The 72,089-nt window shown below is 37.0% G+C and overlaps 3 protein-coding genes, 1 long non-coding RNA gene and 1 pseudogene across 5 annotated transcripts; 3 read left to right on the forward strand and 2 right to left on the reverse strand.

Moving 5' to 3' along the window:
• The first annotated feature begins 5,309 nt into the window (after positions 1 to 5,309).
• LOC110822965 (zinc finger CCCH domain-containing protein 63-like) lies at positions 5,310 to 11,339 on the forward strand. Its single transcript, XM_022053193.2, has 9 exons — positions 5,310 to 6,127; positions 6,248 to 6,343; positions 7,222 to 7,311; positions 7,460 to 7,561; positions 9,140 to 9,286; positions 9,369 to 9,488; positions 9,581 to 9,640; positions 10,315 to 10,412; positions 10,527 to 11,339. Exons 1-9 carry the CDS (start codon positions 5,693 to 5,695, stop codon positions 10,666 to 10,668), a joined length of 1,290 nt encoding a protein of 429 aa, XP_021908885.2. The 5' UTR covers positions 5,310 to 5,692; the 3' UTR covers positions 10,669 to 11,339.
• Positions 11,340 to 11,537: 198 nt separating this feature from the next.
• LOC110822966 (GroES-like zinc-binding alcohol dehydrogenase family protein) lies at positions 11,538 to 14,733 on the reverse strand. 2 transcript variants are annotated; one of them, XM_088211808.1, is made up of 6 exons: positions 14,550 to 14,733; positions 14,253 to 14,320; positions 13,777 to 14,013; positions 12,716 to 13,006; positions 12,263 to 12,450; positions 11,538 to 11,831 (listed from the first exon to the last, which is right to left on the reverse strand). In XM_088211808.1, the coding sequence occupies exons 1-6, from the start codon at positions 14,614 to 14,616 to the stop codon at positions 11,639 to 11,641; spliced, it is 1,044 nt and encodes a 347-aa protein (XP_088067934.1). In that variant the 5' UTR covers positions 14,617 to 14,733; the 3' UTR covers positions 11,538 to 11,638. The 2 variants fall into 2 exon arrangements, with proteins under 2 accessions (XP_088067934.1, XP_021908886.2); XM_022053194.2 differs by having other exon boundaries at positions 14,505 to 14,731.
• Positions 14,734 to 16,030: 1,297 nt separating this feature from the next.
• Positions 16,031 to 28,442, reverse strand: LOC110822973 (sorbitol dehydrogenase-like). The gene is made up of 6 exons (XM_022053207.2): positions 28,138 to 28,442; positions 27,903 to 27,970; positions 27,365 to 27,601; positions 16,919 to 17,209; positions 16,544 to 16,731; positions 16,031 to 16,389 (listed from the first exon to the last, which is right to left on the reverse strand). The coding sequence occupies exons 1-6, from the start codon at positions 28,238 to 28,240 to the stop codon at positions 16,197 to 16,199; spliced, it is 1,080 nt and encodes a 359-aa protein (XP_021908899.2). The 5' UTR covers positions 28,241 to 28,442; the 3' UTR covers positions 16,031 to 16,196.
• Positions 28,443 to 28,773: 331 nt separating this feature from the next.
• Positions 28,774 to 39,564, forward strand: LOC110822959 (uncharacterized). Its single transcript, XR_015816432.1, has 3 exons — positions 28,774 to 29,133; positions 30,045 to 30,111; positions 39,318 to 39,564. It is a non-coding gene; the product is annotated as an uncharacterized LOC110822959 (long non-coding RNA).
• Positions 39,565 to 51,752: 12,188 nt separating this feature from the next.
• LOC148239783 (uncharacterized) lies at positions 51,753 to 54,105 on the forward strand (annotated as a pseudogene).
• The last annotated feature ends 17,984 nt before the right edge of the window (positions 54,106 to 72,089 follow it).

Here is a 72,089-nt window from a genome sequence, read left to right on the forward strand (position 1 = left end):
ATGCGGCTGTTTAGGCTGTTGCATGAACTGACTAAGATGTTGGGTGGAGTATGTTATGTCGAGTTTGGTATAACAAACGGCCAATTAGACATCTGTATCTTTCCGGATCTGATAAGATTTCTCCTTTTTTTACATTTAGTTTTAGTCCGGAAGGCAAAGGAAAGTGGCTTCCTTTTGCGTTTTCCATTCTTATATCTTGTAAGATATCTTTGACATATTTCCTTTGGCTGATGTAGATCCCTTCTTTCGACCTGGCTATCTTAACTCCAAGAAAGTATCTTGCTTGCCTGAAGTCCTTAATCGTGAAGGCTTCATTCAAGGCACTTTTGAATTTACAAATTTATTTGTCATTAGGGTCAGTAACAAATAAGTCATCTACGTATACTACAATTGCAATATAGTTTTCATTTGTTCCTGTTGTGAATAGACAGTGGTCAGCTTCTGATATGGTGAAGCTGATGGATTATAGCTTTGAAATAAGCTATTTGTTCCATTAACGACCTGTTTGTTTCAGTCCGTACAAGCTTTTGGTTAAACGATAGACTTGCCCTTCACTGGCCTTAGAGTAGTTCTGTGGGGATTTTAGGTATAGCTCCTATTCTACAAATCCATGTAGGTATGCATTATTAATGTCTAACTGATATACTGGCCAGTCTCTTGTGGCTACCACGATCAGAAATAGTCAAACCATGACTATTTTGGCCATCGATGAGAAGCTGTCATGATAGTCTATGCCGAATTCTTGATTGTAATCCTTAGCAACGAGCCTTGTTTTATTTGTCAACTGATCCATTAGTATTATAATTTATTATATGCACCCATTTTGAGTTAATTGCTTTCTTCCCTTTTGGTAGTTCTATTAGTTCCTAGGTGTTATTGTCTTCCAATACGGACAGCTCGGCTTGCATGGCCTCAACCCACTTGCTGTCTTCTTTTTTTTTGTTTAAAAATTTTGGATTGTCTTTCAGGTTGGCGTAAAATGCAACAGTCTCCCCTTCAGGTGAGTTGATATTGTGTACTTTCCTTTGTTTTTCAACAATAATTACCATGGAATAAGCTCTGTTCACAACAGGCAAAGGTTACATGATTAAAATTTGGTTTCTAACATGATCATATAAGTCATTAAGACCCATTAGAAATTGTATCCGGTTGTCGGTATTGTCGATTTCATTGTGTTGTGTTGCAACATGACAAGTGCAGGCATGTGAGGGCCTTAAGTGAGTTAACTCATACCATAACCTTTTAAGTTTGTAAAATAGGCTGTAACAGAAAGGTTAGACTACGTGATGGAACTTATTTCACACTTTAGTTGATACAGTAAAGTTTCATTACTTTCACCATATCTTTTTTTTTATTTCATTCCATAGGTTTTTTGCTGATGTAGTGAATAAAAAGGCGCTAGCAAGCTCTTTGTTCATCGAGCTTAGGATTTAGGACACCATCATGCTATCTATTTTGTGCCATTGTTTGTATTATGCTGTAACGGGCCCGGAAATTTAAAACGAAATATGTGTATTAAAAAGGTCAAATGCGGAAGCGTAATAAAAATTTTGATTAACATCCCTTACACTAAAACCAAAAACGTGCTCAAAGTATAAAAGAACAAACTAACTAAAAGAGAAACTCGAAAGTAAAAGCTATAAATATAAATACGGAGTCTTTAGGCGTCCCCTTCGCCGTCTTCCTGCGGAACGGGCTCGGGAACAATGTCTTCCTGATCTGAAATGATTAAATAAGGAATGAGTTACACCAGCCCAGTAAAGACATCACACTATCTCTAAAATCCTTTACTATCCACTTACCTCGGTGAAATTCATAAAACAATATACGAAAGCAATAACATTATCATCATCATGAAATCATATGAGCTGTATAACATAATACTTATCACGCCTTTTGTAATTCAATCATTACACAACATATTTTTCCTCATTTACCAGCTTACTAGTATCCATGGGGATCCATAGGGGTCCCGCTACCCGTGAACTCTTAACACTTATAATCAGATTCCAGGGCCGTCCCCATACCCCGTTCGGTATGGGCGCCAAAGCTATAAACCTCAATACCCCGTCCGGTATGAGGGTGAAACGGGCCGTCCCCATACCCCGTCCGGTATGGGCGCCAAAACACGTAAGGTCTCCATATCCCGTCCGGTATGAGAGACCACAATCCTAGTAGGGTTCCCTACGGACCCGGTCCGTCCACTATCTCTCAGGATATCTAGTCAGGCTGACCACATTATACAATTATCAATTTACATAACCTTTCATTCTCCTTTTTCCTCAGTCAGCATCATCAAATCACACACAAACAAGCAAACCAGTAATTTATGCCAAACAAGACAACATACAACATCAGATTCTCAGTCATTCAACCCATAATCAATAAAACAGTGATATATGCACATGAAACTATGAAATGAAAACATCAGACCTCATACTGCATTTAAAAACTGTAAAATAGGCCAAACAACAGCTGACCGACAAACACACCAGACTCGGGCTCCATTAGCGACCTTAAACAATTTTACATATCTATTGATTCATGAAATACCGTTTTTATCATTTATTGAACTTTAATACCGTGATAGGAAATAGGGTGAGAGGTCCTTACTTGTTTCGGGGTCCGAATACGGCTCTACAGTGCGCCTACAGGCTGTCCCTAATTTTTCCTGAATTTTTTCTGGGGAACTGAAAAGCACTACTAGAATCTGCACGTGTCCCAAAAAATTCCAAATTAGACCCAGGGCCCCTTTCGGCCAATATCGCAATTCCGGCACGGCGGCTCCGCCGTGCTCCGGCGCCGGTGCCGCCGCTTGCGGCAGCAATTCGCCTCGGGTTGGCCGTTTTCGGCCGTTTCTGGCCGAATTCGGCCACACTTGCATCGGTCCTTGCGATAAAACAACCCTAGGGCCCTCGGGGGGTCAAAAAATTACGAAAAACCGAAGCTTACCTGCGACGGTGCTCTCGGGTGCGGCTGCTCTCTGGTGAGGTTCGTGTTTTGGTGATTTGGCTCCGATCAACCTGTAGAGAAAGGAATGGTGATCACAGTGATATAAAAATTGTATCAAACGGAGGCCGGGAAGGGCCTCATCAGAGGTAAAAACCGAGAAGGGACGCGGCAGCGCCGCTGGGTTTCGGCCGTGTTTTCCGGCCGTTTGGCCTGGATTTTGGCTCTGATTTGGCCACAGGGGAACTCAGCATTGAAAAACGAGCTGGGGGTATGAAATTTACCTCGATCGGCGGTCGAAAATCTCCCCGGTGCGGCGGCGGGTGGCGGCGGTCGGCTCCTCCGGTTTCTGGTTCGTCTTCTCCGGCGAGGGCAGGCGGCTAGGGTTTTTGTAGTCAAGTGTGGGGGTTTTATTTATACCCTTTTGCCTTTTAATCACAGCCGTCCATTTTGATTAAATCTGGACTGTTCGTACTTGATTGAATCTGGGCCGTCCGTGCGCGTGCATCTGGGCCGTCCGTGCGCATGCTTGATCTGGGCCGTCCGTGCATGCTGGGACGCATCTGGGCCGTCCGATCGCGCGCACGCGGATCGCCCACGTGGCCCGTTCCCGGGTCGACGTGGTCTTGCCACGCGGCAGGTCCTGGTTGGACAGGGCTGCTGACTGGGCCGCTGACGTGGCTACTGACGGGGCACAATTTTTCTAAATTGCGTTTTGACCCCCGGTTTTCGATTTTCTTTTCAAAAATACCCCCATAATCCTAATTTTCACCCATTTTTTCTAAAATCAATTTCAATTAAATCCAGATAATATTTTTACCCAATTTTACAATTATTGTTATTTTTATTTTTATTAAATTAAATTAAATTAAACTAAATAAATCAATTAAAAATTAAAAATTATAAAATAAAATAAATAAAAATAAAATTAATAATAATAATAATAAAAATTTAAAATTATTGGGCGTTACATATGCTACATCAGATTCGGGCTTCTTGCATCTGCCATCAACAAGAGTGAGCTTGTCCTTGGCTCTCAGTGCAATCACCATGGCTCGACTCCAATATAATTAGTTGGAGCCATCAAAGGTGGTTGTGACGAGTTGTATCTTAGGCTGATATGAGTTTAAGAGTGCCAACACATTTGTATTAGGGTTTGACATTAAGTAGTAGAGTGATAATGTAGTATAGTGTAGAAATAAGAAAAATCAGTACTTATTACATATACTACTCTGATACCATGTAAAAAACCCAACCGGGTGTGGATTAATAATTTTTAATGCTTTCAATTTTTTTTTTCTTGTTATTTATATAAAGATCATTGGGAACATTTATACATGCAGGAGAGTAAAGGGGGGAAAGTGGAAAGGTCGTCTCTGGAACCTACCGAGACCACCAGCTGTCTACAACAATTTAACCAATTCGAAAGCAAAAATATCTTGACCCTCCATTTTAAGGTTTCGATCTGAGTGGTCCACCTGTCCGATGCCTTGCATCTTACTCTCAATTTTTCAACAATGAAAACAATAATAACATTAAAAAGAGAGTATATGTTTGTTTCTTTTAAAACATAAAATTCTTATACGATAAATCTTGTCTAAATATAAAATTTTGACTCATCAATATATTTTGAAATATCGTATTTAAAACTTTTCAAGATTACAAGCTAGACTTATTGTATTTTTCGATTATCATTAGACAGAGATGAAATCTGTTGCAGCCCTAATTCTATGTTTACTAACGTATTAATGAAGTCTTTGCAGAAGATGTAAGAATGTAAATCTTATATTTACCCCAGACCTAAATACTTCTTTGGTTGCATATTACTGTCGGTGATATAAATAGTATCTAAAGCTTAAATCAATTTCATCATTTTTTATAACTGGTTTACAGTATTACCAAAGAAAAAAAATATTCTAATTAAATGGTCATGGACGCCTCAAAATCAATTCCTGAAATTATTGGGTTCTTTACTTTTTAAGTTCAATTTTAAATAAAATTGCCTCAATGCATAAACCTAAAACTTTGCCCTAAACTTCAACAAATAAAAACATAATTCTATGAATTAATAATTTAATAACAACTTTTCCCAATTAAATGAAAAAAAAACATATATCTACCCCCAACTAAATAAATCTATTTCTCATAAAATATTTTTTTAAATCAGAACTTATCAGTTAAATCAAATCCCTTGAATATAAAATTTACCCGCTTGGATACGCTTACACAGTTGTACTCAAGGCACGTGCTTAATTAAACAATTTGAGTAATAGAAGTACAACCCAGATCAGCAGACTCAAATCAAATCGGAAAACTAACAGGAATTATTTAAAAGACTCTGGGGCAGTCCAGTAATTTCACTACTTCGGCAAGCTGACGCGATCTCTCTGCTCCTTCCTTTTTCTTCTCCACTCTCGTTTTCTCAAGACGGAGAAAATACCAAACCCCGACTATAGACCCCAATTATTCATCAATCACCAATTTAACAGTCGGCAAATCCTATAAATTTTGTAACAGAGATACATTCAAGATTGATTCTTGTTTCTTTATCTTCTTGAGTGCGAAGTAAGCGAGGGAGGAAGGAAGCTAGGGTTTCTGTGATATTTTCTTTTCGCTTCATGATTAGGATCTATTATACTATTATTTATCGATTTGATCCCCGATTCAAAGCTTCTCCAACTTTAGATTTTAGGCTCATCTCATCATTATTTCCGTTGATAGTAATATAATTGAGAATTGAATCATGGATTTAGATGGACAAGGAGGGGGTAAGCGCGTGTTCCACCGGCTCGGTGGACAACCGGCGCCAGCAGCGGGCACCAAGGGAAAAGTGTGCTTCCATTGGAGGGCGGGCAAGTGCAGTAGACATCCTTGTCCATATCTGCATAGGGAATTGCCGCCACCGAACCCGGCAGCAGCCGTCGTAAACGGGTCGGCTCCCAAGCGGTTCGCTGATGATTCCGGGTTTTCAGGTCGGGGTCATAGGAGAAGCCCGGGGTTTAATGCCAATAATACCTGGGGTAGAGTTGGCGGGAACAGGGCGGTGAGGAAAGCGGAGAAAGTATGTAGCTATTGGGTGCAAGGGAAGTGTGACTATGGCGACGAGTGTCGGTTTTTACATTCCTGGAGTTTAGGGGACAGTTTCTCATTGTTGACCCAGCTCGAAGGCCACAAGAAGGTGATAATTTTGTTCTTCAATTCTCATTAATTCTGTGTTTTTGGTGCTTTTTAAGTGATTTGATGAGTTTGATTCTTTTCTGCTGCGTTTATTTTTATTTTTATTTTCGTTTTAAAACAGCTTGTTAGTGGGATTTCTTTGCCGTCTGGCTCGGATAAGCTTTACACAGGGAGTAAAGATGAAACAGTGAGAGTCTGGGATTGTGCATCCGGACAGGTACTTATTAATTTTCCTTCCATGTTTGTTATTTTCCAGTTAAGTTTGTATTTTCTTTGTCACTTTTAGGAAATAGGAGAAAGTTTGTCTTTGGAGTTGTTTGAAAATGGAATTACCATATACAAAATGCTAAACGTGCTTAATATGTAATGCTTTCGAATGCCGATAAAGAGCACAAGCTAAGGGTTTTTTCTTCCCCCCATAAATTAGGGGTAAATTGTGCTACTTGGGCATCCGGTGTTCAGTTAAAGGATGTTAAGTTTGATGGTTGTTATATGCAGTATTAAGAGTGTGTTTGGTATTGTTTATTTCATGTTTATGAGCACTTTTAAGTGCTTTGTTTGGATCTCTTTGTTTGATAACATACAAAACAAGATGTTTATTTAGTTTCTAAAGTGACTTTTAAGAAAATAAAAATAAGCACCTTATTCTTCACTTTTTAGGTTCTAATTTTTCAGTCTAACAAAATTTATTACTCTCTTAATATCTACTTAAAATTATATATATTTATATGTACACACACAATATAATGTAAATTATAAAATATTTATAATAAATATATAGTCTTTATTAATTGTTTTTTTTCAAAGACTGCTTGTTTTTGTAATTATCATGTTATCTAAACGCACTATGTTTGTTTTTTAGTAAAAACATTTCTAGTTTAAGTGACTTAAAGTACCATATTGCTCTAAGCACATTTCTTTTGAGCAATGTCAAACATCCTATAGGTAAAACCAAAAGGATTAAAGATAATATACAGTAACTTGTCATTTACCGACTGTCATCAGCATGACTTGTTCAAGACGCAGCTCCTGTGTTTACTTTCTTTTCTAGTGATAACCTATCTCATGGCTTACCGGTGTATGGTGCTTTTGTAGTGTATGCATATAATCAATCTTGGTGGTGAAGTTGGTTGCATGATTAGTGAAGGCCCTTGGGTATTTGTTGGTATGCCAAATTTTGTCAAGGTAAGACCAGAATATAATTTTTTGTTTCTGTTTCCCATGGATCATAGGTGTCTCTTAGTTCTGATGGTGTAGTCTTATATTCACTTTTGATTGTGTGTGTATTTGATATATATTTTCTTTCTTTTCGATTGTGATGTTGGTTTTGCAGGCATGGAACATCCAAACTTCCTCTGACCAGAGTCTCAGTGGACCTGTTGGGCAGGTTTATGCTTTAGTTGTGGGTAATGATTTGCTGTTTGCTGGTACACAGGTATTCCAACTGGATAGTTCTTATTTTTCTTTTTAAGTTTGCGTTCTTGACATATTTATCAAATTGCATTTTTCTTTGGGGCTTTTGGTTCTTCCATCAATCCCAAAACCGTGTTTTCCAGTGGGGACTTGGTAATTTTTTTTTTAAATTTTAAATGGAATATGGCATTAATTTTTTGTGGGACATGATAATATTGATCTTCAATGTAAGCTTCAGAATGAATAGTAAGGGACTCTTCTTGGATTATATAATACACAAAAGGCTAGATTTTTACCTTGTGCTTGCCATGGATTATAATTAATTAGAAATTGATTTTATTAGAATTTTAATTTCAATTTATCTCAAGAAAAAATTGGAATTTTAATTTCAATTAAATTTTCAATTACATAGTTAAATGAAATTTTAAGCAGACAGTGTTAATCTTATTAGGACTTTTAGTTAAACAATGTTAGTTTCAGTAGACATTTAGTTGAATTTTTTATTCAATATAGTTTTTAATTGGACTGTTAGTAAAAAATTTTATAAAAAGTTTAACTTTATTGAAAATTTTTAAATTAAAAATTAGTAGAATCGTGTAATAAATGTTTAATTACACAATTGGTAGAATTGTGTGGCAGAAATTTTCATTCCATTAATACAATTGCAACATGTCAGTTTTAATCTCAGTTGCATTTTGAATTAGGCAATTATTAAAATTTTTAGTTATGTCAGATTTAATTTCAATATAATTATTAATTTAAATAGTTAGGTAAATTTTTTAATGTAGGAAAATATTTTTAATTACAGTTAGTAGAATGTTTAATCAGGAAGACGTTAGAATTTCTAATTAGACAATCCTCTCTGATTGTTACTTTGATAACATACATATATTTTCTAAAGAATTACCTTCTTGAATTAGTATTTAACTACCAAATCATAAATAATTGAAAAGGTGTAGTGTAAAGTTTCCATTAATCCTCAATGCCAAATCAAATACTGATGTTGAAATACTGATGTTAGGACCACTAATCGTTGGTGGTTTACTTCCTATTATTTAGGTATAAGATAAATTTAATTGTTATTTAGATCTGTTAAATAAGGAGTTTTTAGTTTGGAAGATATTTGGTTTCCAGCCAGACGACATATTTGATTACGACTTAAATGCATGCGCTAAGTAAGCAGCTTTTATTGGAACATGTTTGATTTCCAAATTTTCAAATATATTTAGGATTTGAATTTATTTATATATTTCAAAATTCATTTGTTTTCCAATAAAAAAATTATTTTAGCGAACCAGTTAATACAATTGCTACACATGCTGATACTTAAATAATAGTATATATGTATAACATAGATTTAGTTTGTGCTGTATGAATCTCCCATAGTAGAAGTTTGCTCCTGCCATTTTATTTCTCTGACTCGTATCTGTGGGCATGTCTGTATCAAGTGTTAATATATATAGGTTTTTTAACTAATTGTAAATTCATTAGTGTAATTAAATTACACCTCCTTGGTGCCATCTTATATATATATATATATATTCTTGTATTTTCCTTCGCAAAAGAAAATGTTGATATTTATTCTGATCTGGTTTTGTAGGATGGTGCTATATTGGCTTGGAGATTTAGTGTTGTCACCAACTCCTTTGAACCAGCGGCATCACTTACGGGCCACAGCCTTGCTGTTGTCTCATTAATTGTAGGAGCTAATAAGCTTTACTCTGGTTCTATGGATCATTCTATAAGAGTAAGTTGGTTTTACTTTCACCAAACATTCTAATTTGTGCTTCCAACTTTTCAAAGGATTGACTTTTTTGTTATTTTTGCAGGTGTGGAGCCTTGAAACTTTGCAATGTATACAGACACTTATGGAGCATACTTCAGTTGTTATGTCCCTTCTTTGCTGGGATCAATTTCTATTATCATGTTCCTTGGATCAAACAATTAAGGTTGAACCTTTGTATGATCATTTATTTGTTTATTTCAATTTTGGGAGGACAGCCACTCTGGGAGGTAGTTTTCAATATTATTGTTTGTGCAGGTATGGGTAGCTACAGAAAGTGGAAACCTGGAAGTTACATACACCCACAATGAGGAACATGTATGTTATACAACAATTCAAGTTCTATAATGTGTTTTGCCTTTCAACATTACTGATTCAACCATGCTAGTGAATATGCGAGAGCTTGAATTTATATGTTGATATCAATGATGGAGTTTGTGTTGGAAATGTATACTTTGACATTATTATTATTACGAATTCCTATTTAGAATTGCAATTGGTCAGATAGTACAGGTTAAATGCATCTTCCATATTTTCTTTATAAACCAGAACTCTTTTACTTTGCAGTCATGTCTCGAAACCAATTCAGACATGATTTTTGATTTGGCTATTAATGAAGACAATTTTTTTTTCTTCTAAAAAAAAAAAATGAAGATTCTTCCTGTTTGCTGTGAGCATCTCATAAACTGTCATAATATCTCCTAAGGTTGCTGAATTGGGAATTTATAACAAAATGTAGAATGGAGTTTAGTTAAAATCTTTGAGCATCTTCCCATTTGTGCAGATGTGAGAATGTTGGTCAAAGCAATCATCTAAACCATAACTTTTCTTCATGATGGTTGATGGGCATGCAAACAGAATTCCATTTTTTTTTTTGTGTTTTAGATCATTTTTAATTTTGATTTTGTTGTCTCTTTTGAGCTATTTTGCATATGAAATTTTGGTAATGTGAATTTTAATGTTTTAATGATACTATGAGTTGCCTGCTGCAGGGATTGCTTGCCCTCTGTGGCATGCATGATTTGGAAGCCAAGCCTGTATTGCTGTGCGCTTGCAATGACAATTCTGTACGCGTCTATGACTTGCCATCGTGAGTTTTTGTCAAAACTCGCCTGCTGTTTTGTTATCTAAGTCCTGAATCATGGGCTGATTGATACATTCCATTTGTCATCCTTAACTGTTTCTCTGTGTTGTTATGGCTTAGGTTTTCAGAGAAAGGTAAAATTTTTGCTAAACAAGAGATACGCGCCATCCAAGTAGGTCCAGGTGGCCTGTTTTTCACTGGCGATGGAACTGGTCTAGTGAGAGTATGGAAATGGTCAGCAGAACCAACTGCTACTTCCTAAGACCAGCACTGATGTCCGTGCTGTTATGTTTCACCATATTTTGTATTTTTTGAAGGGTAATGCCGCCAATTTCAGTTTGCGGGAGGAATTAGAAGTTGAGAATGTCAGTTTTGAGTTTCTAGCTCTAGATATTCAGCAGCATCAAGCCCTTTATTACCTTGCAGTATGCTGTAGTATCTTGTAGCTCTCTTCTTGGCCTCTGAATACATGACATAAGACAACAACAAATCTAAGATATAGTTGACCTTATATTAGTGAGGTTCGTTCATTGATCAGTACCTATTTTCGCGGAAGTCTTGACCTTCTGCTTCTCCTTTGCTGGAATTAACATGAAATGTTAAAATTGTTTGGGAGTTTTGGAGAGTTGAGTCTGCCAGGGTTGAAGTGAAGGCCAGTATGTGAAGGGAAGCAGTGAGGGTAGAAGTAGTGTATATAGATTGGGATTGGGAAGGGAGGATTCGATGGGCTGTGTTTCATTATCATTTTCAGCATGCTGCTTACGGATTAAGTGAAAGAAGACGAGAAGAGATGGTGGTACATACTACTTTCTTGTACTGTTTTAAGTGTAGCCTTTACTAAAGAGTTTGGATTTGGAAACGTAGAATAATTTGGTTGTAACCTTAAACTTGTTATATCTTTTAAGTCAATATAATTTGATTGTGGCTGTACCACGCTCAGTGTGAGCAAAATATGCATTTAGTGCTTTAATCCAACTTAATACGCTACAAATGTTTTATGTTCTCTTAAATTTTAGTAATATTATAAGCGAACTGGGATATGTAATGGGACAGAGGAATGACATTATAAATTTGCCTTTTTAAATTGTACCCAAGGACAAGAGACATCCAAACTTAATTAGAAAAGAAGAGTTTAACCAAGAGATAAGACAGTCTGTTTATTGATAACCTCAGTAATTTATTATACAGACTTTACATGGTATATAAATTTCCTTGGCCTTGGTGTAGAGAGCTCACAGATTGAACATGACCTTAATAGCTTGGCCACCACGAGCACTGGTTTCAAAAGCTTCTTCAACTTCCTTCTGGGTGAACCCAAACCTATGAGTTATGAGTGGCTTCACATCAATCTTACCACTTCTTATGAACTCAATGCACAATGGCCATGTGTTCTTATATCGGAAGACGCCAATCACATCCACCTCCCTGAAGTAGAGTAAAAGAGAGAACTTGTTTGTAAGAAACATATGTGCTTTTGTTGAATATAACAGGAGACTTGATTTAGTACCAAGTCACCATGGAATCCACTAATATTTTTTGTCCGTTATCTGATTTCAGCGGCGGTGATAACATTCTTCAAATCTAAAACCAATGTTATGGTTATGCAACACATTGTTAAGCTTAATCTGGACTTCTGTTTTTCTACTTCGCTCCCCATTTATTCATTACTTCCAAATGACAATTCAAAAACCAAAACTTACCATTTTCTTCCTAAACATTCACTCCGTCTGCCCCCACCCTTCTACAAAATTATCCTAAAGAATTCCTGGGTTCCTAATTGTTGATATCAAATTCATATGAATTTACTTTTATCATGACTATAATTAAAGAAGATAAAGATGAGGTAGACAATATACCTTGCAGCAGATGGAGTGAGCGGCACAGTCATCTCATTGTGGCCCATACCAACAAGGCACACTTTGCCACCGGAACAAGTGGCACTAAGGGCTGTTGACATAGTTTTATTAAAGCCAGCACAATCAAACGTCACATCCACTCCAGCTCCCATAGCTTTATGTATCTGTTCCACTTCTTCAGCTATGTCCTGTTAAGTGTAAATGTATCAGAGAATGGGTAAATATTGACACCTAAAAGAAGTTAAAAAGACAAATGTTCTTGTACAGTGAACTGAAATTGCCTAAGGCGGTCAAATTGACAGAAAAAGGGTTCAGTGCAAAACATTAACTCTGGAATTCTTTTCCCACATAAGAGAAAAGCTAAAAAATAAAAACTAGGATGATTCCAAAAAGAACTACTAATCTTTTGGTCAAATTTTCCGTGACGGGAAGAACTTAAAAAAGTGAATCAACCTGCATATTTGTTGTAACTTTAACAATTTCATCTGCACCAAGGTCTTTTGCAACAGATAACCTATAATAATCAACATCCACTATGACAATTCTAGGTGCACCAAAAGCACGAGCTGCCATCATGGTGACAAGGCCTATAGGCCCTGCTCCCATGACCAACACGTTTGTCTCTGGACCAATATTTGCTCGGCGACAAGCATGTACACCAACACTTAACGGTTCACACATTGCTCCTTCCTCCAAGCTCATGTTATCAGGCAATTTAAAGCACAGGTCTGCTGGGTGCACCACCTGTTACATGATAGTCATTTTAATTGTTATCTCGTGTTGCTCTGAAGAAAATCTTGCTGAATCAAATAGACCAAAATGATCTGGATTATAATTTTCTGCTTAATTCATTGTGCCAATGGCTGGTAAAAGTCAATCAAAGCAAAAAACGATCACCAACAAAACTTTCAACAGATGCAAAAGGGCAGTTTTGGAAATTTTGGTCACAATAAAGCTCACACCAAACTAGATGCAACGGGATCTCTCAATTCTACCATGCACATGCATTTCAGTTTAAAATAAAAAAATCATCGCGTTCGCCCTTGAAGACTCAGAATATCATTATAAAACAACAATTCTGTGTTGCCAAAACCTTCATAGCTGTTCTGGCTGCTAGGACCATGCCCAAACTTTTGTCTGGCTTTAAGGTGATGCACATAAAATTTTCAGTTATTCAAGAATTTAACAATTAATACACAGGTTTCACACTTAAAGTTGGTTCCCCTAAACATGATGTATTAACATAAAGCTAATCAAACATTCATTAACTTAAACCTCTGGACATAAATTTATTTTGCAGTGTCTTACAGGTTTCAAAATTGATAACAAAAAATTCAGACTTTCACCTAATCACCGTCCATGGAAACAGTCAATTCTCGAGCCATCTATAGTTGATAGAGTAAAAAGTAGTGAACAACATATTTGTACAACTGCATAAACAATGTTCAACTACTACCTACAATATGTCCAAAGAAAGAGTAAAATATCAAAATGCTACATATAGGTATGCTAACCTGATTGGCAAGAGAACCATGAACTGGTGGAGTGGCAAAAAATTTCATCTCAGGGCAGAGATTGTATCGACCTTCCTTGCAAAGACTACACCGAAAGCAACCAATCCCTGGTTCCAGTGCCACTCGGTCACCAGGAATCAGATGCTTCACCTCACTCCCAACTTCTTCTATGATCCCAGCACACTCATGCCCAATCACCATTGGCTCTTCCACTACGAAATGTGCACATCTCAAGGTCTAGCAATATCCAAAGCAATTAAGAAAAAAACACATATTAAGTTAAAAAACATTAAAAAAGGAAAGGAAGGGGTTGAAGGGGGCACAGTTGAAAGTGATTTATAGAAGTTCACACAAGGAGGGCGTAGTGAATCTTCAAAATTCAGCAGAAAACAGTTATACAGAGACATATATATACACATATTTATATGTGCAAATATTGATGGCTATTTGATACACAAACACACACAAACATATACCTTGAGGTAGTGAACATCACTTCCACATATACCAACTGCCTTCATCCTAACTCTCGCATCATGGGGTCCTAAAAACCCACAAAAATTAGAAAAATATATGACGATTTTCTTAAACAGTGGGAAATTGGGCATCGAGATTTCTGATCGAGAGTTTAAAAAATCCATCAACGCAAACAACCAGAAATTAAAGAAACAGAACCGTGGGGGTAGATGTTCAGAAAGATGCTTGAAGAAGATGAAACAATCAAGTACCAAGAGCAGGAAGATTGAAAGGTTGGATCTTGAGCGTATTAATACCAAGAAGCCAAGCAGCCATGTTGTCTCCATGTTCTTCCTCTCCATGAGACTTCCCTCCTTTACCCATTTTCTCCCCTCGGTACTCACTCGCGCTAGGCTGCCAACTATAACCAGTGAGCGGCTGGATGGGCAGAAAATGATTCTCCTCTGTGAGGCCCACCCTTCTTTATTTGGTGTTGGGGAACTGATTGATCCTAAATCCATCATATCTTCTCTGCCATCTATTTTAAATAAAAGTTCATTGTATTATTAGATTTTTTTTTTTTTTTGATGGACTGATAACAAATTACTATTAGATTTTACTAGGATAAATTTTTTTTCAAAATTAATAACATTGTATACAATCATTAACTGTTAATTTAAAAATAATATGTAAAAAGATAAACGTGTATTGTATATTAAGATTTCCGATTTAAGAATTAAGTGTTGAAATATATATATATATATATATATATATGTAGATTCTGTTTTAGAGTAATTTAATGTTAAAAGTTATCAAAATTTTTAGTTTCACCTTAACAGTTGTTTGAAGTTTAAACATATACGTTGTAATGTTTTATCTCATTTAAGTTAATTCTATTATTGTTATTATTTATTTTTTATATTCTAATTATTTAATCTATATATATATATATATGTGTGTGTGTTAGATATAATTCATTTATTTAAGGTATGACAAAATCAATCCCAATCTTTCATATTTAATTTCAAAAAATTCATAATTATAATGTTTATTTATACTTAATAAAAAATATGTAATATAAAATTAAGAATTTATTTTTATTTTAAATTTATATGTTACATCTTCCCCATTATTCAAATGGCTTCCACCTCCTCTGAGGACTTGGAAACAGACATGATAGGATACCAGAATAAATACCTTACACTACGTGAAGTATTCGATGATGAGGAGGACGATCGAGGATCTAGGTATGTCCCAGCATCTGCCTCACAACGGTTGAAAAAATAAAACTGTGGAAACTTTGGCCATTTACGCTGATCATCAAGCTGTTTAGAAAGTCTGTAGGCTTCTAATATTCTGAACAGAAACTTCATTAGTTATGGCAGACCATGGGGAATATTCCCTACGTGGAAAGATCCATGCAGCAATCGAAGATACCAAAAAGCCCACCGCATCGTGCAAGATTTCCGATTGAAAATTGCCATATTGGACTGGGAATGGGAACAAAAATGATATGGAAACTGCAGAGATAAAGGACATGGAAACTGAAGCACCAGAGTTGGACACCTATATAAATCTCTAGAAAAATGAGCCTGTGATGGTGATTTATAGAGTTTCCCAACCGGTGCAAATGAGGGAGAAGAAACAGCTGGCCAAGAGACAGAGCAAGACTTCAAAACTAAAAAAGCCCTTAGCTATTAAATCCAAGCCTAGGCAGGTAAATTCGAACTCAAAGCCCAACAAGAGACTATAACTAATGGGACGAAATTAGAGTTACAGTCTTAGAAATGGACCAGGAAAAAAGAAAATGAAAACTTATTTCACAATAGACTGTCAACATACATTCACACTTCCTTTTAAACTCAACTAGCTAAGGTTGATTGGTTATCTACATAAATTCACTTAGTTACATATTTCTTTCTCTTCATCTCCCAAATTACAAGTTAAAATAGTTTTTGTAGGGGTTACATGTTGAACATAACCTTAATGGCGTGACTGCCACAAGCACTGGTTTCAAAAGCTTCTTCTACCTCCTCCTGCGAAAACCCAAACCGATGAGTTATGAGCGGCTTCACGTCAACCTTACCACTTTTTATCAACTCAATGCATAATGGCCATGTGTTCTTATATCGAAAGACGCCAATCACATCCACTTCCCTGAAATTTTCACCAACTACTTAATTAACAAGAGTTATTAAATAATATGATTTCAAAACTTTAAATATTTTTTATTATTTATATAAAAATTACTAACAATAATACGTTAGTATTATACAACTTATAATCTAAAAAGACAAAATAAAAAGTGTACCTTGCTGCAGCAGAAGTAAGAGGGACAGTCATTTCGTTGTGGCCTAAGCCGATAAGACAAACTTTGCCACCTGAACTAGTGGCACCAAGAGCTGTTGAAATTGTCTTATTAAACCCTGCACAATCCAAAGTCACATCTATTCTTGCTCCCATTGCTTTCTTTATTAGTTCTACTTTTTCATCTACGTCCTGTTACAAATACAAAATCTAAGTGAAATTATATTTATTGTACCTAGAAATATATTGGTTTCACATTCAAAAAAAATAATGAAATTATATTTTATAAATATTTAAGTCATTTGTTATTAATAATAATATTTTTTTTATTAGTGTTCTCCGAAATCAGAAGAAAAGAACTAATTGTATATCGATTTACCTGCATATTTGGTGTGATCTTAACAATCTCATTTGCACCAAGGTCCTTTGCAATAGATAATCGGTAATCATCAATATCCACAAGGACTATTTTAGGCGCTCCGAAAGCACGAGCTACCATCATACTAACAAGCCCTATAGGCCCAGCTCCCATGATCAACACATTTGTCTCCGGACCAATATTACCTCGATAACAAGCATGGACACCAACACTTAGTGGCTCACACATTGCTCCTTCCTCCAAGCTCATGTTATCAGGCAATTTAAAGCACAGGTCTGCTGGATGTACAATCTATTATATGAAAATCATTAGCTATCCAAAAGAATCTTTTTCAAGTAGAGCCAAATCATTGTTTGGCTAATCTGCACCACATCTAACTAAGTAACTGTTGGAGTTATCTACTTTATTTTTTACTTGGTCAAATAACACCTGTTCCTATTCTGTAGGATTTGTTAGTAAAATTCTGAAGTTTATTAGTGTTTTACGGAGTCTTATGTTTGTTTACTTTATCCCTCTTTTTTAGTAGATAGATGTTAGTTATTAACTCTATAATTAGAGCACCTGATTGTAACGTTAAGCAGCAGTAGAATAAAAGGTTCAGCTCCATTTTGATCTTAATAACACTTGCTCCATTTTATTCTTAGTTAACACTGGTATCAGAGCTGGTCTGCGAGTGAAAGTGAGTCAAACACTTGTGAGGGTAAGAGTGAGTGAAACACAAGATAGTGGTAGTGAAGGAGAACCCACAACTTGCAGCAGCTGCAACCTTCAATATACTGTGATAGTATATGGCTTTAGCAGAAAACTTTGTGCAACCAGCTATCCTGTGTTTCGATGGTCACTATGGCCATTGGAGCATGCTTATGGAAAATTTTCTAAGGTCAAAAGAATACTGGGGTGTTGTTGCATCTGGTGTAACAAAACCAGAAGCAGGGGTCTCACTGACTCAAACGCAAAAAACAGATTTGGAAGCTCTAAAGCTAAAAGACCTCAAGGCTAAAAATTATATCTTCTAAGTTATTGATCGTTTAATATTGGAGACAATTCTTTGCAAAGACACCTCCAAAGAAATCTGAAATTCTATGAAGAGAAAATATCAAGGATCAACGAGAGCGAGAAGGCAGCAGCTTCAAGCGCTTCGTTCGGAGTTCGAATTACTTCGAATGAAGCAAGGAGAATCTGTTACAGACTATTTTTCAAGGACAATGGCAATTGTCAACAAAATGCGGATCATGGTGATAAGATGGATGATGTTGCAGTCATAGAGAAGATTCTTCGGTCTATGACCCCAAAATTTAACTTTATTGTTTGTTCAATTGAAGAATCAAAAAATTTGATGAACTGACAATTGATGAATTACAAGGATCTTTGACAGTTCATGAGCAGAATATAAACTTCCAGGAAAAAGAAGAACAAGCATTAAAAGTCTCAACTGAAGGAAGGTCCTCAACATTCAATAAAGGAAGAGGCAGAGGAAGAGGAAATAAGGATGACGCAAATCATCGAAATCAACAGCAAGATAGACAACCACAAGAATACCAAAGAAGAGGAAGAAGTAGAGGACGAGGAAGAAGTCGAGGAGGCCATTACTCAACTACTAATACAATCAGGTCAGCAGATAAATCTAATGTTGAATGTTATAGATGTCACAGGTATGGCCACTACAAATCCGAATGTCGAACCAATATATCCAAAGGGCTAGGAGAGAAGTCAAATTTTGTAGAAGCTGAAGAACAAGAAGAGATATCCTTGTTGATGGTTAGTCATGGAAAGGAAATGAAGAACATGAATTTATGGTATTTAGACACAGGCTGCAGTAACCACATGTGTGGAGACAAATCTGCATTTTCGAAAATGCACGAATCATTTAGAGATGATGTAAAACTTGGAAATAATTCCAAAATTTCTGTGATGGGAAAAGGAAAGGTAACTGAAGAATTTGAGAATAAGAAATAACTCCTCTTTCTTCTCACTATTTATACATCGATAATCAGCAACATTTTATAGGCAAAGGAAGGAGGAAAAAGACAAAAAGTTAACAAACTTCCCTAGTGAAAGGGAAAAACAACACAACCTGGCAGTAACCATTTTGTTATATTGCCATGTTGTAAAAGACATAAAAAAAAAAGAAAATACTGAAAATAATTCTACACTCCCCCTCAATCTAGGTTACATAAATGTTTAGTAAGTCTAAATTGAATGTTAATTCGTTGAAGAGTCCTTTGGGAATTGTCTTTGTTAAAATATCTGTAGTTTGCTGATTAGTAGGAACGTGGAGTATTGTAATGGTCTGATCTTCAATCTTCTCCCTGATGAAGTGCCTATCTATTTCCACGTGTTTACTTCGATCATGATATACCGGATTTTTAACTATGCTGATTGTTACTTTATTGTGCACCATACTTTCATTGGAGTAGTAATCAAGAATTTCATTTCCATTAGAACTCTTTTTAACCAAATTCCCTCACATATTCTATGAGCAAGTGACCGAAATTCAGCTTTTGTGCTACTTCGTGACACAACAGTTTATTTTTTACTCCGCCAAGTTACTAAGTTTCCTCAAACATAATTACTATACCCAGACGGAGATCTTCTATCAATTATAGAACCCGCCCAATCAGCATCTGTGTAGATTTCAATATTCCTGTTCATTATTTTTTGGAAAAATAGTTCTTGTTCTGTAGTTTTCTTAAAGTATCTTAAGATCCGATATACCATATTCATATGAACATCAGTAGGTTGGTTCATGAATTCACTTACAGTACTTACAACAAAACTGATGTCAGGTCTAGTATGAGTAAGATATATAAGTTTGCCCACAAGTCTCTGATATCTTTCTTTATCAACTAGCTTGCCTTTTGTAAATTCAACTTTTGTAGTCGTTTCCATGGGATTTTCTGCTGGTTTACACCCAAGCATCCCTGTTTCTTTTAGCAGGTCAAGAACATATTCCTTTGTGACACAGATATCCCCTTTTTAGAACGAACAAATTCCATTCCCAAAAAATATTTGAGTGCTCCAAGATCTTTTATTTTAAACTCTGTGGCAAGAAAACTTTTGAGTTTTTGAATTTCCTCTATGTTATTACCTGTTAAAATAATATCATCAACATAAACAATTAGGATAGCTTTCTTACCAGAGGCACTGTTCTTGACAAACAAAGTATGATCAGACTGATATTGCTCATAGCCCATATGTCTAACTGCTTTGGTAAATCTGTCAAACCAATCTCTCGGAGATTGTTTTAGACCATAGAGTGCCTTTTTGAGTTTGCATACCTTATGAGTTTCATATGTGGTCTCAAGGCCTGGAGAAACTTCCATATATACTTCTTTTTCTAAATCTCCATTGAGAAATGTATTCTTTACATCAAGTTGACAGAGAGGCCAATCAATATTAGAGGCAAAAGAGAGTAATATCTAGATAGTGTTGTGCTTAGCCACTGGAGCGAATGTTTCCTGATAGTTTATCCCGTAGGACTAAGTGAAGCCTTTAGCTACTAGACGAGTTTTGTACCGATTCACACTTCCATTAGGATTATATTTTATAGTAAATACCCATTTGCACCCAACTTTATGTTTTTCCGGTTAAAGTTCTATCAATTCCCAAGTCTTGTTCTTTTTAAGGGCCCTAATCTCTTCTTGAATAACACTTCTCCACATTGGCAATGCAAGGGCTTCATGAATGGTTTTAGGTTCAGTGGGGTTGTCATCAAGTTTGCTTACATATGCATGATACTTTGAAGACAAGTTGCTGAATGAAATGTAATCTTGTATAGAGTGTTTAGTACAAGATCGAGTTCCTTTCCGCAAAACAATAGGTAACTCAGTATCATGATCAATAGTGGTAACCATATCAGAAATTGTGTCTGAAAGCTCATTACCTGATGTGTTCTTATTGCTTGAAACTGGAATAGACTCATAGCAATGTGTAGTTGGTTCAGAATCTTTATTAGCTGGAGTTTTGTGTCTCCTAATATGGATAACTCTTTGTTGATAATAGTAGATATAAGTTCAGGTTCAAACTCTTTGATACTGCTTTCAGGAAAATTTGATGAGGACTCGGGAATAGTGAGGGGAGAAAAGGTGAGAGCTGGTATACTTATATCCCATACTTGATATTCCTGATTAGGACTCTCCCCCTAAATATCAGTAGTGGGATAGAAGGACTGATTTTCAAAGAAAGTGACATCTATAATGTTCTAGAAACGATGGATCTTGGGACAAAATATTTGTATCCTTTTTGACTTGGTGAATATCCAAGAAAAACATATTTAATGGCCTGTGGGTCAAGTTTACCCCTAAGGTGAGTATGAACATGAACATAAGCGGAACAATCCAAAACTTTATAGAAAAGAGTATGAAGAATATGAGATTGTGGAAAGACCCTGAAGAGGATATCATAGGGTGTTCAAAATGAGAGAGTTCGGGAGGGCATACGGTTTATCAAGTATGCAACAGTGAGAACAGCCTCTCCCCAAAGAAATTTTGAAATGTGGGTAGTGAACATGATTGATCGGGTTACTTCAAGAATGTGTATATTTTTTCGTTCAGCTATGCCATTTTGTTGTGGAATATTGACACAAGAACTTTGATAGATAATGCCGTGGTCAGAAAAATATTGGTTCAAAGTAGTTTCAAAGTATTTACACTCATAAAGTGTTCAAAATGAGAGAGTTCGGGTGGGCATACAGTTTATCAAGTATGCAACGGTGAGAACAGCCTCTCCCTAAAAAAATTTTAGAATGTGGGTAATGAATATGATTGATCGGGCTACTTCAAGAATGTGTATATTTTTTCATTCAGCTATACCATTTTGTTGTGGAATATTGACACAGGAACTTTGATAGATAATGCCGTGGTCAGAAAAATATTGGTTCATAGTGGTTTCAAAGTATTTACACCCATTGTCTGACCTCACTATTTGGATGTTGGTGTGAAATTGATTTTGAATCATAATGTGAAATTTTTTAAAAATTTGGCCAACTTCAGATTTTTCTTTCATGAAAAAAATCTAGGTAATTCTAGTGTGATCATCAACAAAAGATACAAACAATTTTATCCTGATAATATTAGTGACCCGAGAGGGACCCCATACATCACTATGAATTAATAAAAATTATTTTGTGGGTTTGTAAATTGAACTGGGAAATGAATTTCGAATATGTTTGGACAGCTGACATACTTCACATTGAAAGAAAGTTGGATTTTCATTTCGAAATAAAGTAGAAAATAGCTTTCTCAAGTACACGAAGTTAGGATGTCCTAAACGGTAATACCATAACATGATAGGGCATTCCATATTTAAGTTGTTTACAGATTCAGAATTAGTACATATTGTATTATGAGTTTGTCTATTAAGAGAAGAGTTGTTAATTTGCAGTAGATAAAGCCCGAATCCATACTAGCATTGCCAATCGTCTTTCTCGAGTCCAAGTTTTGAAATTCACACAATTTAAAGTTAAATGTAGCCACACAATTCAAATCCTGTGATAATTTACTTACTGACAGGAGATTGCAATCTAAATTTAGAACATATAGCACAGAGTACAAAATTAACTTGGGTGTCAGTGCAATTATTCTTGTTCCTTTGACCTGGGAGGTAGAGGTATCAGCAATTTTAATTGAGAATTTACTTCTGTACTCACTATATTCCTTGAATAGTGAGATATCTCCAATCGTATGATCGGAAGTACCTGAGTTAATAATCCATATTCCCCTTTTTGTGGAATAAGTTAAGAAACTAGAAAAATTACATTTGTGAGTTGTAAAAGTATTACTGAGAACCAAATTGGGTGAAAATAATTTTTGGAGGAGGCTGATTTGTTCAGGACTAAATAAGGAGCTTTCGATAGAAATGGCTGCAGTGGATCTCTCCTCTGTTGAGACAAAATTGCCCAGATGAATTTCCTCCATTTTCTGCTATGGTGTTTTCTTCTTCTCAGCTGGTTTCTTGTGAAGCTTCCAGCATATTCCTTGAACGTGTCCCGACCTTTTACAGTATTCACACCATGGCCGTCTCTTTCGCTTAGTCACCCGACTTGTGAGAACAGTACCAGTCTTGAGTGAGAGAGATATGCTTTCAGCAGGGTTAGGGTTGAATTGCGAGTCACCCATCATCACTTTCTTCCTGCTTTCTTCGCGTCGCACCTCAAAGAACACCTATATGATGTTCGGGAGAGGTTTGGTTCCAAGGATGCGTCCTCTTACTTCGTTGGGGTTTTTGTTCAGTCCGAAAAGGAACTTGAAGATTCATCTCTATTCTACGATGCTTCGGAATCTCCTGACATCCTCTGGGCAGCTCCAAGCATGTTCCTCAAAAATATCAAGTTGCTGCCTTTTTCGAGTAAGAAAATTATAATATTGAGTTGCTGTTTCTTCTTCTTGGCATAGGTCCTGAAGGCTTGTTTCGATTTCGAAGATGGCGGAAGTGTTGTCGCGAGTGGAGTAGAACTTACAAGCTGCGATCCAGATATCATGCGCAGTCTTATAAAAGAGAAATTTTTTGCCAATCTCAGTGGTCATTGAGTTCACCAACCAAGACATAACAAGATTGTTCTCAACTTTCCATATCCGAGCATTTGGATTATTCGCGGGAGGAGGTGAGAGCTCTTCAATGAGATATTCTTCTTGGCCTTTCCCTCGGATGAACATTAACACCGAGGACGACCATTGAAGATAGTTACTACCATTTAATCGATGGTCAGTAACGAAAGATGGAGCCTAATCAACAAGAGCATAGTTGTTAGGCACCAGAAGGTAAGAGCCCAAAAGAACTTCGGGCGGAGAAGGGGACTACTCATCCATTGCCTATTGAATGCAAGAGGGACGCTGAAGAATTTGGATCAGCCTTGCTCTGATACCATGAAGAATTTGAGAATAAGAAGTAACTCCTCTTTCTTCTTACTCTTTATTCATCGATAATCAACAACATTTTATAGGTAAAGAAAGGAAGAAAAAGACAAAAAACTAACAAACTTCTCTAGTGGAAAGGAAAAAACAGCACAACCTGGCAGTAACCATTTTGTTATATTGTCAGGTTGTAAAAGACAGGAAAAAAAAAGAAAATACTAAAAATAATTCTACAGTAACAATTCAAACTAAAACAGACTCTATTCAAACCATCTCAAATGTGTTGTTTGTTCCAAATCTGAAGACAAATTTATTGAGTGTTGGTCAGCTTCAAGAGAAGGGATATGAAATTACCATCAAAGATGGAGGTTGTTGTATTCAAGACGCAAAATTGGACTTAATTGCCCAAGTTAACATGTCAGCAAATCGACTATTTCCGCTCTATCTCAACAACACTACTCATTCATGTTTCTCAGCAAACTTGAAAGATACAACATGGTTATGGCACTACGGCTATGGCCACCTAAATTTTGGTGGATTAAAGACATTGCAGCAAAAAAATATGGTAACCGGTCTTCCTCAAATTTCATCTCAGCATCAAATTTGTGAAGAATCTGTTGTTAGTAAACAATAACGTAACCCATTTCCACAAGGAAAGTCATGGAGAGAAAAAAACATGCTAGAGCTGATTCACTCCAATATATGCAGACCCATAAATCCGACGTCAAATGGTAGTAAATATTATTTTATAACTTTCATTGATGACTTTAGTAAAAAAATATGGGTTTACTTTTTGGAGGAGAAATCTGAAACACTTTCAGTTTTTAAAAGTTTCAAGATGTTAGTAGAAAAAAAAGCAAACAAGTCTATAAAAATCATCTGCAGTGATCGTAGTGGAGAATATACTTCACAAGAATTTATAAATTTTTGTGAAAATCACAGGATCCAAAGGCAACTTACAGCAGCCTATTCACCGCAGCAGAATGGCATTTCAGAGAGGAAAAATCGGACAATCCCAAACATGGTGCGGACTATTTTGGTGAAGAGTGGCATCTCAAATTTTTTTTTGCCCGAAGCAGTAAATTGGAGTATACATATACTGAATAGAAGCCCTACTTTAGCTGTTCAAAACATGACACCTGAAGAAGCATGGAGCGGATATAAACCAAATGTTGATCACTTTAGAATTTTTGGTTGCATAGGATACGCTCCTGTTACAGATCAAAAAAGAAGAAAACTTGATGACAAAGGAGCAAAATGCATCTTTCTTGGTGTGAGTGAACACTCAAAAGCATACAAATTGTACAATCCTGTCACCAAGAAAATTGTCATTAGCCGTGATGTAATATTTGACGAAGATCAGTTCTGGACATGGGAAGAGAATCACACTAAGCAACAAATTCCAGCTGATTTTGATGGAGAAAACGAAAATAAAATGCACCAGCCTTGGGAACCACTCAACCTGCTGAAAGAGAACTCCTTTCAGTTAATGAAAGCAGTCCAACAGCTGAAAGTAGCGAAGAAGCAAGAGCCCAATGAGTTAGAAGAAGACCCGCCTGTATATTTTGAAGATGCTATAAAAGATTCAAAATGGCAACAAGCTATGTGATTCCGAAATTGAACCCATAGAAAAGAATGATACATGGGAATTGATGGAGCTATCAAAAGGGCAAAAAACTATTGGCGTAAAGTGGTTGTATAAGACAAAACTAAAGGAGAATGGTGAAGTTGACCGATACAAGGTACAGTTGGTTCCTAAAGGATACAAACAAGAGTTCGGAGTTGATTACAAAGAAGTTTTTGCTTCTGTAGCAAGACATGACACAATCAGATTGTTAATTGCATTAGCAGCTCGTAACTCATGGCCTATCTTTCAGCTGGAAGTAAAATCAGCATTCTTGCATGGCAAATTGGAAGAAAAGGTATTTATCGATCAACCTCCTAGATATATTAAGCTTGGAAATGAGCATAAAGTGTATAAATTGAACAAGGCGCTTTATGGATTAAAACAAACCCCACGTACTTGGTATAATCGTATTGAAGCTTACTTTTTAAATGAAGGATTTAAAAAATATGCTTATGAACACACTTTTCGTTAAGTGTTGTGGTGGTGGAAAAATGTTGATTGTCCTATTATATGTTGATGATCTCATATTCATAGGGAATGATAATTCAATATGTGAAGATTTTAAGAGATCCATGATGATAGAATTTGACATGTCTGATTTGGGTCTAATGCATTACTTTCTTGGCATAGAAGTGGTGTAATTTGCTGATGAGATTTTTATTTCACAAAAAAAGTATGATGGAGAAATTTTAGACAGGTTTCAGATGAAGAATTGCAATCCAACTAGCACACCAACTGAAATGGGACTCAAGCTTGTTAAAGATCCAGGAGGTAGAAAGATAAACAGCACTCTCTATAAAATTTCTCCAACATGAGATGAAGAATTGCAATCCAACTAGCACACCAACTGAAATGGGACTCAAGCATGTTAAAGATCCAGGAGATAGAAAGATAGACAGCACTCTCTATAAATAAATTGTGGGAAGTTTGATGTATTTCACGGCAACTAGACCAGATGTAACGCATGCTGTAAGCCTTATTAATAGATATATGGAATGCCCAAAGGAAAGTCATTTAACGGCTGCTAAAAGAATCATGCGCTATTTAAAAGGTACCTCTCACTATGGGCTGCTCTACAAAAGGGGAAAATGATCAGATTTAATAAGTTTTACAGATAATGACTATGGGCTGGAGATCATGATGATTGTAAAAGCACTTCAGGATATATTTTTGCATTGGGTTCAGGAGCTGTTTCATGGTCTTCAAAAAAACAATCAATTGTTACTTTATCAACAACTGAATCAGAATATTTTGCCGCAACTTCATGTGCATGTCAAGCTATTTGCGACGGAAAGTTCTTGAACAACTTCATTTCAAGCAAGAGGGAGCCACCACAATTTTCTGTGACAATAGTTCAACAATTAAACTCTCAAGAAATCCTGTTTTACGTGGTCGAAATAAGCATGCACAAAAAGGGTCTTGTTCATTGCAGAAGCGAAGATCAAGTGGCTGATATATGCACAAAGCCTCTTAAAGTGGCCGTTTTTGAAAAACTCAGGAAGCTACTTGGTGTCTGTACCTTGGAGAGATCTGATTGAAAAAGGGTCCTCTGCTGTGAGGCTTATCAAACATTCAGTTTAAGGGAGGCATTGTTGGAGTTATCTACTTTATTTTTGACTTGGTCAAATAACACCTGTTCCTATTCTATAGGACTTGTTAGTAAAATTCTGAAGTTTGTTAGTGCTTTACCGAATCTTATGTTTGTTTACTTTATCCCTCTTTTTTAGCAGATAGATGTTAGTTATTAACTCTATAAATAGAGCACCTGATTGTAACGTTAAGCAGCAGTAGAATAAAAGGTTCAACTCCATTTTGATCGTAATAACACTTGCTCCATTTTATTCTTAGTTTACAGTAACATCTAATTCTAATCTAATACATAATATATAAATAATAAATTAGGTGATTTCAATTTTTGGAAAAATATACGCTCAAATATAAGAGTAAACTAGTGAATGTAATTTAAACCTGATTGGCAAGAGAGCCATGAACTGGTGGAGTTGCAAAAAACTTCATATCGGGGCAGAGATTGTATCGACCTTCCTTGCAAATATGGCATCGCGAGCAACTGATACTGGGTTCTAATGCTACTCGATCATTGGAAACCAGATGCTTAACTTCACTTCCAACCTCCTCAATGATCCCAGCACACTCATGCCCAATCACCATTGGTTCTTTCACTTCAAAATGTGCAAGTCTCAAGGTCTAATAGGATTTAAAATTTAGAAAACATAAGAAAACATTGAAGAAGGGGGATTTGCTATATTACAGATGTAAATTTGGTGCTTTCCTTTGTTAAATTAAATGATGATTAACTTATTAATTTATTTATAACAAATTTGAATTTGTAAGCCAAAGAAAGCCCTATAATCTATATGTCTAAGCAAGTGAAGCTAAAAAAGATAGATTAAATGTTTAGAGTTTCTTCAATTTAATTTTCATATGGGAAGATTAATTCAAAATACTAAATCAGAAACAGAAACAAATAGCTCTGGGTGGAAATTACCTTGAGGAAGTGAACATCACTTCCACATATACCAACTGCTTTCATCCTAATTCTTGCATCATAAGGTCCTACAAATCCACAACAGTACTTATGATTCAGAATAAAGCCATTAAATTTCATTAAAACTCAATTAAATCAAACAAACTCACTAGAAAAGAAAAGAAAAAAAAAGAGCTGTACTGGGCATATATGTATATGTATAGGAATATGTGCTGTGAAGGAACAGTGAAAGTACCAAGAGCTGGAAGCTTGAAAGGTTGGATCTTGAGGGTATTGATCCCAATAAGCCAAGCAGCCATGTTTTCCTCTTCATCTCCATGAGACTTCCCTCTACCCATTTGCTTTCCTTTTGCAGACTGTACTAAGACTCTGCTTCAAGTAAGTTATGGCAAAACTATACGTAAAAGATCAGATATATAGTATATAAGCTATATAGCAGCAACAGATGGATGGTTAAATGGGCACTTGTTATTACAAGAAAAGGATTTCTCTTATTTTCGGCTGAGTTTCTAAACCAACAACTTCACAATAAATATCCACACATTCTCCCATTACAGATAATATTAGAATTATACAAACTATAAAATGATAATGATGTAACCTTATCTTACATGGAAATGTCTTCTTATGCATTAGAAAATATATATATAGTGATATTTATATCTGAAAAAAATTAATAATTATGATTAAAAAATGTTTAATTATTATTTTTTGACTGAATAGTTTGTATTTTCTTTTTTTTTATACGACAAAAAATATTATAAATTTAATTTATATGTATATTTTTTAAAGACATTGTGTTATTATTAATATATATATCATCTAATTAATGAAGTATATAAATTTTTATTTAAAAATATGATTAAGAAATACTTAATGGTGAAAATAAACCCATACCCTATAATAATCTTTTTAGGAAAAAAAGAATATAAAGCAAAACATATAGTAGAAATATTTGCAGTAAGTAAATATGAGGTGCTGAAGAAAGAAATATGAGATAGTATGTTGTATAACTATTATTAAATTATTTAAATTATAATATATATAGACAAGAAGTTGGAAAAAAAAAATCAAACAAACACATTACAGCAGAACGTAGTTGAGAGAAAGAGAAATGATCCATGGGGATGACGAAAAGAAGAAGAAGAAGAAGAAGAAGAAAAGAACACGGCAGCTTGGCTTCTTGGGATCAAAACCCTCAAGATTCAACCTTACCCTCTCCCTCCTCTTGGTAAAATTTCGTTATCTCATTCTCCCATTAATGTTTAAATGTGTTTGTATATGTATATTCACACAAACACACACTTCAAACATTCTAAGAAAGAGAAAAAAACAAGAATTTCCCGGTTTAGTATGTTATCCACATGCCTGATTTGACTTGCAAGCCTTGGTTTTATGTGGACTTGTTTTTGGTACTTTCAAATACATGTAGGTAGCCATGTGTGGCAATAGCCAGGCAAGATAAGGCCAAACCGTAACCTTTGTTTTTCTGTGGAATGGAAATAGCAACAAAATTGGGAAAAATCCCAAAAGGAATGTTACGGAACTTTCAAGGGTTCATCACAAGGAAAGAAGATTTCTTTCTCTTTGCATCCTTGTAGAAAAAGGACCAGAACTGGCATAGAATTTCAAATAATTATTCGGTACTGAAGAAAGAAGAACTTATGATTTGCAAGGGAATAAGAAATCAGCCTGCCTAACTACTGCTTGTGCTTGCAGTAACTGTGAATTGGTTTAATAATTCTGTCTGTTGGGATGCGTATTTACTCATCCTGTTAGATAATAAATCATAATCAAAATTTCGGAAAAGCTTGAGTTATTAGAAAATGGGTGAATGTTAACACTCTCTCATAGGCAAGTTGAATTGCTTGTGTACCAAACAAAGGGCAATTCTAATTGTGCTTGGTCAAATTATTGGGCAATTAGAATTGCATATGCACCGACATAAAAGGGAAGACTCAAAACGAGGATTTTAAAGTTCTAATATATTAAGTATAAATTTTAAGAAATTTTCCTATTAGTTAGGTTGTATCTTAACAAGTTCTACTAGACTTGACTTGGAAATATTGGGAAAAATTAATACTTCGTAGTTGCATCCTGTTTCTTTTAGGTTGTTTAATTAATCATGTGTTGTTGCCATAGGCCCTCATGATGTTAGAGACATCTAAAGGCTCTTGGTATATGCGGAACCGATGTTCGGCACTTCAAGGTGAAAATGTTCTCTACTACTTTCAACAATTATGTATTAATGTTAAGATGTAGCAATTATGCCATAGTTTTTGTGAATTGTTTTGATTAGACAATGAGATATGCAACTTTTGTAGTGAAAAAGCCCGTGGTCATCATCCACGAGTGTGCTAGGATCATCAAAGAAGTAGGAAGTGAAGTCGAGTCCTTGGTTATGGGTGAATGCATAGTCTTGGAGTCCAGCATCAGTTGTAATACTCGAACTCGAAATTTAGTTCGGGATCAATTTTAGCATTTATAAAAATAATTAAAAAATATTTTTAAATTAATTTAATTTAATTTTATTAAATTAATTAATTTAAAAATAGGTTAGGGACGTAATTGAAAATTATTTTGAAGAAAATGGATGCAAATTTGAGTTCGGATGGTGTTTTTTTTAAAAAAAATTAGAAATAGAGGGTCAAAATATAAAAAAAAAATTCGGCAACGTGGAACGGTTCAGTCAGCAGCCTCGACGAACCAGAGCACGCTACGTGGCAAAGCATGCTGACGTCAGCGCCATGCAGGAGACCACACGGGCAATCTTCGTGCCAAGCGATCCGACGACACTAATTCGATCCTGCGCGTGTGAACGGCTTAGATGCGTTCCTTCCTTAGGCGCGATCGGAGGAACGAGATCAATCGCGATGAATGATTCAGATTCGCCCATGCAATTGACCTAAATAGGCAACAATCAGATGACTCTCCTCGCTCCATGTCGACACAGATGGACGATTTAGATCGACGCGAGGTGAGTATATAAACATTGTGTCGTAGGGGAACCCAAACCCTAACCGCTAGGCGACGTTGGAGAAGAAGGTCGACCGCCGACCGTGCCGCACCGGAGCCACTGCCGACCGCCAAAAAAGATAAAATTTTCTCCTACCCGCTCAGGATTCGATTTCGAGCCTCCCTATAGTCATATCGGAGTAAGAGAGACGGTGAGTGAGCTGAAAACTGTAGGCAAAGCCCGACGAAGCCACCGCAATCAAAACCCAAAATTTCCTCTGATGAGCCCCTTTCTGTTTCTCGTTTCACGCAATTTTTCGACCATTGTGTTCACCATCCTTTTCTGTGCAGGTTAGTCGAAGAAGAAACCCCAGCAGGGAAGGAGAACCGGCAGAGCCGCCGCACTCAGAGACCCTTCCCCCTTCCGGTAGGTTTGTTTTTTCTGTGATTTTAAGCCAACTATGCCTCCTAACGTATTTTTCCACAGGGTTATGTGTAAAACCAGTCAAAACTGGCCTGACCGAGGTGAACCGTTGCCATGGACGGCGTCGAAGCACGACGACGTTGCCGTGCTGGAATCCTAAAATTGGTCGAAAATAGTTTTTGATACCAATTTTGGGTCATGCAAGAAAGAACCAAATGAACTAGATAATTGAGTAGAAGATAATCGAAAATTAAATCTGATTGATTTGGTCCCTTCTTGCTCGATTTATCTAGTTATCTGATTACTCGGTTATTGGTTATGATAAATTAAATCGTTTGCTTAAATATCGTTTAAATTGATAAGTGAATATGACATGAGATGTTAGCATGCACTTAGTGTTTGTTTTGTTGATGGAGATCTTTATGTGAAAGACTTACTAGATATCTTGGGAAAAGGCGAATAAGCCCAGTACATAGGGAACCCTACCGTGAACGTTACTTCAGTTGAACGGGGTTGGGAAGTCCATACCGGAAGGGTTTGGGAGATATGGTTTACCTTTATACCGGACGGGGTATTGAAACGATGGAATATTTGGCACCCATTATAGGATGAGGTATAGGGACGACCTGTTAATTGATAAAATTAGATATTTAGTTCACACATATGGGAATATCTCTATGGACCCTCAGGGGTACCAATAAGCAGGTAAAAAAAAAAAGAATGGTGATCCTATGAATGAAGTTAAAATATTATTTAGTTATTTTTTCTCATTGGTTGATTTTGGAAAAAACGTAAAGGTATGTATCGAATAAAAATTTTTGAAGTCAAATGTATTTATTTAAAGTAAGGACTCCATTAGTTGTTTTCTGATTTTACCAACATTCGATTTTTCGTATATATGATTAATGTGATATTCTTACTGGGTTAGTGTAACTCACCATTTCATTAACAATTTTAGATAAAAAAAATCAAGATCCAGATCCTGATCAGTAAGATGGTTGTGAGTAGTTCACCACCCAGACTCTCTTTAAGTGATAGTGAAGGTTGTCTTACGATGCTTATTTATTCTTTTTTTTAATTGCCATTTGTCTTTTAGAAGAGATATTCTTGTATCTCTATTGGACATTCTAAATTATTGTGTAAGGAATGTAAACTCTAACTTTATATCTGCTTCCGCATTTAAATTATAAATTTATTTCTTTTAAGTTCTGGACCTTTACAGTTGGTATCAGAGCCGCGTTCCTCAGAGCCATTCCTTACACAAAGATTTAAAAACACCAAATACAAACTATCGCTCAACCCTTCCTCATGAAATATAGGTACAAAGATATGAGGAGAGGAAGGTCTCTACTAAACCGAGCAACTCAGGATTGTTCTCTTCGAGAGGATGTTGACCGACTCTTTGAGATGCTAGAGAGACTCATCTCTGCCCAACAGGCTTGGGAGGAAAGGAGGGAGCTGTCTGACCCTCCCCCGCCGTCACAATTTGAGTCATCTTTGTAGCGGGAAGATCTGGAGCCACTCCGGTATAACCTTGCTCCTCTACTATATCATCCGACACTGCCACAATACTATTTGGTGTCTCCACCATATCATCCGGCACCGCCATAGGACCATCCAGTCCCTCCATAGTATAATCTGGTTCCTCTTCTATAGGACCCAGTTCCACCCATAATGGACCCAAGTTATATTGAAAGGTGCAAAAGACTAAACTTATCTATCTTTGTAGGGACATCCTCTCTCGAAGAGACCAAGTATTGGTTAGCTGAGATAAAGAAGGTCTTCACGACTCTTAGGATGATTCATGAACAGAAGGTCGTATTTGCCACCTACATGCTCGTAGGTGAGGCAGGTCACTGGTGGCAGCTCAAGCAAGCCACCTTGCCTGTTCTAGTCACTTGGGAATAGTTCCTGATGGCCTTCAATACAGAATACCTCTCATAGTACATTCGGTATTTGAAGGAAATAGAGTTTGCACACCTAGTCTAAGGTGATATGACTGTGTTAGAGTATACCCGAAGGTTTTTAGAGTTGAGCTAGTTTTTTCCTGAGAGCATGATGGATGAAGGCAGGAAGGTAAAGAAGTTCGAGTGAGGCCTTCGTCTTGAGATCATATAGCAACTGTACGTATTTAAGCTCAATAATTACTCACCTGTTTTACCCAATGTACATCTAGTGAAGAGGAACATTCGCATCTTTCCTCCAGCAGTGGGAAATCCCAAACCCTTAGTTTCATACCATAAACCAACACCCACTGTACTAGTTCAGCAAAACAAGATGCCTAGGCCAGTGACTTAAGCTCTTCCTCAAGATCCGATAATATGACGTGGTAGGACTTGTCAGTACTGTGACAAGGATCATGGGGACTAACCCTGCTATCGTCTCAATAATACTTACCGCATATGTGAGAGTGTCCAACATTACGCAAGAGAGTACCCACGAAATCAGAACTAGTCTAGACCTCATATACAGGGCAGAGCTTACAACCTCACTTAGCAGGATGCTAAAGCTAACCCAGACGTGATACAGGGTATGTACACTATCTATAATCACCTTGCACATGTTTTGATTAATATTGGTGCTTCACATTCGTTTATCTCACATGCTTTTGCACCAAACTTCAATGTATTATCTTAAAAACTTTATTTGGTGTTGTTTGTGTCTACTCCTAGGAGTAGGACACTACTAGGGGAGGTTATATACAAAACTTTTATCATAAACGTAGTAGATAGGAAATTGAGTGTGGATCTAATAGAGATTGACATGGAGGACTTTGATATAATTCTATAAATGAACTGGTTAACGGCGTATCACGCCACCGTAGATTATTTCCACAAGAAACTTGTATTCAACCCTCCTAATAAAGAGTCATTTATAAGTTAATAAAAATTTTAAATAATATTTCCTCATAAAAATTTTCTTATTACATAGTACTTTAACTTAGTTATCTTCTCTACATTAGGCAAACTTAAGAAAGAAATTTGCATTTAAGAGATCATAGTAGTTCGAAACTTTCTAGATGTATTTTCTGATGAACTACCCGGATTGCCAGTAGATAGAAAAGTTAAGTTCACCATAGATCTTCACTCTGACACCTAGCCTATTTCGGTTGTCCCTTACCGTATGAGTCATGTTGAAATGGAAGAGTTAAGAAAACAGATCAATAAATTACATGATAATGGATTCATCTGACATAGTGTGTCTCATTGGAGTGCTGGAGTCACATTTGCAAGAAAATGAGATGAGACGTTAAGATTATGTATTGACTATAGGGGATTGAACAAGGTCACGATCAAAAACAAGTACCCCCTCCCTAAGATTGATGACTTTTTTGACTAGTTGCAGGGTGCCCAAGTCTTTTCTAAAATAGATTTGCATTTAGGTTACCATAAGGTAAAGATCATGGCAGAAGACATTCTCAAGATAGCCTTCAGAACTACGCATGGACACTATGAGTTCCTGGTCATGGTATTTGGACTAATTAACACACAATCTATTTTTATGGACTTAATGAATAGGATTTTCAGACAATTCCTATATCAGTTCGTCATTATGTTTATCGATGATATCTTGGTCTATTCAAAGAATAGAGAGGAACACACTCAGTACCATACTTAGGTTTTGCAGGTTCTCAGGGAGAAAATGTTGTATGTAAAATTAAGCAAATGTGGGTTCTGGCTCGAGTAAATTATCTTCCTAGAGCACATCATATCAAGGGATGACGTATCAGTGAACTCCAAAAAAGTTAAAGTAGTATTTGGTTGGGAGAAATTAACTTTGGTTAAGGAAATTCGTAACTTTATGGGAATGACAGGTTTATGCAAGCATTTTCTAGTCTACCTACTCCTTTGACATGACTTATAAAAAAGAATGTTAAGTTTGAATGGAATGATAACTACAAAAGGAGCTTCACAGAACTTAAGAAGTAGTTGACTACTACACCTGTGTTTGCTTTACTAAGTGGAACAAGTGGATATACAATGTATAGTGATGCCTCCTACTTGGGGTTGAGTTGTGTTCTAATGCAGCATGAGAAGGTCATAGTCTATAGGTCCAGGTAGTTGAAGAGTCATGAGAAAAATTACCCCATTCACAACTTAGAACTTATTACCATTATTCATGCCTTGAAGACTTGATACCACTATCGGTATAGGGAGACTTTTGAGATTTACACTGATCATAAGAGCTTAAAGCACATATTCACTCAAAAAGATCTCAAGATGCGTCAAAGGCGTTAGATAGAGCTCCTCAAAGACTACAATTATAATATTTTGTATCATTTGGGTAAAGGCAATGTAGTAATCGATGCGCTCAGTAGAAAAATTGTAGGTATGTTAGCTCATCTACTAGTTGCTGAATGCAGGGTAATATGGGCTGCACAATATATATGATTTTAGAACTTGAAAAGAGTTACATGTTTGGTCCACCTGACTGTCCAAACCGAATTTATCTAGAGAATAAATGAACATCAATTAACCGATTCCACTATAGCAGCTCTGAAGAAGGATGCAGAATTGGGAGTAAATTCAGAATTTTGATTCTTTGTTGATGGGTTGCTCAGGTTTCGAAATAGAGTGTATGTTTCAGGTGACAATAAACTGAAAAGGAACATTATGACAGAGACTCATAGATCAAAGTTCAACATACATCCTGAAAGTACTAAAATATATCAAAGTATGTGACTTTGATTTTGGTGGAGCAAGATAAAAAGAGAGATAGCCGACTTTATCTCCAAATATTTGGTATGTCAACAGGTTAAGACAAAGTATCAACGTTCAGGCGGATTACTTCAGCCCAATCCTGGAGTGGAAGCAGAAACATATCACAATGGACTTCATGACAGGATTGCCTAAAGCACGCTCAGAACATGGTGTCATCTGGGTAATTGTCGATTGGCTCACCATGTCTTCTCACTTCTTGGCTATTAAGATGACCGACCCCTTGGATAAGTTAGCAAGAATGTATATTCGAAATATAGTCAGGTTACATGGAGTTCTAGTAATAGTGGTATCTGACAGAGACTCCAAGTTTACTTATTAGTTTTAGTCTAGTTTTCAGTAAGTCATGAGAACGAAACTGTCTTTTAGTATCGCATTCCAGCCTCAAATTGATAGACAATCAGAGAGGACGATTTGCACACTGGAGAATATGCTCCAAGTTTGTGTTCTAGACTTTGGAAGCTATTGGGATGATCATTTATCTTTGATAGCGTTCGCCTATAATAACAACTACCAAATAAATATCGGCATGGTCTCGTACGAGGCATTGTATGGCCGTCCCTGCAGGTTGCTGATCTATTGTTAAGGGTGAGTGATAGAAAATTGTTCGACTTAGAACTTGCAAATGAGACTACAGGCAAGATAGTTAAGATTAGAAAGAATATCTAGATAGCTCAGAGCATGCAAAAGAGTTATGCGGACACTTGAAGGAGGGATTTAAAATTTGAGAAAGGTAATTGAGTGTTTCTTAATGTCACCCATTTCAAGAGAATAAGTAGATTTAACAAGTGGAGGAAGTTAAATCCCCAGTTTATTGGGCTATTTGAGATCTTAGATAGGATTGGTATGACTGCCTACAGACTGGTATTACCTCTAGAGCTATCCAGGGTTCATAATGTGTTTCATATATCTATGTTAAACAAGTACAATCCAGACCCCTCACACATCGTGTCCCACGAACCTCATTCACTCTAAGAGGACATATCATGTGAGGAGGTACAAGTGGGCATTGTAGACCGAAAAAATAGAGTACTTCACAATAGAGAAATTTCATTTGTCAATGTCCTATAGTAGAATCACATACAGAAAGAGGTCACATGAGAGCTAGAATCAGACTTCAGAGCCCAATATCCCCAACTCTTCGATTAAGTGAGAGGGTGACAAATTTGAGGGACCAAATTTTTTCTTAAAGGATTGAGAGTTGTAATATTCGGACCCGAAATTTGGCACGAGATCAATTTAGGCATTTATAAAAAATAACTAAAAAGTATTTTTAAATTAATTTAATTTAATTTTATTAAATTATTTGAGAAAAATAGGTTATGAAGGTAATTGAAAGCTATTTTAGAGAAAAATTCAGCTATGTGGGACAGCCCAGTCAGTAGCTCTTATAAAATAGAGCACACTGCGTGTCAAAGCATGTTGACGTCGATGCCATGCGGGAAGCCATGTAGGCTATTCGCATACCCAATGATCCGATGGTCCAGATTCGATCCCGCGCATGTAAACTGTTTAGATGCGTTCCCTTCTTAGGCATAATCAAACGGACGAAATCAATCGCAATGAACGGTCCAGATTCGCTAATGCAATCAGCCTACATAGGCAACGATCAGACGAATTTCTTTGCTTCGCGTCAATGCGGATGAACGACCCAGATCGACACGAGATGAGTATATAAACATCGCATCGTAGAGGAACCCAAACCCTTGCCGCCAGCCGATGTCGAAGAAGAAGGCCGATCGCCGACTGCCACCGCACTGGAGTCACCACCGCCCACCAAAAAAAGGTAAAATCCTAGAGAAGTGGGACGGTGGGTGAGCCAAAAATCACAGACAAAGCCTGGCGGAGCTGTCGCGGTTGAAACTCAAAACTCCCTCCGATGAGCCCCTTCCCGTTTTCTATTTCACGCGATTTTCTGACCATTGTGTTCATCGTACTTTTTTATGCAGATTAGCCGAATAAGAAACTCCAACCACGAAGGAGAACTGGGGGAGCTGTTGCACTTGGAGACCGCTCTACTAGTGAGTTCAGTTTTTCTGTGATTTTCGGCCAACTAAGACCCTCTAACGTGTTTTTCCATAAGGGTACGTGTAAAACCGATCAAAACTAGTCAAAACTGGCAAGACCGAGGTGAATTGCCGTAATGGGCAGCAGAGCCGGCGTTGGAGCACAGCGGTGGCGCCATACTAGAACCCTAAAATATGCTAAAAAGAATTTTTGACACCGATTTTGGGTTTTTCTTTTGATATTTTTAGGTACATAACGAGTATTTTAGGTTTTCATAGGAAAAATTCAGAAATTTCGGGACTCGTTGGGAGGTGTAGTGGACAGTTCGGTATTTTAAAACACCGATTCGAATAAGGATCTCTCACCTTATTCTAGATTACACTAAATTGAGAATTAATAATCGATAATTGTGTGTTTTGTGAAAAATTTAAAAAACTATAAAAATATTATAGTTAACTAGTGGAGTTGAAATCAATTAGTTCACATTTGTCCTGATTTCCTGTTTATTTTCATGTACTGCCTAAATTACTTATTATTATACTGTGCACGTTAACACTGATAGTTTTTATAGTTTTCTCTATTATCTGGTTCATTTGATCCCTTCCTGCATGATTTATCTAGTTATCTGATTACTCGGTTATTGGTTATGATAAATTAAATTACTTGCTTAAATGCCGTTTGAATTGATCAGTGAATATGATATGAGACGTTGGTATGCGCTTGGTGTTTATTTTATTTATGGAGATCTTTATGTGAAAGGTTTACTGGGTATCATGGGAAAGGACAGCTAACACATAGGAAACCCTGTCGTAAACGTTACCTTAGTTAGATGAGGCTAGGAAGTCTCATATCAGAAGGGTTTGGGAGATATGGTTCACCCTCATACCGGACGGGATATCGAGACGATGAAATGTGTGATGTCCATTATCGAATGGGGTATGGAAATGACTGGTTAATTGATAAAATTAGATATTTGGTTCATACGTAGGGGAATAAAATTGGATATTTGGTTTATACGTTGGGAAACATCCCTATGGAACCTCAGGGGTACTAGTAAGTAGATAAAAAAAGGAAGAATTATGATCCTATGAATGAAATTAAAATGCTATTTAGTTATTTGTCTTCAAATGTTGATTTTGGGGAAAACATAACAGTATGTATCGAATAAAATGCTTTGAAGTTAAATGTATTTACTTAAAAATAAGGGCTCAATTAGTTATTTTCTGATTTTACTAACCTTCAATTTTTCGCATTTATGATTAGTATAATATTCTTACTGAGGTAATGTCACATTTTCATTAACCATTTCAGATCAAGAAGACCAAGATCAAGATCCCGATCAGTAAGAGGATTGTGAGTAGTTCACCACCTGAACTCCCTTCAAGTACTAGTGAAGAATGTCCTAGGATACTTATTTATTCATTTTTTAATTACAGTTTCTCTTTTAGAATGGACATTCTTGTAACCCTATTGGTCATTCTAAATTATTGTATAAAAAATGTAAATCTTAACTTTATTATCCGCTTTCGTATTGAAATTATAAATTTATTTCTTTTAAGTTCTGGGCCTTTACATCAGTTGTCAGAGATGTATTCTCTGTAAAAAAGATCGCTACAATCTTTTTCCTGAAATGAAGTTCTTTAAATCTCCTCCAACTAATGGCTTTCTTGCCAATAAGGGAAAATAGCCAAATTGTTTTGGCTTGCAAATATGCCTAGTTTACTTTATTAGTAGCTCTAATTGGCCTCATAACTTATATAATTATCAAATTTCTATGTGATTTTACTTTTATTATATGCAAATGATTGTGTAACAAGTTTCCTATGACCCTTAAAAATTCAAGTTCCTTATAACAGGCAATTTGAATATTTATATGAAACTCAAAAATTATATTTATTTCAAATTTTATCATTCAAATCTCTAATCTTTTTATCAAAATCACATAAATAACTGTTTAAAGACCTACAAGGTCGAGGATTCACAAACACAGAGTTACCGAGCCAACGTGTATTCTGTACCATTTGTCATGTCTCATATCGAATTTTACTGCATTGTAATTTCTGGACTCAAACTAATAGTCTTTAAAACATAAATTCAAATAATTAGTAGTGAGAGAGTTGAGCAAACAATATATTTTTTTGCAACATGAAATTGATATGTTGCAGATAGAGCTGATTTTACGATTCATCGAATTTGAAAGCAAGATAGATGGCTTGCTCTCCAATAATGGTGTTTTGTAGACTTTGAGGTAGTATGCGGTCATACGAGCCTAAATTTGGTGTTCAATTATGGTGGTGCTTTTTTTTCCTTTCTTTGAGTATGTAATATTAACCAGTCTATTAGTTATATTTAGGAGTTAATGTATTGTAAAGTATATATACAGCCTATACAAGGAAGAAGTATAAGTAGTTTGCATATTTCTAGTGACCAGGAGGTTTACCCTGCAAATCTGTGTCTCATGATATTATGATATTAAGATAATTAGAAAACATGAATAAAATTATCTTTTTGTTGGAGTATTACTATTTTTATTTGCTTTGTGAGGGTATAGGTTTAATAATAAAAACAACTTCATGAGATTAATAATATTAGTAGATTATTTAAGTTTTAATTTCTTATATTATTTTATATGGATATTAATTAAATTTGTTTAATAATAAAAATAATTCCATAACATTAATAATATTAGCATTCCTATTCCTATTCAACCTAGTTTGAGGCATTTTACGTTTCCTTTAACCTGAAACAGAAGACAGAGATTGTTACGTATTTTTTTAGCAAAAGAAAAGTTAAATTTTTATTGATTTCACTAACTTAAAAATTAATAATTAAAAATATTTTTAAAAAAATTTACATCAAAATTTTTAAAAATATTCTACCACCATTTATAAGATAAATATAAATCAAATCTCTCAAAAAATAAATTTTTACTAATTAAATGATATTTAAAAAATAAATATACGATAAATCTAATTAAAAGATAAATTCTATTTAAATTTAAACTAATAAATAAAATAAATTATAATTTTTATATTAATTTTCAACAAATATGACAGTCAACTGTTCAATGGCTTTATGTTTCTTCTTATATATATGAATAAAGGCATACGGTATGTTATTTTTCGTCACTTCTTATATATATATATTATATAAAAAGAAATGGCACCGGTAATTTAAACCAAATAAATATTACAAATGGCTTTTCCCATTATCATCAAAGGCTTGTCACTGTTATAGGACATATGCTATAAGAAGTGTGCTTTCAAATACCAAGAATGCAAGACATTGAAGTAGGAAATCAAATAAACTAAATCTCATATTCCAATAAAGACTATAGCAGTTCAATGAGGGACTTCTCAACTCCAACCCTTAGAAACTTTCTCACCCACAAAAGAAAATACAAAAACAGAGAAGCACAAAAGGAAAAGCAATCAAAGTTAATTGAATTTTCAAAAGGGGTTCAAAGAATCATGTTTACTTTCATTACATTTGAATAGGTCAGTAATAGCAAACTGTTTTCCTACTTTAGGAGAAATAGCTTTATATGAAAACTTCTCTCTTAACCTAAAATCAGTTTATATATCAATTTCAAAACCAATAAAGTAAAACATAATTATACTTTTTTGAATAGAAATCAGTTTATAGCATTGTTATGAGCTAGTTGCTGCTGCAAAGCCCTTTCTCTAAAGTCCACCCCTTTCTCTTATCTAATTTATCTCAAACTTAAGTTGATTGTTTGCTAACTCTCATTTTTCATATTACGGGGATCAACAAGCTTGATTTTTCGACAAACAACTCTTCTCCTCAAATTCGGATTCTTTGGATCCCTAAGCTTGAATAGAATGGACCTATACTTAACCTTTTGTATAATGACCCTGGAAATTAAAAAGGAAATGTATATAAAGAATATGAGTGCAGAAGCGAAATAAAAGGTTCTGATTAATATCCCTTACACAATAACTTAAACATACTAACAATATAAAAAATAAGTCCTCTAAAGAAAATACTAGAAATGAAAGGCTATAAGGACACTAATAAACATCTAGGCATTTACTCGCCGTCTTCTTGTGGATCGAGCCCGGGGACCAAGTCCTCCTGATCTAAAATGGTTAAGTAAGGAATGAACTACACTAGCCTAGTAAAGACATCACACTATATAATTGTCACAGAAGTAAAGGTTGGTAGAAAATCAAAAACAATCAATGGAGCACAAATTCTGAATAAATTCATTTAACCATAATCAAACCATTTACCGTCCACTTACCTCAGTGGGATTTATAAAAACAACCTATGGAAACAACAACATCATAGATATCATAAATTCATACATAATCTGTAACATAGCACATGTCATACTTTTATATTTCAATCATCAAACAACAGTTGCCCCCTTCTTATCAGCCTACTAGTATCCATGGGGATCCATAGGGGTCCCTGCTACACGTGAACCATTCCCTTAACAAACTTAATTTTTGGACCGTCCCCATACCCCGTCTGGTATGGGCGCCAAACAATAAACCTCAATACCCCGTCCGGTATGAGGGTGAAACGGGGAGGCTCCATACCTCGTCCGTTATGTGCGCCAAAACATTTAAAGTCTCCATACCCCGTCTGGTATGAGACAACATTCTCGATAGGGTTCCCTATAAACCCAGTCCGTCCACCATCTCCAGGATATCTAGTGAGGCTATCAACTTATCCATTCATCAATTCACACCTCTTTCCTATTTTTTTTATTAGTTTCATGTTTCCCACATAAACATGAATACTAAAGCAATCAACGAGCATCCAACAAGGCAAGCATATCATTAGATTCACAAAGTCAGGCTAGAATGAAGTAAGCAATGGTTCATGCATTCAAAATCATATAATAATTAAATCAGATACCATACTGCATTTAGACTGTAAAATAAATCAAACAGGAACTGACAGAGAAATATGTCCGGTTCGGACTCCATTAGCAATCGTAATAAATTATGCATATCTATTTAATTTATACAAATACAATTTTATCATTTATTAAACTTTAATCTCATGATAGAAAATAGGGTGAGGGGTCCTTACCTAATTCGACGTTGAAAATCAGATTTTCACTGCGCCTACGGGCAGTCCCTGGATTCCCTGAATTTTTCTTCGAGAACTGAAACGTGCTTACGGTACCTACACATGTCCCAAATAACTCAAAAATCAGACCCAAGGCCTATTCAGCCAATTTCGGAATTCTGGCATGGCGGCTCCGCCATGCTCCGGCGACGGCACTGCCGCTCGCGGTAGCGATCATCCTCGGGTTGGCTGTTTCTGACCGTTTTCGGCCGAATTCAACAAAACTCGCATTGGTTCCTATGAGAAAACACCCCCAGAGCCCTCGGTGGGCCGAAAAAACACCAAAAACTGAAACTTACTGTCGGCGGGACTCTTAGATACAGTGGCTCCTCCGGCTCGAGTCGCGATTTAGTGTTTTACTCTGGTCAACCTGTAGAGGAGGGAACGGTGGTCACAATGGTGGAAAAATCACATCGAACGGGAATCGGGAAGGGCCTCATCGGAGGCAAAAATTGAGAAAATCCGCAGCGGTGCCGTTGGGCTTCGGCGACATTTTCCGGCCAATTGGCTGATGTTTTTGCTTTGAGTTGGCCATAGGTGGGTTCAACATCGAATTCTAAGAGAAGGAAAGAATTTTTACCTCGTTTGGCGGTCGAAAATTGCTCCGGTGAGGTGGCGGGTGGAGACGGTCAGCTCCTTGGCTACTGGGTTGTCTTCTCCGGCGAGGGACTCTGGTGGCTAGGGTTTGGGTTTGGGTGCGGATGAGATTATTTATAACCATCTGCTTTTAATCTGAGCCGTCCATCGTGATTCAATTTGGGCCGTCCGATGGCGATTAAATAGAAAATGAACCTGGATCGTTCATCGCGATGTAATCTGGGTTGTCTGTGTGCGATTCAATCTGGGCCATCCGTGCGCATGCATTCTGGGTTGTTCGTACGCGTTTTTGATTTGGGCTGTCCGTGCGTGCGGGAACGGATCTTAGCCGTTCGATGACGCGCACGTGGATCGCCCACGTGGTCTCCCGCTTCAACATCTCTGCCACGCGGCGTGTTCTGGTTAGCTGGGGTTGCTGACCGGGTTGCTGACGTGGCGCAATTTTTTTAAATTGCGTTTTGATCTCCATTTTTTAATTTTCTTTTCAAAAATACCCCCAGAACCCAAATTTTCAATCATTTTTTCCAAAATTGTTTTTAATTAAATTCCTAAATAATTTTATCTCCTTTTATTATTATTATTATTATTAATTCTATTTAAATAAATTAAATTAAATTAAAGCCATATATAATTACATAATAAATCATTACATTATATAATAATTACAAAAATTAAAATAAAATAATAATAATAATAACAAAAAAAAAGGGTTGGGGTGTTACAACTCTCCCCCCTTAAAGAAATTTAGTCCCTCAAATTTGCCTCTTACTCTTGATCGAACAAATGGGGATACTGGACTCTAAAGTCTGATTCTAGCTCCCATGTAGCCTCCCTTGGTGTGTGGTTTTGCCATACGACCTTTACAAAGGATATTTCTCGATTGTGGAGCAATCTACTCTTTCGATCCGTAATGCCAACTGGTACTTCCTCGTATGATAAGTCCTCTTGGAGTGGAAGGGGTTCGTGGGCCAAGACATGAGAGGGGTCCGGGTTGTACTTGCGTAGTATGGACACATGAAATACATTGTAGACCTTGGAAAGCTCTGTAGGTAGTGCTAGTCTGTAAGCGGCAGTACCAATCCTGTTTAAGACTTCGAATGGTCCAATGAATCGGGGGTTCAATTTTTTTCTCCTGCCAAACCTACTAATTTTCTTGAAAGGAGTGACCTTGAGGAACACCCGATCGCCTTTCTCAAATGCTAAATCTCTCCTCCGGGTGTCCGTGTAACTCTTCTGTCTGCTCTGAGCCGTCTGAATATTCCTTCTGATCTTAACTGTCTTGGATGTGGTCTCCTCTACCAGCTTCGGGCTGAATAATTTTCTATTGCCCACTTCTTTCCAACAAATCGGCGATCTGCATGGACGCCCATATAACGCCTTATACGGAGCCATGCCAATGCTCGCTTGGTAGCTGTTGTTGTAGACAAATTCTATTAGGGGCAGATGGTCGTCCCAATGGCCCCTAGAGTCAAGGACACAAGCTCAAAGCATATCTTCAAGTACGAATTGTCCTTTCTGATTGTCCATCAGTCTGAGGGTGGAAGGCAGTATTGAGGAACAGCTTCGTTCCCATGGTTTGCTGAAAGCTACTCCAAAATCGATAAGTGAACTTAGAGTCCCTGTCGGACACCACTGTCATTGGAACTCCATGTAATCTGACTATTTTTCGGATATATATTCTTGCCAACTTGTCCAAGGGATCGGTCATTTTGATGGCTAAGAAGTGGGAAGACTTGGTGAGCCGATCAATAATTACCCAGATTGCGTCATGTCCTGCGCGTGCCTTAGGTAACCCTGTCATGAAGTCCATGACGATATGTTCCCACTTCCATTCTGGAATCGGTAAAGGCTGAAGTAGTCTGCCTGAGCGCTTATGCTCTGCCTTGACCTGCTGACATATCAAGCACTTAGACACAAAGTCAGCTATGTCCCTTTTCATCCCATTCCACCAAAATCGGGGTCGCATGCTTTGGTACATTTTGGTGCTTCCAGGATGCATGAAAAACTTTGAGCTATAGGTCTCAGTCATAATGTCTCTCTTTAACTCATTGTTATTCGGAACACACACCTTGTCCTAAAATCGGAGTAACCCATCGTTAGAGATTCGAAATTCTGAACTAACTCCCTGTTCTGCATTGTTCTTGAGGGCTACTAAGGCGGGATCAGCTGACTGAGTTTTTTTTATTCTCTGGATCAACTCAAGCTGGACGGTCAAATGGCTCAAACATGTGGCTCTCATCAAGTCCTGAAGTCGAACCTATTGGGTAGCCCCAATTGGCCTGCATTTTGAGACTATCAAATGGGCTAAGATACTTGCACTTTTCATGCTGAGTGCATCGGCTACCACGTTGTCCTTACCCGAGTGGTACAAGATATCACAATCATAGTCTTTAAGAAGTTATATCCACATTCTCTGACGCATGTTGAGATCCTTCTGAGTGAATATATGTTTTAAACTCTTGTGATCGGTATAGATCTGAAAGATCTCTCCGTATAAATAATGGTGCCAGGTCTTCAAGGCGTATATCATTGCGGCAAGCTCTAAGTCATGGGTGGGATAATTTTTTTCATGGCTCTTTAACTGTCTGGACCCATAAGTTATGACCTTCCTATGCTGCATTAGAACACAACCCAGGTCTAGATAGGAGACATCATTGTAAACCATATATCCCCCTGATCCACTCGGTAAGGCCAGCACAGGTGCAGTAGTCAGCCGTTTCTTTAGTCTAAAAAACTTCATTCACAGTCCTCATTCCACTCAAACTGGGTATTCTTCTTTGTGAGTCGGGTTAGGGAGCCGCTAGGCTAGAAAATCCTTCAATGAACCTGTGGTAATAGCCCACCATTCCCAGAAAGCTATGAATTTCTTTAACTGATGTCAATTTCTCCCAACCGAGCACCGCTTTAACCTTTTCAGGATTCATTGATACTCCATCCTTTAATATGATGTGTCCTAGGAAGGCGGTATGCTCAAGCCATAATCCACACTTACTCAACTTTGCATACAGTTTCTTTCTTCTGAGAACCTGCAAAACCTAAGCTAGATGGTGAGCATGTTCTTCTCTGCTTTTTTAGTAGACCAGGATGTCATCGATGAACACGATAACAAATTGATCTAGGAATTCTCTGAAGACCCTGTTGATCAGATCCATGAAGATGGCTGGGGCATTGGTTAGCCCAAATGGCATGACCAGGAACTCATAGTGTCCATACCTGGTTCGAAAGGCCGTCTTAGGGATGTCTTTTGTTCTTATTTTCACCTGATGGTAACCTGATCGCAGGTCTATTTTAGAGAAGACCTTCGCACTCTGCAACTGATCCAAGAGGTCATCAATTCTGGGAAGGGGATACTTGTTCTTGATGGTGACCCTGTTCAATCCTCTGTAATCAATACATAGCCTCAACGTTCCATCACCCTTCCTGGCAAAAGTAACTCCGACACCCCAATGGGACACATTGTGTCTGATAAAACCACTGTCTTGCAATTCAGTGATCTGTTTCCTCAGCTCTTCCATCTCAGCACGGCTCATGCGATAAGGAGCAACCGAAATAGGTTGGGTGCCAGGCTGTAGATCTATGGTGAACTCGACTTCCTTGTCTACTGGTAGCCCGGGTAGTTCATCCAGAAACACATCTGGAAAGTCTCAGACTATCAGAATCTCTTGAATACAATTCTCTTTCTTGGGTTTGCCTAGTTAGAGAAAATAGTAAGGTTAAGGCACTCGAAAATTAAGGAAATTTGTCATCAAGAAATAAGTACTAAATGATTTTATTCATTTGTAAATGGCTCCCCATTAGGATGAGTGAATACAACCTTCTTGCTAAAGCAATCTATGATGGCGTGACATGGCGCTAGCCAATTCATCCCTAAAATTACATCAAAATCTCCCGTGTCTAATTCTATCAGGTCTACACTCAGTTTCTTATTCGCTATCTCCACGGTACAAGCCTTGTAGACAACTTCTCCTAGTAATGTTGCATTCCCAGCAGTAGATACACATAACATTGAATCAAGTTTATCAGGTAATACATTAAATTTGGATGCAAAAACAGGTGAAACAAATGAATGCGATGCACTAGTATCAAACAAAACATGAACAAGATGGTTATAGATAGTGTACATACCCTGTACTACGTTCAGGTCGGCGTCGGCATCCTGCTGGGTGAGGTTGTAAGCCCTGCCTTGAATAGGAGGTCTTCCTTGATTCTAGTTCCTTGGGCACTCTCTCGCATAGTGTTGGGCACTACCACATATGTGACAAGTGTTGTTGAGGCGGTAACATGGTCGGTCCCCGTGATCCCTACCGCAATACTAACAGATCTTACCACATCCTACCACTAGAGCCTGAGGGGGAGCCTAGATCACCGGTCTGGGCCTCTTGTTCTGCTGAACAGGCACAGTAGGTGCTGGTCTGCGGAGTGGAGCTGAGGGTCGGTGGTTCCCTGCTGGCTGAGGGAGGGTGTGGAGGCTCCTCTCAACTAACTGTGCCTTGGCCAAAACGGCTGGGTATGTCTTGAGCTCCAGTACAAATAGGTGCTGCTTGATCTCTGGGCGGAGGCCCCACTGGAACCTCCTAGCCTTCTTGCCCTCATCCATCAACGTCTCAGGGAGTATCGGCCCAATTCTAGGAACTTACGAGCATATTCTGGCACCGTCATGTTCCCCTGGACCAACTGGACAAACTCTATCTCCTTAAGATGTCGGATGTGCTCTGGGAGCTACTCTGCAGGGAAGGCTGCTAAGAACTGTTCCCAAGTGACTGGAACAGGCAGGGTGGTCTGCTTGAGTTCTCACCAGCGGTCTGCTTCTCCCACCAGCATGTAAGTAGCAAGGGTGACCCTCTGCTTAGGAGTCACTCCTAGGGTCTTGAAGGCCTTCTTCGTCTCCGTCAACTAATACTGGGCATCTTTAAAGGAGGATTCCCCTGTAAAAATAGATGGGTTCAGTCTCTTGTACCTCTCTACATAACTTGGGTCAATCATGGAATGAGCTGGGTCCCGCGGAAGAGGGACTAGGCCAGGCTGAGGATAGACTGGGGGGCCATGTGGTGGTACTTGCTGATATGGTGGGGGCACCGGATTATACTATGGCGGTGGTATCGAGTGGTACTGTGGAGGAGCAGGCTCGTACCGGGGTGGCTCGGGATTCTCTCGCTGCAGTGGTGGCTCAACCTGTGGCAGTGGGGGAAGGTCGGGTAGCTCCCTTCTCTCCTCTCGACCTTGCTGGGCAGCAATGAGTCTCTCCAACATCTCAAATATTCTATCAACGTCTTCCCGAAACGAACCATTCCTGGCTGCTCGGTTTAGTGGGGATCTTCCTCTTCTCATTTCTCTGCACTTGCATTTCACAAGGAAGGGTTGAGTAATGATTCATTAGTTTGGTGTTTCTCTAAGTATCACTATGTAAGGGACGAGTCCAAGGAACACGGCTCTGATACCAACTATAACGACCCCGAAAATTAAAAAGAAAATGTATATAAAGAATATGAGTGCGGAAGCAAAATAAAAGGTTCTAATTAGTATCCCTTACACAATAACTTAAACGTACTAACAATATAAAAAATAAATCCTCTAAAGGAAATACTAGAAATGAAAGGCTATAAGGAAACTAATAAATATCTAGGCATCTACTCACCGTCTTCTTGTGGATCGGGCTCGGGGACCAAGTCCTCCTGATCTGAAATGGTTAAGTAAGGAATGAGCTGCACTAGTCTAGTAAAGACATCACACTATATCATTGTCACAGAAGTAAAAGTTGGTAAAAAATCAAAAACAACCAATGGAGCACAAATTCTGAATAAATTCATTTAACCATAATAAAATCATTTACCGTCCACTTACCTCAGTGGGATTTATAAAAACAACCTATGGAAACAATAACATCAAACATAATCTGTAACATAGCACATGTCATACTTTTATATTTCAATCATCAAACAACAGTTGCCCCCTTTTTATCAGTTTACTAGTATACATGGGGATCCATAGGGGTCCTTGCTACACGTGAACTATTCCCTTAACAAATTTAATTTTCGGGCCGTCCCCATACCCCGTCCGGTATGAAGGTGAAACGGACCGTCTCCGATATGAGCGCAAAAATATTTAAAGTCTTCATACCCCGTCCAGTATGAGACAACGTTCCCAGTAGGGTTTCCTATGGACCCGATCCATCCACCATCTCCCATGATATCTAGTGAGGCTGTCAACTTATCCATTCATCAATTCACACCTCTTTCCTATTTTTTTTCTTAGTTTCCTGTTTCCCACATAAATATGAATACTAAAGCAATCAACGAACATCCAACAAGGCAAGTATATCATTAGATTCACAAAGTCAGGCCGGAATGAAGTAAGCAATGATTCATGCATTCAAAACTATATAATAATTAAATCAGATACCATACTGCATTTAGACTGTAAAATAAATCAAACAGGAACTGACAGAGAAATATATCCGGTTCGGGCTCCATTAGCAATCGTAATAAATTATGCATATCTATTTAATTTATACAAATACAGTTTTATCATTTATTAAATTTTAATCCCGTGATAGGAAATAGGGTGAGGGGTCCTTACCTAATTCGACGTCGAAAACCAAATTTTCACTGTGCCTACGGGCAGTCCCTGGATTCCTTGAATTTTTTTTCGAGAACTGGAATGCGCTTACGGTACCTACACATGTAAAAAATAACTCAAAAATCATACCCAAGGCCTATTCGGCCAATTTCAGAATTCTGGCACGGCGGCGATCCGCCTCAGGTTGGCTGTTTCCGGCCGTTTTCGACCGTATTCAGCCAAACTTGCATTGGTTCATGTGAGAAAATACCCCTAGGGCCTTCGGTGGGCCGAAAAAACACCAAAAACTGAAACTTACCGGCGGCGGGACTCTCCGGTGCGACGGCTCCTCCGGCTCGAGTCCCGATTTGGTGTTTTACTCTGATCAACTTGTAGAGGAGGGAACGGTGGTCACTATGGTGGAAAAATCACATCAAACGGGAATCGGGAAGGGCCTCATCGGAGGCAAAAATTTGAGAAAACCCGCGACAGTGCCACTGGGCTTCGGCGACGTTTTCTGGCCAATTGGCCGATGTTTTTGCTCCGATTTGGCTATAGGTGGGTTCAACATCGAATTCTGAGCCAAGGGGAGAATTTTTACCTCGTTTGGCGGTCGAAAATTGCTCCGGTTCGGCGGCGGTCAGCTCCGCGGCGACTAAGCTGTCTTCTCCGGCGAGGGGCTCTAGCAGCTAGGGTTTGAGTTTGAGTGCGGATAAGATTATTTATAACCATCCGCTTTTAATCTGAGCCGTCCATCGCGATTCAATCTAGGCCATCTGATCGTGATTAAATAAGAAATAAATATGGACCGTTCATCGCGATGCAATCTAGGCCGTCCGTGCACGATTCAATCTGGACTGTCTGTGCGCGTGCAATCTGGGCCATTCGTGCGCGTTTTTGATCTAGACCATCCATGCGCGCGGGAATGGATCTCAGTCGTTTGATCGCGCGCATGCGGATCGCCCACGTGGCTCCCTTCCGCGTGGCCTCCCGCATCAGCGTCTCTGCCACGTGGTGTGTCCTAGTTGGCCGGGGCTGCTGACCGAGCTGCTGACGTGGCGTAATTTTTTTAAATTACGTTTTGACCCCCAGTTTTTAATTTTCTTTTCAAAAATACCCCTAAAACCCAAATTTTCACTCGTTTTTTTAAAATTATTTTCAATTAAATTCCTAAATAATTTTAGCCATTATTATTATTATTATTATTAATTCTATTTAAATAAATTAAATTAAAATAAAACCATATATTATTACATAATAAATTATTACATTATATAATAATTACAAAAATTAAAATAAAGTAATAATAATAATAAAATAAAATAAAAGGGTTAGTCCCTTTGACTCCCAACGGAAGGACCCATCTGTCTAAACATCTCACCTCTGCAGCAACCTTGATGGAATCGCGTAAAGATACACACACTTTCTCCCCAATCTCAGATGCTATCTTAGACAAGGTTTCTTCAAGCATGGTTCTTACTTTATCTCTCGATGTATCTTTCACATTCTGAGAGGAAATTCGGGGAGGAGTTTCCAATGGAACTTATAGGGAATGTTAGTCTCTTTGGTTGAACCATCATTGAACTGTTCCATCTTTAGAGATGAGGGAGAAGGAGCTTTAAATGGCAACTTTGGAACATTCTTATAGGAGTTAGTTAGAAGCTTACGGCCGTAGCTTGATCTGAATGATATGATGATGGGTTGAACTTGAATTTCTTGGGACCAAACAAGAGTCTTCCATGACCATCCTCTTCTTCCACACGTCGATATCTCGAGAAGCCGCAGAAGATATATTTCGGTTCTTGTGCTTACTGAGATTTTGAAGCTTCTTAAAGATGTTATGAGTATTGATAAGTTCTACATGTTGGCTAGAAATAATGCAAAAGACAATTAAAAGTGCAAATTAAGAAGAGAAATATTGTGAATAATATGTTAATGTTGTATTTTAGGCAGAAAATATGGTTTAGGAAGATTGGTACTTTGGGTTAATATTGTATCCTATCTTTTTGGGTGGTTACCAGATTTTTAGGAGTGTGTAGTTGCCTATTTTGGGTGATATAGTTGTATATAAAACATGTGAATTAAGGACAATAAGATTAGTTTTGGTTTCCACCAAAATCTCACCCTACGATATCACTTATCTTGATAATCCAGGCCTCTCAATTACTCAGGTTCAATTGAAAGGAGACAACTATGATGAATGGGCTTATTCGTTTAGAACAACCTTGAGGGCCCAGAAGAAATTCGGGTTTATTGACGGAACAATCGCACGACCTGGCGAGAAGTTAAAAGACCTCGAAGACTAGTGGACAATCAACTCGTTATTGGTGTCCTGGATCCGGAATACCATCGAGCCTACGCTACGCTCCACTATCTCTCATGTGGAAATAGCGCAGGACCTTTAGAATGAATCAGAGACCGATTTTCCATCTTCAACAGACCACGGATCCAACAACTAAAATCTGATCTTGCAGAATGCAAACAGAAGGGTATGACCATAATGGACTACTATGGTCGACTCAAGAAGCTTTGAGATGAACTTGGGAATTACGAACAATTACTGACGTGCAAATGTGGGAACTGCACCTGCAATCTCGGAACGATTTTGGAGAAGAAATGGGAGAAAAAAAAAGTGCATATGTTTCTTATGGGATTGGATGAAACCGGGTACGGAACGGTGAGATCCAACATATTGGCTCAAGATCCACTGCCAAGCATGAATAAGGTATAGTCAATACTTATTCAAGAACAGCGCGTCAAGACTATTGCACGAGGAAAGGAAGAACAAGGAGAGATTATGGCTTTTGCCGTGCGAACCCGACCTGACAGAAGAGAGAAAACTAGTATGGTGTATTCATATTGCAAAAGGACGGGGCATGAATCTGACAATTATTTTGCCTTGAACGGATACTCGGAATGGTCGGGTGACAGACCCCGAAGTGATAGGAAATGAACTGGTCGTGGAAGAGGGCAACCAAGTGCTCGAGGAGGGGGCCAAGGAAGCCAGGCCGCGCATCGTGCCAATGCTGCCTAGGCCAGTTCTGTCACGCAGGGAGCAACCGAGACAGAAGCACCAGCACCACTGCCCGGATTCAACATCGAGCAGTGGCAGAAGCTCCTCCAAATGCTGGGCGGGTCAAAACCCCGGACAACCTAGAATATGACTGGTAAGTTTGTGCCTTGGATCATTACGGGCACTTCGAATCACATGACTGGGACAATTAGAGATCTTCGTGACTTGAGGGAGATTGTTCAATGTTCCGTGGGATTACCAGATGGAAGTAATGATATTGCCACGAAAGAAGGGACGATTGCTCTTGATAGAAATTTTGTGTTGGAAAATGTTCTTTATATGCCAGGATTAACTTACAATTTAAAAGCTAGTTTCTTGAGTCTTGGGGTATCCCATACTCATCCTATATCTCTCTATTATGACAATCAGGTAGTCCTACACATATCTCAAAATTCAATTTTTTATGAACGGACAAAACACATTAAGGTCGATTGCCATTTTTGTGCGTGATGAAATCATCGCCGGAAATATCAATCCCATGTTTGTTCCATCAAGTGCGCAGCTAACTTACATTTTCACAAAAGTGTTGGATAAGCGACAATATGATTTTCTTTTTTGCAAGTTGGGCATCCGGGATCTCCATGCACTAACTTGAAAGGGGGTATTGTGAATAATATGTTAATATTGTTTTTTAGGCAGAAAATATGGTTTAGGAAAGTTGGTACTTTAGGTCAATATTGTATCTTATCTTTTTGGGTGGTTACCAGATTTTTAGGAGTGTAGTGTTGCCTATTTTTGGGTGATTTAGTTGTATATAAAACATTTGAATCAAGGAGAATAAGATTAGTTTTGGTTTCCACCAAAATTGAATCTCTTACTCTACAATTTGTTAAGAAAGGAGTCTGATATTTATTCACAACTTAAAGTAAAGCAAAGCAAAGAGCGTTTATATAGGATGTGTTGATCGAGAGCGAAAATAAGCTTCAAGGGAAGCTCTGTGATTGAACAAACTTAGAGAGAGAGAGGGCAGCAAAACAGAGCAAGCTTATGCAGCTGCCTCTGTTTTACTGTTCTGCAGAGACGTGCTTTTGCTGGAGAGAAGAAGTGTTTGTTTTTTTTTATTTCAGCATATATATATAAGCAATATAAATTTAAACTGATTACATCAACCAAACGATCAAATCAAATCCTCAAAAAATCATGCATACACATCGCATGAATTTTACATATCCTACTGTGATTCAACTTCACGGTGGATTTCATTTTTTGAATTTAAACTTTAATAGAAAAAATCATTAATTTTAACACTCCCCCTTAATGACTTTTTTCACCAATCCCCACCTTTTTCCGCAAATCCACAAATTTAGCTTTAGACAGGGCCTTGGTTAAAATGTCTGCAAGCTGATCATCGGAGGAGCAATGTATCAGCTTTATTTCTTGATTCCTCTCAGCCTCACGTATAGCATGATACTTAACGTTGATGTGTTTAGTTCTCCCGTGCATTATAGGATTTTTAGCAATGGCTATTGCAGACTTGTTGTCTACATACAACACTGTAGGTGTTTGTTTGTCCAGCTTTAGATCGTTGAATACCTTCCTCAACCAAATTGCTTGGTTAGTTGCTGTAACTGTGGCTACATACTCAACCTCAACTATGGACTGAGCCACAGTATCCTGTTTCTTAGATGCCCATGAAAAAACACCGGAGCCTAATTTGAACAAGTACCCAGTTGTGCTACGTGCATCTTCTACACTTCCTGCCCAGTCACTGTCACTGTAGTCGACTACTCCACCTTCAGCTCTTGCTTTGAATTGAACACCAAAATTCCAAGTTCCTTTCAGGTACCTCAGCACATGTTTGGCAGCTTGTAAGTGTGATTCTCTCGGTGAAGCCATGTACCTTGAAAGTAAACTCACTGCAAACAAAACGTCTGGTCTGGTAGCTGTGAGATACAGAAGGCTCCCAATCAGACTTCTGTAATTTCCCTTTTCGACTTTGCTACATTTCTCGTCCTTTGACAATTTCATATTGGACACCAGTGGTGTAGATACTGATTTACAGTGATTCATATTGAATTTATTTAGTATTTCTTTGGCATACTTGCCTTGTGAAAGAAAAATACCCAAGCTGCTTTGTTGAATCTCCATTCCTAGGAAGTAGGTAGCTTCCCCAAGATCAGACATCTCAAATTCATTTTTCAATTTCTGCTTGAACTCTATCATTTTCCTTTTGTTGCTGCCTGTCACCAGTATATCATCAACATATACTGCAGTGATAAGTCGGTCTTCATCTTTATTCACATACAATGTATTTTCTGTCATGCTTCTCTCAAACCCACAGTGAAGTAAGTATGTATTTAACTTATCATACCAGGCTCGTGGAGCCTGTTTGAGGCCGTATAGGGCCTTGTGAAGAAGATAGGCGTGACTCTCCTTTCCAAGTTGAATAAACCCCGGTAGCTGCTCAACATAAATTTCTTCATTCAGTTTACCATTCAAGAAGGCCGATTTCACATCCAAGTGCATCACACTCCAACCAAACTGAGCTGCCATGGCCAGAATGAGTCTAATTGTTTCCTATCTGGCCACATGAGCAAAGGTTTCTGTGTAGTCGATTCCTGGAAGCTGGGAGTATCTCTTTGCCACAAGCCGTGCCTTGTGCTTGTTTGTTGTCCCGTCCGGATTGAGTTTCACTTTGAACACCCACTTTACTCCAATTGGTTTTTTGTTTGTACTTAATTTTACCAGAGACCAAGTATTATTTTTGTCAATCATCCTGATTTCCTCTTCCATAACAAGTCTCCACTCTTGCTGCTGAAGTGCTTCCTCAACAGAGGAAGGTTCTTTTGAGGCAAAACTGCACCTTTCATAGATGTCAGCTAGACTTTTAAATTTTATTCTCCCTTCTGCTTCACATTCTTCATCTTCTTCATCACTCTGAGTTGGGTTTGATACTGTCATTGATTTCTTTCCTTCTTCAAATGTGACACAGTCTCATTCGACTTTCTGTTTCTCCCAATTCCAATAGCTGTTTTCATCCACCTTTATATTTCTTTGAATCATTAGCTTGTTGGTTTTCAGGTTTAGAATTCTGTATGCTTTTGCTTCAGTACTGTATCCCAAAAATACTCCCAACTCAGCCTTCATTTCTAGCCTGGATCTCCTGTCATCCGAGACATGGCAGTAGCACACTGATCCAAACACCTTTAGATATTTTGTTGATGGTTTGATGCCACTCCAGGCCTCTACCAGTTTCATCTGCTTTACAGCCTTTGTAGGCAGCATGTTGAGCAGGAACACAGCAGTGTTCACTGCCTCAGCCCACAAGGCTTTAGGCAGGTGCTTGTCAGCAAGCATGCTTCTTGCCATTTCCATAATGGTTATGTTCTTCCTCTCCGAGACACCATTTTGTTGAGGAGAATATGGTGTCGTGAGCTGCCTTTTGATTCCATTCTCAGAACATAAATAATTGAATTGGCTGGAATTGAATTCAAGCCCATTATCTGTCCTTAGGCACCTCAGTACACTGCCACTTTCCTTCTCTGCAACAACCTTGAGCTTCTTGAATTCACAAAAAATTTGAGCTTTATTCTGCAGGAAACAAACCAAAATCATTCTGGAAAAATCATCTATGAACAAGCCAAAATACCTGCAACCACTCATGGAGTTTTCTGTCATTGGACCACAAATGTCAGAATGGATAAGTGCCAGCTTCTCTTTTGCTCTCCAATTTGCTTGCGAAGGAAATGAATTCCTTGCCAATTTCCCTAGCTGACATGCACCACATACTGTCTCAGTGACTGCAATATTTGGGAAGTCCTTGGTTAGACCTCCCTTCTGCAGTTGTTGTAGCCCAGCCACATGAAAATGCCTAAGGCGCCTGTGCCAAATCTCACCTTCAGTTACAGAGGCAACACTGGCTCTCTCAATTACTTCTCTGAGTTTTAAAGAGTAGACTTGATTCTTCTTTTAGATGAAAGCAATCAAGCGATCTTCAGGATCATATATCCTGCAGCAGTTATCCTTGAATCCAACCGAGTAGCCTCGATCAGTCATCTGATTCACACTGAGAAGATTCTGTGAGAATGTAGGAACAAAATTTACATCAGTGATAAATTTTTTGCCTTCCTTGGTTTCAATGGCAATGTTGCCTTTGCCCTTAATGGTTTCCAGCATGCCATTTCCAAGTCTTACTTGGCCTGTTGCTGATTTGTCAAGTGACACAAACATAGCTTCATTCTTGCACATGTGAGAAGTGCAACCACTATTAACAACCCAGAGGCTGTCGTCTTCCACTGTCAATTCACTTGAAGCAACAAGAATTGTATTACTTTGCTCACTGGATATCTCAGTGACATTTACATGTTGCAACTCCTGCTTAGATTGTGCAGCTTCTAGCTTTTGTTTTTGCCTACAGAACTTCTCCTTATGGCCAAGTCTTTTGCAGAAGTTGCATTGGACAACTTTCTTTCCCTTATACCAGCATTCACTCTCTAAATGATTTGTGAGGGTGCATATGTTGCAAGGAGGATACTTCTTCTGTTTTTTGGAACTTTAGTTTCCAGTTTGATTTCCTCCATTCCTTCTACCTTGATACTGATTTGAAGGGGTAGCTTTGGTTTGAGACGAGAATAAGGCTCCTTCAATAGGTACACGAGCATGCATGTTGACACGTTGCTCCTGTGATTGCAGCTTATTGATTAGTTCAGCTGAAGAAATCTTATCAATATCTACAAGTTCCTCCAAGGCTGAGATTTTAGACTCAAATTTTGGTGGTAAACTTATAAGAATTTGTTCTACCACCCTTGATTCAGGAAAGTCCTCCCCCAACAATCTCATTTTATTCACAATATCCGAGAGTTTGGAGGCATAGTCCCTAACAGACTCATTTTCTTGCATTCTGAGTAAAACAAATTCACTTTTTAGCCTCAGTAGTTTGATCTTCTTGCTTCTGTCTCCTCCATCAAACTCTTCCTTCAGTTTCTCCCACGCTTCTTTGGGTGATTCATAATTCATAATCCTAGAGAAAACCCTGTCCGAAACCGCTGAGAAGAGGCAGGCAATTGCTTTTGGTTTCTTGGCCTTCTCTTCCTCGTGCCTTTTAATTTGGTTCAATGTAGCAGTTTCTTGTAGTGGGTTTGGTTCGCTATCGTCTATAATAACATCCCATAAACCCAGAACTTTGAGGTGAGCTCGCATCTTTATTGCCCACACATGGTAATTTTCTCCGTTGAACTGTGGAGCAGGGGTAGTTCCTGAGGTAGCCATCGGGTTTGAGAAATTTTTAATTCACCTGAGACGTAGGAGAACCTGGCTCTGATACCACTTATTGATCGAAAGCGAAAATAAGCTTCAAGGGAAGCTCTGTGATTGAACAAACTTAGAGAGAGAGAGTTGAAGAGAGAGAGGGCAGCAAAACAGAGCAAGCTTATGCAGCTGCCTCTGTTTTACTGTTCTGCAGAGACGTGCTTTTGCTGGAGAGAAGAAGTGTTTGTTCTTTTTTATTTCAGCACATATATATAAGCAATACAAATTTAAACTGATTACATCAACCAAACGATCAAATCAAATCCTCAGAAAATCATGCATACACATCGCATGAATTTTACGTATCCTACTGTGATTCAACTTCACGGTGGATTTCATTTTTTGAATTTAAACTTTAACAGAAAAAATCATTAATTTTAACAGGATGTACAGATAACTAATAAATCAAAAGACATGAGATAAAAATTGTATATATCATATCATCTACTAAAAACAAATTTATAAGAGCTAAAATTGAGGAAAAACTGATGCAAATGCATATTGCAGATTTGTAGAAACTAATTTTGACTCATTCAATTTTCGTGGTTGATTTTTAACCGTTTTCAACACACCACCTTGATTCAAAATCACATATGCTTAATTGTCGCAAAAAAAAATCATGTTTCAGTTGAGACAAAGACTTCGTAAATAAGTTAACAACTTGATCATTTATACCACAAAATTCCAACACTATTTCTCCATTTGCTACCAGTCTCCGAATGAAATGATACTGCATTTCTATATGCTTTGTTCTGCCATGAAAAGTTGGATTTTTTGTCATTGCAATCATACTTTTGTTGTCACAAAAGATGGTAGTTGCTGCTACTTGTTCTTGGACCAAATCAATAAGAATTCTTTTAAGCCATACTGCTTGACAGGCTGATGATGTTGCATCAATGTATTTAGCCTTTGAAGATGATAATGCAACAGTATCCTGCTTCTTTGAACTTTAAGAGAGCACCAGAACCTAGGCTAAATTTGTAGCTTGATGTACTTCTTCTATCATCCAGTAAACTTGCCCAATCACTATCAATATGACCAAATAATTTAAAATATGATAAATTAGAGTACCAAATTCCAAAGTCAGTTGTTCCAGCAACATATTGCAAGATTCTTTTAGCTACTCCAAAGTGCTGTTTTGTTAGATTATGCATAAATCTGGATAAAGTACTAATAGAAAATGTAATGTCAGGACGAGTATGTATTTAATAATTTAGTCCACCTATCAACTTTTGAAAATAAGTTGCATAAGTCTTTCTTATGTCATTTTTGCAATTTATCATTAGAATTCATTAGAATAGAAGTTTTGTTGTAGCTCAACATATTGAACCTGTTGAGCAGATTAATTGCATACTTTTGTTGCATAATGAAAATTTCATCTAATCCATATTTCACCTCAAATCTAAGAAAATATTGCAACAAACTCAAATATATCATTTCAAATTTTTGCATCATAGAAAACTTAAAATCAGCAAGAAGACGTTCATTTGATCCTAAATAAATCATGTCATTCACATAAAGACAAATAATAAGAAAATCAACTTTCTTTTTTTCTTTGAATATAAAGTGGGCTCATTATCACTTTTTTCAAACTCATTCTCACGAAAATAGTTGTCAATCTTAATGTACCATGCTCATGGAGCTTGCTTAAACCTATATAACATTTTTTTTAAACTTAAAAGCTTTATTCTCATGGTCAGCTACAACAAAGCCTTCAAATTGAGGAACATAAACATTTTATTTCAAGTCTCTATTTAAGAAATTGGATTTCACATCAAACTGAAAAACATGAAGAGATAAATGAGCAGCTAAAGCAAGCAATACAGTTATTATTTCAAAGCGAGCAACCAGTGAGAATATTTCTTTAAAATCAATGCCTTATTGCTGAGCATATCCCTTTGCTACAGGTCGAGCTTTATGGTTTTGTATACTTCCACTAACTTGGTACTTAGTTCTAAACACCCATTTAAGTCTGATAACATACTTTTTTTTAGGTAAATCAGTCAATTCTCATATTTAATTATTTTGAATTGCAATAATCTCTTCATCCATAGCATTGCACTATTCTTGTATTTGTGTAGCTTCGTCATAAAATTCTGGATCTGAAACACACAAAGCAAAAGAACCAAATGCATAAATTTTCCTCAATGACCAAAATTTTCTTGGAAGAGTTTCACTTGATGAGGAGGAATTAGAGTTTACTGGACTTAAGGAACTACTGACTGTGGAACAGGAACTTGCCGAATTTGAAGATGAAGAATCAACAACAGTATCTTCTAAAATTGGAATTTGATCATGTTTTTGAGCAGCTCCCCAATCCCATTTTGCTTCCTCATTAAAAACCACATTTATGCTAACAACAATCTTGCCACATAAAGGGTTAGATAACCTATATGCTTTTGATTGAACACTATAACCAACAAAAATATATTTTGTAGTTTTCTCATCAAGTTTATGGTGAATTTGAAAATTAATTAAAATATAGGTTACACAACTAAAAACTTTTAAGTGACTTACATGTGGTTTCCTTTCATTCCATATTTCATATGATGTTTTGTTCATAACAACCCTTTTTTTAGGGATATTCAAAATATACACTGTTGTTGTAGCTGCTTCAGTCCGAAAAGAATTAAAAAGACCTTTGGCTTTTAGCAAACTTCTAGCCATTTCTACCACTATTCTGTTCTTTTGTTCAACAACACTGTTTTACTCGAATATATATGGTATAGTAAGCTCCGTGCGAATGCCATATTTCTCACGAAAAATATTAAATTCAGTAGAAATAAATTCATCCCTTCTGTCAGTCTAAAGGCACTTGATACGGCTACTAATATGATTTTCTACCAATGCCTTCAACTTTACAAAAGTGACAAGAGCTTCAGATTTAGATATGAGAAAACAAACTCAATTCATACGACTATAATCATCAATCAACAATAAAAAATATTGACTCCCACCAAATGGCTCGGTATTCATGAGTCTATATAAATTTGTAGGCACCAATTCAAGACAACTACCAGCTCTCCATGATTTTCTTAATGAAAAAAGATTTTCTGCTTTATTTTTCCAGAACAAAAGCTTCACAAAATTCAGAAGATTCAATCTTTGGTAGCCCACTAATCATATCTTTTTACTTAACAGCTTCAATTAATTCTCATTCAAATGTCGATATAATCTAGATTCACCAATTTTTCTAATAACAAAGGCATAATCATTAACTTGAGAAGCTTCAAAGTGGAAACATTTTATTTTGTGCTATTTAAACATTAACTATAACATAACTTGACTTCTTATCTTCAACACTACATGAATCATTATCAAATAAGATTCTATACCCATTATTCATCAATTGCCCAATACTTAATAAATTATTAGCCAAACTAGGACTAAATTGCATATCAACTAAAAGTTTAATGTTACTATGATTTATTTTGATGACAATTATATATTTCCCTTCAACTTTAATTACCTTGTCATCACCCAGTAGAACTGTTGATTTTTCTACTTCATTAAATTATCTAAATAATGATTTTGAACCTGACATATGATTTGAACACCCATTGTCCAAACATCAAACAATATTAGTAACATTTTTATCAAAAGAGTAAACCATGAATAACATGCTTTCCTCTTCATTTGCAACATTGGCATGTTGTCTTTCATCCCTTTGCTTGGTCCAGTAATCAGCCTCTTTGTGACCCATTTTTTTACAATAATAATACTTCATTTGACTCTGATTCTACTTAAAATTCTAATTCTGTTTGAATTGTCTTTGTTTGTCAGCTCGTCCTCCCGTCCTTGATTTTCACTGTGACCTCTGCTGCAATAACCACCATGAGAACTACCTCTATTTGTGGTTTTCTAATATGATTTATTGTAAGATGACTCTCATTTCATTTGAAAAGTCTTTTTTTTATTTTTTGATAATGATCTATTCAACTTATCTTCATAAGCTTGTAAAAAACTCATTAAATCATTAAAGGAATAAGTAGATAAATCTTTTGACTCATCTATTGTAGTGACCACATGATCAAATTTTAGAGTTAAACTCCTTAATAATTTTAAAACTACAGTCTCATTAGTAATTTTTTCACCATATGCCTTCATTTGAGCAACAATTGTAGAAGCTCTCAGCAAAAAGGTTTGAACAGATTTAGAGGTACCCATTTGAAGCATTTCAAAGGTTTTACGAAGCGATTGAAGTTTGACTGTAGTTACCTTTGATGACCCTTGAACTTCTGTTTTGAGAATTTGTTAAGCTTATTTAGAAGTAGTTTTGTTAAGCTTATTTAGAAATAGTTGCTGCAGAAATTCGAGAAAAAAAATAATCTGTGACTGCTTGTTAAAGAAAGAATAGAACTCTTGCATTTTTTTTTCTATTTTCTCGAAACCTTTGTTCATCATTTGGGTCATTGTACCCATTTTCCACTAGCTCCCATAACTCTTGAGACATAAACAAAGTTCTCATTTTTATACTCTAAAATTTATAACTCTCACCATTGAACAGAAGAATTAAAGGTTGATATAAGGTTGTTGTACTATTGATTGCCATTTTTTATGTTTGTGTGAACGACTCTGGTGTTGCACTTTCTTTGTTTTGCACTCTCTCAACAGCACAAAATAATGGCTCTAATACCAAATATATTGGCAAGAGATAAAGTATAAAACAGTTAAAAGTGCAAAATAAGGAGAGAAAGAAGTTTGATCTTCATTCACAACTTAAAGTAAGGAGTCTTTATATAGGCTGTACATACAACTCACAAATTGAAAGACATGGAGAAAAAATTGCAGATATTCTATTACCCACTAACAACAATCTATAGGAATTAACATTGAGGAAAAACTGCTGCAAATATATATTGCAGATTTATAGGAACTAATTTTGAGTCATTCAATTTTGGTGACGGATTTTTAATCATTTTCAACACTACAGTAAAAGGGCAACTCTCCAGCTGCTTCAAACAATCCCCGCATCTAGAAATCTCGCATGAACCTTGAAGAATCCCCTTAATGTTTGAGAATCTCCACTGTTTGATTCATTCTTCAAACTTTTCTTCCATGCAACAAATAACCCTAAACTGGAAAGTATGTTTTTCACAGAAAGCCCAAAAAGAAAACACTTGGAGTGAATTTCTTTTCGTCTTACAACATAAGTAAGGAAAGGAAACAGAGCAAGAAGAAAATAAGAAACAAAGAGACTCTCTTCTTGAAACAAGAAAAGAAATCACAAAGTTAATATCTTCTTATAAATAGAGATTATCTTCCTTTCCTTTTCTAATAGGAGAAGAACCTTCGTTTCTTATTCTGATTAGGAGAGGAACATTTGAATACTAAATTTTTAACCGAATTACCTAATTCTGCCCTCGGTTACCGTTACTTGATTTGGGCTGCAATGCTCGGGTCGGGTTTTATTATCAAAGCTAGAAGGTTCTAGAGAAGAGAATGATGAAAACTAAAATGAATGAGTTCTTACTCTTAATTTGTTACAACATAATGAAAACTAAAATGAATGAATACAAAATAATGCCAGCTGTACTAATTAACTAAGCTGCAGCAGAGAATGAGTTAAGAGCAAATGGCTGCATGACGTTGGTGATAGTCAACCAATCCCAGCTTGGACAGTAGTTAATTAAATTGAGGAAAGGAGAGTGTCTTGGTGAAAATATCAGCCAACTTTTGTTTGCAGGAAAGAAATTGTGGAGCAATGAAGCCTTTCTCAAGTGGTGACGGACGAGATGACAGTCAATTTCCAAGTGCTTAATTTGTTTATGGAAAATAGGATTAGCAACTATATGTAATGCTGCATTATTATCACAAAATAACAGAATTGGGAGAGAAAGCTGAATACCAAAATCCTTCAACAGAATAGAAAGTCATCTTAATTTGCAGATAGTAGTGGCCATATTATGGTATTAAGCCCCAACAGAAGATCTCAATACTGTTGTTTGTTTTTTTGTTTTCCAAGAAATAATAGATGGTCCTAGTAAAATGCAGAAACCAGTGAGAGATTTCCTAGAGTCATGGCAAGAAGTCCAAATTGTATCACAGTAGGCTTGAAGACTAAAATCATTATGTGAAGTGAAGAATAAGCCCTTGGAAGGACAGACTTTAAGGTACTTAAGAACATGTAAAGTAGCTGTTTAGTGAGTTTGAGTAGGAGCACTAACATACTGACTCAATTGCTGGACTGCATATGTTAAGTTTGGTATGGTGATATTCAGGTAAAGAAGTCTGCCAACCAATCTTCTACATCTTTTTGGCTTAAGAAATAAATCACCATCTTGAAGATGTAGTTGTTGGCCTTTAGGTAAAGGAGTCTTCACTGTCTTGGCACCAAGTAAGCCAACATCTCTCAATATGTCCAGCATATATTTCCTCTGATTCAAATAAATACCATAAGTTGATCTAGCAATCTCAATACCCGTAAAATAATGTGCTTAACCCAGGTCTTTGATTGTGAACTGAACATCCAGAAACTGTTTGACCTTAGCAATCTCAGACTCATCCGCTCCAGCAGGTAAAACGTCATCAACATAAACAAGTAAAGCCAGAAAAGAAGTACCAGACCCTTTAGTGAACAAACAATATTCGTTTTCTGATTGCGTAAAACAAAGAGAATGTAGCTGTGAACAGAATTCTGCATTTCATCCTCTAGAGGCTTGTTTCAAGCCCTATAAGGATTTGACTAACTTACAGACTTTCCCTTTGTTTGCCTTTGTATAACTCTCTAGAGGATGCATATACACCTCTTCATGCAATGTGTCATGAATTAACACATTATTGATGTCCAAATGGTGAATTAGCCAACTATGTGCACTAGCCAAGGCAAAGAAAACTCTAACAGTAACCACCTTTGCAACAGGAGAAAACGAATCATAATAGTCAACATCTGCAACTTGATTATAACCCTTAGCAACAAGTCTTGCTTTAAATCTATCAACATTCCCACCAGGTAAATACTTAATCTTGTATACCCACTTACTACCAATGACCTTCTTTTCCTTAGGAAAGAAAGTCACAATCCAAGTTTGATTACGTTCCAGTGCATCTAAATCTTTCTACATTGCCTCCACCCATTTAGCATTGGTGCAAGCTTGACTATATGAACTAGGTTCTAAAATTGTGGACACATTAGTTAAAAAAATATTTAATTATCATTAAACAGAGGTGATGTTTGGTAAGGATATGTATGTATAGTGTAAGGAGAACCAACAGAAACCACTGAAGGTGAGTCCATCATAGTAGTAGGTTGAATCATTGGAACAACATTTGACACAAAGTCATTGAGCCACAGGTTTTCATTTAAGTCTAGTACTAGTCCTAACAATCTGTTGCTGATCAGTGGAAACATCAGGTGAAGGAATAAAAGGAATATATGAAACATGAGTGTTTAAATTATCTGATGCAGGGTTATCAATGGAACCAGGAAAATCATCATGCTGTAGTGAAGAATCAACATTAGGAGACACAATTGGTAAAAGAATGAAGTAGGAGACTGATAGGGAAAGATGTGTTCATGAAAAACATCTCTAGAAAAAAGTAATTTCTGTGACTCAAGAGAGTCGACTTTATAAGCCTTTTGACCAAGACTAAAACTAAAGAACAAGCATTTTATAGCTCTAGGCTCAAATTTACCCTTGTGAGACAACACATTTGTCATAGAGTATAAACAGCCAAAACATCTAAAATTATTAATAGAGGGTGTATAACCATAAAGAATTTCAAATGGTGACTTACAGTTAAAAAGAGATGTTGGAAGCTTGTTAATAATGTGTGTTGCAAATAGAATAGACTCACCGCAAAAACGAGTTGGTAATTAAAATTGAAAAAATGAGGCCCTTGCAATCTGTAAAATATATTTGTGCTTCTTTTCTACCACTCCATTCTGTTGTGGGGTGTAGGGAGAAGTCTTTTGATGCAAAATTCCTTTAAAAGAAAATAAGAATTGACACTCATGATTAGTAAACTCAGAACCATTATCAGTTCTTATAGCTTTGATCATTGTGGAAAACTGGGTTTCAACAAGTTGGAAAAATTGCTTCAAAATTTGAACAGTTTGTGTTTTATGTGCCATTAAAAAGTTTAAGTTGAATGATCGAAATCATCCACTATGGTGATAAAAAACTGTGCACCAGACAATGATTTTTTATTGTACGGCCCCGAAGATTTATGTGCAGTAATTGAAAAGGTTTTGCAGTTTTAATGTGAGTAGTGGGGAATGACAACCTTTGCTGTTTTGCTATCTGATAAACATCACATGGAAAGGAAGATTCATTGATTTCATTGCTGATAAAATCTAAATGAGACATAACAACAGAATAAGGATGTTCAGGTCTTCTGTGCCATAATAAAAAGGAAGTACTGGAATTAACACATTATAAAAGGAATTAATAGAATGAACTAAATTGAAATTCTGTTGAAGCAAGTTGGTATGGAAATCAATCAGTGCAAGGTTAAAGCTATTGGAATCCAAAATGTATAACCTTCCAATGACCTTGCCTACTACTAGAATCTTCTCATTCTGCAGGTCCTGCAGGATACAATGGTTAAGATAAAACAAAAATCTGATTAGTGAAAGTTCAAATAGTTTGTTAACCGACAAAAGATTATATTGAAATGCTGGTATATGTAAAATTGAAGCGAGTATTAGTTTATTTGAGATATGTACATCCCCTGTATGATGAACCAGCTTTACTGATCCATCAGGAAGATATACAGGGGTTATGGACTTAACTGGGTCTGGGTTTTGCAAAAGCTTAAAATCATTGCACATATAATTTGAAGCTCCTATATCCACAATCCAACTATCAGCTTCCAATAAACTAACTGTACTAAATGCAAAATATTATGTCGATATACGAGCAAAATCATGGAAGTGAGCCATATTCACGATACTGCTTTCTGCTACTCTTTTACCTTTCATGTACGTGCTCATTTCTTATTGTATTAGATCTTGGATCTTTGTATTCAGCTTTACTGATAGTCCATCATCTTTGGTTTCTTTTGAATCTATAGTAGCATATGCCATATTTGCTACTTGTTTGAATCCACGTTTTCCTCTTGACTTCATGAGATCTTTGTACCAATCTGGCATACCATGAATTTTGAAGCAGGTCTCGTGAATATGTGCAATTGCAAAATTGCAATGTGTGCAACAAAGACTTGATCTGTCAACCCTCTCAGAACCTCCCTTCTCCTTACTAGCACTCTTAGTATCATTACTTAGTTTTTTACCATGTTGATTATAAAACCATCATAGCCATATTATTTGAACCTTCTGTATAAACATTATGAACTTCTCTTTCTTATTGTACTCTTAAAATCATCAAGTATTTAATTATTGGTAATGGTTCTATTACCAAAATTTGATTTCTTATATGATCATAGACATCATCCAAACCCATAAAAAATTACGTTAACTTACAAGAGGAATTGCAGTCTGCAAGTTGCTCGGTTGCTCTATAACTGCATTGAGGGATAGGTTGTAGGCACTACAACTCATCCCAAAGCTTCTTCAATTTGGTGTAGTGCTGAACTATAGTCTGGTTCCCTTGAGAGATTGAAGAAATCTCTCTTCACAATTGGTATAACAGTAGACCATTTCACTCTTCAAAACATTCATCCAACTCCTGCCATAGTTTCTTGGCTAAACTGGCTGATCAAAAAGCTTATGCAATATCCTTAGCAATGGAATCGAGTATCCAAGATTGCACCATGCAATCCACCTTATTCCATTTCTCAAAATCCTCTGATCCCTCTTCTGGCATCTCACATTTTCCATCTATAAAACCCAACTTCACCTTGGCCTCGAGAGCTTCAGATCCCTGCTCCATGCCAAGTAGTTATTTCCGCTCAGTGGTGTTGATACTAAAATCATTCCAGGATGATCTGATGACTGTAGTATCAACGAATCTTCCTTCTTGATTGTTCTAGATCCTTAAGTGCTTTCTCCTTGCGTGTCTTCAGTGCCACTAGTTCCTTCCATATCTCTAATCAATGTATTTTAATTCAAATAGATTTTTGTGCTTTGATACCATGAGCATAGAGATAAAAAATAACACAACAAAATGAGAACATTCTCAAATGATTTTCTATTATTCTGAGTATTTACAAGATCTTACTGATATATTTATACACAAACTGAAAGATTCTAGAGAAGAGAAAAAGGGCACTAAAAGGAAAAAAAAACGTTTCTCTTAATCTATTACAACAGAATGAAAACTAAAAGGAATAAGTACAAAATAATGCCAACTGTACTAACCAAGTTGCAGCAGTGAATGAGCTAAGAGCAAATGGCTGCAGGAGAGAAATTATAATCTTCTACAAAACCCTAACAAAATCCTGAAAACTGTCTATCTCTCTCTTTGTTTCCGGAAAAGGAAAGAGAAAGTTATTTCATAAATTTCTTCGAAGTATGTCAGAAAAGCAAACGAAATAAATAATAGAATCAATGATTCCTAGTACAACTGGTAACTATAGTGCCCTACTGCCTACGGAAGCATATAATATAATTCATCATTGCTCTATATCATCTCCAATCTTTTCGTTAGAGCCACGTTTAACGTACACAAGAGCTAAATTTCAGGAGCGATCCATTGTGAGAGAATCTCATTTTAGATATCTAAGAAAATTATGATTAAGATATTCTTCTTCTCTATTAGACCTTACCACTTTAATATTTTTGTAAGTCTATTTCTCAACTTCGTTATGAAATCTTTAAAACATTTTAAAAAATTTATATTTATATTTCATAAGATACGTAAATTCATATCTTGACATATCACCAGTGAAGGTGATAAAGTAAGAATATCCTTCTCTTAATTGAATTTTCATAGGACCACAAACATCAGTATGAATTAGTCCCACTAGTTCAGAAGCTCTTTCTTCACTTCCAACAAATAGAAATTTGGTCAATTTTTCTTTGAGACAAAATTCACAAGTTGGATATGATTCATAATAATATTTATTAAGGTAAATCCTCTTTGTACAACTTGCTTTTTTTTTTTTTTTCAATATGACCAAGTTTTTTTATCTTAAGACTAGAAATATGCAAAACTGAATTTTCATTCATATCAGAAAAAACATAAATACCATATTGGAAATAACCATTTGCATATAAATCATCATCATAATAAATAGAACAAATTTCATCATTCAAAATAATACGAAAATAATATTGGTGCAAAAAAGATATTGAAATTATGTTCGAAATAAATTTTAGAATGTAATAACAATCCTCCAACAAAAATATTTTACCCGTAGGCATCCTAAGAGAAATTAATCTTATAGTTAGAGCTGCAACTTTTGCACCATTTCCAACTTGAAGATTAACTTCTCCTTTTTTCAATCTTTTGTTAATCTGCAATGTAACGGCCTTGAAAATAAAAATGAAGATGTATGTATTAAAAATTCTAAGTGCGGAAGCGAAATAAAAATTCTGATTAACATCCCTTACACAATAACCAAAAACATATTCAACGTATGAAAAAATAAGCTAATTTAAGGAAATACTCGAAATGAAAACTATAAATAGAACTATAAAATCTTTAAGCGTCTAACTCGCCATCTTCCTGCGGAATGGCCTCGGGAACCCGTCTTTCTGATCTGAAATTGTTAAGTAAGGAATGAGCTACACTAACCCAGTAAAGACATCACACTATCTCACTGTCACAGAAGTAAAAGTTGGTAGAAAACAAAAATGACCAATGGAGCATAATTTATAACAAACTCATTTATTAATAATAAAAATATTTACTGTCCACTTACCTCGATGAGATTCGTGAAAATAACATATGAAAACAATAACATTATAACCATCATAAAATTATATACACTTTGTTACATAACACATGTTATACCTTTGCACTTCAATAATCAGACAACAAATTTCCTCTTTTACCAGCCTACTAGTATCCATAGAGATCCATAGGGGGTCCCCGCTACACGTGAACCATTAACATTAATAACCTGATTCCAGGGTCGTCCCCATACCCCGTCCGGTATGGGCGCCAAAACACATAAATCTCAATACCCCGTCCGGTATGGGCGCCAAAACACATAAATCTCAATACCCCGTCCGGTATGAGGGTGAAACGGGCCATCCCCATACCCCGTCTGATATGGGCGCCAAAATACATAAAGTCTCTATACCTCGTCCAATATGAGAGACCACATTCCCGGTAGGGTTCCTTATGGACCCGGTCCGTCCACCATCTCCTATGATATCTAGTAAGGCTGTCCACATTATCCATTTATCAATTCACATAACATTTTTCCTATTTTTCTTGGTCTCAATTATCCAATCATACACAAACACGTAAACCAGTAATGAACACCAAACAAAACAACACAACATCGGGTTCACCATAATTCAAACCGTAATAAAAGAAACCATGATTCATGCATACGAAACCATAAAATAAATACATCAAATACCATACTGCATTTAAAACTATAAAATAGATCAAACAACAACTGACCGACAAATACACCAGATTCATGCTCCATTAGCAACCTTAAGCAATTATACACATCCATTAATTCACGAAAATACTGTTTTATCATTTATTGAACTTTAATACCGTGATAGAAAAATAAGGTGAGAAATCCTTACTTGTTTCGGGATCTGAAATCGGGTTCTCACTGCGCCTATGGACTGTCCCTAAATTCCCTGAATTTTTTCCTGAGAAATTGAAACACACTACCGGTACCTGCACGTGTCCCAAAAAACCCCAAATCAGACCTAGGGCTCTTTTCGGCCAATATCAAAATTTCGGCATGGCAGCTCCGCGGTGCTTCGGCGACGGCACCGCCGCCCGCGGCGGTGATCCGCCTCGGATTGGCTGTTTTCGGTCGTTTTCAATCGAATTCGGCCAAAATTGTATTGGTTCCTTCGATAAAACAACTCTAGGGCCTTCGGTGGGCCAAGAAATCACGAAAAATTGAGACTTACTGGCGGCGGAGCTCTCGGGTGCAACGGCTTCTCCAGCGCGAGTCGCGATTTGATGTTTTGCTCCAGTCAACCTGTAGAGAAAAGGACGGTGATCACAGTGGTGTAAAAATTATATCGAACGGAAACCGGGAAGGGCCTCATTGGAGGCAAAAACCAAGAGAAGTCGCGGCGGCGCCGCTGAACTTCAGCGGTGTTTTTCGGCTGATTGGCCAGTGGTTTGGCTCCGATTTGGCCATAGGCAGATTCAGCATCAAAAAACGAGCCAATGGGAGAAAATGTACCTCGTTTGGCGGTCGAAAAATCCTCCGGTGCGGCGGCGGGTGGCAAGGCCGGCTCCTCCGGTAACTGGTTCTTCTTCTCCGGCTAGGGTTTGGGGTTGGGTGTAGGTGAGGTTATTTAAAACCTTCTGCTTTTAATCTTAGCCGTCCATCATGATTTAATCTGGGCCATCCGATCGCGATTAAAATGGAAATAAATCTGAACCATCCATCGTGATGCGATCTGGGCCGTCCGTGCGTGATTCAATCTGGGTCGTCCGTGCACGTGAGATCTGGGT

The sequence above is a fragment of the Carica papaya genome, chromosome 9 (assembly GCF_054855325.1).
Source record: "Carica papaya isolate Zhongbai chromosome 9, ASM5485532v1, whole genome shotgun sequence".
NCBI classification, from domain to species: Eukaryota; Viridiplantae; Streptophyta; class Magnoliopsida; order Brassicales; family Caricaceae; genus Carica; species Carica papaya.

Excerpts from the sequence above, each read along its gene's own strand:
- LOC110822965 (XM_022053193.2), top strand. The coding sequence starts at position 5,693 with ATGGATTTAGATGGACAAGGAGGGGGTAAGCGCGTGTTCCACCGGCTC. Across the intron at positions 6,128-6,247 it reads AGCTCGAAGGCCACAAGAAG|CTTGTTAGTGGGATTTCTTT; the intron begins GTGATAATTTTG and ends GTTTTAAAACAG. Across the intron at positions 10,413-10,526 it reads CGCGTCTATGACTTGCCATC|GTTTTCAGAGAAAGGTAAAA; the intron begins GTGAGTTTTTGT and ends GTTATGGCTTAG.
- LOC110822966 (XM_022053194.2), bottom strand. The coding sequence starts at position 14,616 with ATGGGTAAAGGAGGGAAGTCTCATGGAGAGGAAGAACATGGAGACAAC. Across the intron at positions 14,321-14,504 it reads TTTCAATCTTCCTGCTCTTG|GACCCCATGATGCGAGAGTT; the intron begins GTACTTGATTGT and ends GTGGGTTTTTAG. Across the intron at positions 13,007-13,776 it reads ATGGTTCTCTTGCCAATCAG|GTGGTGCACCCAGCAGACCT; the intron begins GTTAGCATACCT and ends ATCATGTAACAG.
- LOC110822973 (XM_022053207.2), bottom strand. The coding sequence starts at position 28,240 with ATGGGTAGAGGGAAGTCTCATGGAGATGAAGAGGAAAACATGGCTGCT. Across the intron at positions 17,210-27,364 it reads ATGGCTCTCTTGCCAATCAG|ATTGTACATCCAGCAGACCT; the intron begins GTTTAAATTACA and ends TTCATATAATAG. Across the intron at positions 16,732-16,918 it reads AGATCACACCAAATATGCAG|GACGTAGATGAAAAAGTAGA; the intron begins GTAAATCGATAT and ends TATTTGTAACAG.